Source organism: Crocodylus siamensis, chromosome 2 (assembly GCF_052110815.1).
Source record: "Crocodylus siamensis isolate JL-2025a chromosome 2, ASM5211081v1, whole genome shotgun sequence".
Taxonomy (NCBI): domain Eukaryota; kingdom Metazoa; phylum Chordata; order Crocodylia; family Crocodylidae; genus Crocodylus; species Crocodylus siamensis.
Window position 1 is genome coordinate 169,484,918 of NC_143396.1, and position 69,696 is coordinate 169,554,613.

At 49.0% G+C, this 69,696-nt stretch overlaps 3 protein-coding genes across 6 annotated transcripts in view; 1 reads left to right on the forward strand and 2 right to left on the reverse strand.

The window, feature by feature from the left end:
- Positions 1–17,947: 17,947 nt before the first annotated feature.
- On the forward strand, positions 17,948–50,092 carry STX3 (syntaxin 3). 4 transcript variants are annotated; one of them, XM_090032210.1, is made up of 11 exons: positions 17,953–18,324; positions 32,565–32,645; positions 33,291–33,390; positions 33,570–33,644; positions 34,826–34,893; positions 36,297–36,405; positions 36,979–37,052; positions 37,387–37,521; positions 38,615–38,725; positions 40,230–40,345; positions 42,464–45,007. In XM_090032210.1, exons 1-10 carry the CDS (start codon positions 18,295–18,297, stop codon positions 40,317–40,319), a joined length of 873 nt encoding a protein of 290 aa, XP_089888336.1. In that variant the 5' UTR covers positions 17,953–18,294; the 3' UTR covers positions 40,320–40,345; positions 42,464–45,007. The 4 variants fall into 4 exon arrangements, with proteins under 4 accessions (XP_089888339.1, XP_089888337.1, XP_089888336.1 ...); XM_090032213.1 differs by lacking the exons at positions 38,615–38,725; positions 40,230–40,345; positions 42,464–45,007 and adding exons at positions 38,862–38,972; positions 46,948–50,092 and having other exon boundaries at positions 17,948–18,324; XM_090032211.1 differs by lacking the exons at positions 40,230–40,345; positions 42,464–45,007 and adding an exon at positions 46,948–50,092 and having other exon boundaries at positions 17,951–18,324.
- Positions 50,093–50,542: 450 nt separating this feature from the next.
- Positions 50,543–54,423, reverse strand: MRPL16 (mitochondrial ribosomal protein L16). Its single transcript, XM_090032214.1, has 4 exons — positions 54,247–54,423; positions 53,752–53,817; positions 52,070–52,218; positions 50,543–51,304 (listed from the first exon to the last, which is right to left on the reverse strand). The coding sequence occupies exons 1-4, from the start codon at positions 54,290–54,292 to the stop codon at positions 50,819–50,821; spliced, it is 747 nt and encodes a 248-aa protein (XP_089888340.1). The 5' UTR covers positions 54,293–54,423; the 3' UTR covers positions 50,543–50,818.
- A 3,959-nt stretch (positions 54,424–58,382) lies between these two features.
- CBLIF (cobalamin binding intrinsic factor) overlaps positions 58,383–69,696 on the reverse strand; it is a 17,352-nt gene continuing 6,038 nt past the window's right edge. Inside the window, exons 2-9 of the mRNA XM_090034602.1 lie at positions 65,030–65,273; positions 62,664–62,807; positions 61,988–62,131; positions 61,536–61,720; positions 61,120–61,363; positions 60,195–60,330; positions 58,688–58,806; positions 58,383–58,459 (exon numbers count right to left, since the gene is read on the reverse strand). Coding sequence (XP_089890728.1) covers positions 58,383–58,459; positions 58,688–58,806; positions 60,195–60,330; positions 61,120–61,363; positions 61,536–61,720; positions 61,988–62,131; positions 62,664–62,807; positions 65,030–65,273 — 1,293 coding nt within the window. The remainder of the gene's footprint in view (positions 58,460–58,687; positions 58,807–60,194; positions 60,331–61,119; positions 61,364–61,535; positions 61,721–61,987; positions 62,132–62,663; positions 62,808–65,029; positions 65,274–69,696) is intronic.

Genomic DNA, 69,696 nt, shown 5'->3' on the forward strand with positions numbered 1-69,696 from the left:
GAAAAGGAAACAAGACTGAGAAATTCAGTTCCACCTTCCCTCTAACCACCACCTGTGCTGTTTGCCAGAGAGCCTTCAGCTGTATGATCAACCTTTTTAGACATGTCTACAACCTTTTATTTGATCAGAGGGAGTGACCATCCTAGACAGTGAGGGATTGCCGCTGCTGGCGGCAGGGCTGGCAATAGTAAATTCTGATCACTGAGGAGCTATTGACGTTGTGGTGCTTTTAATAATCTAATAATACTGTATGTTGGCCTGGTTATCAGAGGAGGTTTGCATATGATTATATTAGTATAACTCAGTAGAGAGTTGTGTAGAAAATCAGAAAAGGAGGGAAAAAATGGATCAGGAAAGCTACCTCTCAGCAACCCCCTTAGTTGTTAAGAAACAGTGCCAGGTCTCTTAGCCTTTTGATTTACCTGGAGGTATATTTAGCTTGGGCAATCTCCCCTACTTCCCTTTCCTTTCACCTTTTCTGCAGAACCTCTGGCTCTGGAGGCTTCTGCAGAGGAAGAGCAGTGGTGCGGAAGCAGCAGCTGGAGATTCATGGCTACTGGGGGAGATGGTTCCTCATTATTTTTACTGCAGGCACATGTGCTCAGCGGCCAGAAGAAAAAAGTTTATCAGCTGCAAAAAATGAGGTGCCATCTTCCCTCCCACAGCTGAAGCTACATTTTCAAAAGTACCATTCACTGACATATGCTCCTGCCTTGCTCCCACTGCTGTGTCTTCCTCTGCTGCAGCTGAAAAGAAGGCGGGGATGGGAAGGTATGGCATCCACTCCTCAGCCAATGCCTGGGGCTCATGTCCCACTTGCTCACCTATCCTTACACTACTGGATTTTGCCTGTGTCTTGAGCCAATGCAAAACTGGTTTGAAAAAGAAGGGTCAAACCTCAGGAATACAAAAAGAATGAGGGTTTAAAAAACAGTGTTCTCTTAAGGAAGTAGCAGAGAGCTTCCTAGGAAGAGAGAGATGCAATTAAATCTCTGACCATGACAAAGTTGTATGTGTAGAAACATTGCTTTATAAACAAGAATGAATACCTGAGAACTGAAGATTATATTGCAATGCACATGCAGAAGACAGCAATTGAGACTGGTCATTCAGTCTAAATTGGATAGTACTACATGTCCTCACCTTTATACGTAATTTAAGTGATGCATGTAGCTTTCACATTTAAGATATTTATTTACATGACTTTTCTAAGTTGAAAATAAGTAAATGAATATATTAAAGGAAAAAAAATAAAAGGAAAACAAAACAAGCAAAGAAAAAGCATTGCTTAAATAAATGCTTTTTTCACTAACCTCATTCTCAGGAGCAGTGGGTGGTTTTTTATCACCTACAACACAAAGCAAACTTGAAATATTTTCAAAATGAGCAAAGTTTGGAAGTTATATGCAAATGAAAACAGAGGATTATAAAGGAAAATATTAATCAGCCTGTATTCTTGTCCAGGTCCTTTCAAAATTTGTTCATCCACTCTGAAAGTTTAGAGGGTCGAAGCACTTCATCTGTGGGCTCACCTGACTCTCAATCCTTATATAATGCTGCCACTGAAGATGTCCTTAATCTGTCCCGAGTAAAACTACATACATATTTCTAATTTCACCTCAGGCTGATCCCTCTTACTCTTGCTTTATTAGACTCCATCTCTCTGTCAGTTGAATATTTGAATTCATCATTTCTCCCTCTTTTGTTCCTTGCTTGATTACATCTGACTTATGTTGGTTGTTTTTGCCTAATTTTGCAAATGTCTATGAGCTTAAAGCTATATATGCAAAACGTGAGCAAAACCACACACCTAATTTAGATATATTACCAACAATACTTGGGTGTGGTGACAGTTGCCAGAGGGTCTTACACTGATTCTGGAGATGAGAGTGCAAGCCCTGCTTTAGACTTGTGCCAGTCTGCTCCCAGCTGACTGAGCTAGAAATGGGTACCTTTTTATTTGGATATGGGAATCAAAGGTGTCTGTACATGATGCTAGTCACATTGCTGCCATGTGTGCCACAGGGAGCCTGAAACTAGATTGCGTCTTAACCACAGTAGCACCAGTAGGTGATTAGAACTGCGTGGAACATTGATTTCACCAGTATTTTGCATCAAAGCACTGTAAAACTATGTCAGCAGCATCACTGTTTTCAATTTACAGATGAGGAAACTGAGGCATGCTTAAAACAAGTGATTTTGCCTAAGGTCTAGTGACTGAGCAGGCTAGTGACCGAGCCAGGAATAGCACCCAGGTCTCTTGAGACTCAGCCAGGCATTTAGTGCTTTAAGTAATACTAGGTGCATTTACATGTACATTTGATGTGGTACCAGTTTACTTCCAAGTAAACTACTTGCAAGTAAACTCTCCTGGGCAGTTGTCTACATGTGCAGGGACATGGCAGCAAATTTGCCTCTGCTTCATTGGTCCCTGCAATAGGCTCCTGACGCCACCAGGTGGAAACTGAGGGTCCAGCCACAGGTATCTGTGGCCGAAGGCCATTTTTAAAAGCCAGCCCCACACCCTGCTCCCTGGTCAGCTGCATTCCTGGCCAGGAGCAGCATGCATGGCACAGGGGCGGCATGCGGCAGCTCTTGTACCACAGCCTCTGCCTCCCCATACCATAGCTGCTCGAGCCCCTACCCCTAGCAGCAACACCCAGTGCCTGGGCTCTTGCTGGCTGCCATGCTGGGCTTGCTGGCCCATGACTGTCTGGGCCCTGCCAGCTCCCCCACATCCAGTGACCACTTGTCTGGTCCCACTGCACCATCCCAAGGCAACCGCCACTGTGCAGCTGCTGCCTGGACCCCACCCTGTTGGCTGTCCCCAGAAGACACTGATGACATGCTCCAGGATGCCACCACCGGTGCTGCCCTCACCCTGCTGGGCCTCCAGCTCTGTTGCCACTGCCTCTAGTCCAGGCCAGCCAGGACTAATGGCTGTACGTCATCTACACACCTGGGATGATGAACAGTGGTTGGAGGCATTCCAGATGACCCAGGCCACCTTCCTGGACCTCCTGGAGCAGCTCTGCCCACACCTGGAGCAGCAGGACACCAATATGCCAGCTGGGGCCAGAGCCAGACGTTCTTCAGGGAAGGTGAAAGGGGAGGAAAGGAAAGGGGATGGCTGCCCCTCCCCATGGACACCCAGCTGGCCATTGCCCTGCTGAAGCTGGCCACACCTGCCAGCCTCCACTACATGGTCCACCTCTTTGGTGTGGAAAAGGTGATCACTGGGGAGACTGTCCTGGAGATATGTGATATCCTCCAGGATGTGTTGGGGCACATGGTACCCCATGTACATGACCCACTGGTAGTGGTGGTGGGGTGCCATGCCCTGGGATTCCCCCAGTGCACTGGAGCACTGGACAGGACCCACATCCCCATCACCTGCCCACCTCACGGGGACTGCCCCTACTACAGCTGGAGGGGATTCCACTTCATTGTGCTCCAGGCCATCACTGACCACCAAGGCACCTTCAGCAATGTGAGTGTCAGCTGGGTGGGCAGTGCCCACAATGCCTGCATGTTTCAGAACTCTGCCCTGCCAGTGCTGGTGCTGAGCAGGCACTTCATGCAGGGGATGGTGGACCTCCAGCTGGGTGCTGTGGTGGTCCCAGCCCATTTCATCGGGGATCCCACCTACCCACTCCTCCCTTGGCTTGTCCCTACACCAGCTAGCTGGACCTCTGCTAGGCACACTTTAACTGTTGCCGATGCTGGACCTGCGCACTAGTGCAGCGTGCCTTTAGCTGCCTCAAGGGACACAAGAGTTTGCCAAGGACAACATCCCCCCAGTCATCATCGCAGTTTGCATGCTGCATAACATCTGTGAGGCCCACGGGGAGCTGTTACCACTCCAGAGAAGGTGCAGCGGGTAGAGCATGCCTGGCAGCAGGAGCATGAACCGCAGTGGCAGCGACAGCATCAGGCTCCCCCCCCCACTGAGGCCTCAGGTGAGCTGCACACCCGCCACAAGGGGCCAGGATACCAGGTGCATGAGGGGCGACATGTAGGGGGTGCACAGGGGTGTACGTGCACCCCCTGAGAGCACCACTGCACCTCCTGTCAGGCTGCACTCCTTGCATAGCCAGCGGGACACCAGTGCCCCCCTGCGAGTGCTGGCCAGGGAGCGGGGCTGCCAGTAAAAGTGGCTGTGTCCATGTCCCAGGCACTGCACGAGGAGCTGTTGGCACAGACTGAGGGGTGCCCAACCCACTCCGCCCTGCTGCTGCTGATCGCCATGGTGCTCCCGGTGAGTCAGAAGAGACATGAGGAGTCCTGAACAGTTTTGTTTAATCACTTGTCCATGCTGTTTTGCTAAATTTCAAGTGTAGAAGGTTTTAAAGCAGGGGTGGATAATTATTTCAGGCAGGGGGCCACTTACTTCGTTTTGGCAAGCCATCGGGAGCCATATGATAGGCAGCCAGGGGTAGATAAATGTTAATTTTCTGAATTTTTTAGGGGCCCCGAGGGCCGGATACAATGGCCTGGCGGGCAGCATCCGGCCTGTGGGCAGCATTTTGCCTACCCCTGTTTTAAAGGAAAGGACACATTTTACCTCACATCAGAACTGAGCCAGTGGCTGCCATCTCTTTTTTGTGTTTTAGTTGTTAAAACTTCCCACTAGGCCTGGAGCATTTATCTGACTTTCAGGGTCTTTGGGGACCTGGTGAATCCTCCTGGTTCCTCTTTTGCTTCAGGCAGAACAAAGGTTCACTTGGAAAGTGTTGCTTTGAATTGGAGAAAGCTTCTGAAGTCCCTCACTCTTTGGCGGTGAGCCCTAACCAGAAGGGACAATTCAAATAGGCAAGGGTCAAAGAGTTGGCCTTTCTCCCCCCAAAAATGAAGGTGCTGAGCTGCCCCATTTCAGCACCATGCAAAAATTGGGGGTAAGGGCAGTTCAAGCCAGTACTGTTGCTCCTACCATGATTTGATATGGGTAGGCTACAAGGGCTACTCAGTGCAAATACTGATCAGAGGTGGGCAGGGAGCCAAACCACAGGCTTTCCTTTGGGACAGTTTTAAAACATCCTATCCAACTAGGATCAGCCCTAGCACACCGCAAGTCTCCATCAGCTTCCACTAGGGGTTCCACACTGTCACGCATTCTCTGTGGGTGTTCATTTTGGATCTTTCCCTTCCCCATGCTGCTCCCATGCCCTGCTCCCTGACCCGTCCTTATGTCTGGCCTCCTTAGGAAGTCTGGCCTGCCTCCAACTGTGGTCCCTCCATCTTATGAGAGTCTGACCACTCCCCTTACATTGCTCCCAAAACCAGTCAGGGCCTGATTGCCTCCACATACTGCCCTACATTATCATTTGTGGAAGAGCCCCGACCCCAGGCAGCCCCGGGACTCACCGGGTGGGGCGAAGCGCGCCCGGCCGGAGCCGGCAGCGTGGGAACGCAGGACGGGGGAGGCACGGCACCGCCGGAGCTGGCGCGAAAGCCCGGGAGCGAATCTCTGAGCAGGGACCGGCGGCATGCGCCTTAATTAACTCTCCCAGGTGCCACGAGGAACCGGTGGCCTCAAAAGCGGCGCCGGTGCGGAGCAGCAGGGGCCGGAAGGAGGCAGAGGAGGAGGAGCTTCCCGGCGAGGGAGCAGCAGCACGGCGGCCTGTAGGAGGGAACTCGGCAAGGACCTTCTGGAGCCGGGTAGGCCCACGAGGGGCGGAGGGCCCTCAGGGCCACTGGTCAAGTGGTGGAGCCTGGGAGTGGGGAAGCTCCCCCACCACAGCCCCGGCCAGAGCGGACCATGGCCAGAGGTGGCGGCGGCAGGCTCACCCAGGGAGGACTGTTTGGAGACGGACCCCGGGTAGGAACGGCGGGCCCCGGCTATACATAGGGGACCCGGCCAGGACTTACCGAGCGACCCGGGGGTCGCTAAAAGGACTTTCTCTTTGGAAGAAAAGAGACCCCGACCCTCGCCGAGGTAAAGGGGGGCACTATTGGGACTCACCATGCGGAGGCTCGGGCGAGGGTGTAGGGGAGGCAGGAGCCCTCGAAGTCCCCAGACCGGACTGGACAGGAGACCCGCTTTCGGACGTGCACCCACCAAGGAGAATCACTGAACCAATATCATCAAAGTCGTGGCAGGTGGATTTGGCAGGAGCAGACGGGGAGCGGGAGTCACTCCAGACCACGCAAGGGGCGGGGCAGGCCCCACGACGACCCACGGGTGCTTGAGTCGCGCCCTTACGGGTGCACCCATGGACATCATTCCTTGTTGACACCCTAACATAAGTCACTGTAGGCCGTGCATATGCACATATCACAGCCCTGGTCAGGTTACCCTGGTTGCACTGCTACCAGGATCCTGTGTTTAGGCCAGTGTACTCTTAAGCCTCCTGAGACTGAACAAAGTCCAGGTAATACCTTGGCTTTCAGATCCTAGTCACACTCCTGGCTTGCTTCCAATGTTCTTCTGAGAACTAAAGACCCCTTGGTCCAACTGTCCAAGCCCTATGAGAAGTCCTTTCATCCCCAGGCTCCCCAATAACATATTCCCATACGGACTTGTGACAGGGAAAGCAACTAGATTTCATTAGTTATACATAAATTGTCCAAATTGCCACTGCAGGATAATTTTTAAGCTTCTTTTTCCATAGGTCTGAAAGATTTTGAGAAGGCCCCTTTATATTACAGTTCATTTACCAATCTACTCAAGGCAGAATAAGCCATGCCTAAGCCATTCCACACAGTCGTTTGCCTAACCCTGTCTTATAAACTTCCAAGGATGAAGATTCCACAGACTTTCTAGGTGATCTGTTCCCTCATTTAACCACTGCAATGCTTAGGAAGTTCTTCCTAAAATCCAACCTAAAGTTCTCTTCTTGTAATTTAAAACTTTTACTTCTCATAGTTTCATAGTTGGTCGGGTTGGAAGGGACCTGAGCAGATCATCAAGTCCAACCCCCTGCCATGGGCAGGAAAGAATGCTGGGGTCAAATGACCATCTAGCCTCCTTTTGAAGACCCCCAGGGTCTTCTCTTATCCCCTGTGGCCACAGAAAATAATCTATCACCATTCTCTTTATGAACACCATTCTTGTATTGAAAAATGTTATCAAATGATCAAATGCCCCCTCAGTCAACTCTTTTTGTGTAACAAGGTGTATAGCTGAAGAGCCTAGCTGCAGGGGGTTAGAGGGTAATAAGCCTCCTTGCCTAGGAGCTCTGGGCCAGCTGAGAGGGATGACTGGCTGGACCTGGAGGAAGTTAAAAGCTCCCAAAGAGATGATTCTGGGGAGGGAAGGAAGCTGAGAAGAAAGGCAGCACTGAAGCACCATGGTGGAGCCCTTGTCCTGGACAGGAGAGGCAAAGTAGGGTGGGGGCAGGGAGGTTCTATTTATGTTTTGCTATTCTGTTTAGTTTGAAGTAGGAAAGTGGGAAGGCTGACCCCTAAGCCTGGCTCAGGGAGTAGCAACCTGCTACATTTTCAGATTAGATAATTCCAGCTCTTCTAACCTATCCTCAAATAAAATGTTTCCCAGATTTCTTGCTCTTTCCTGGATTCTTTCCACTTTTCCAGGTCCTTCTTAAAGAAAGATGCCCAAATGGAGGAAATTTTCCAGTGCTCCCAAGTACTAAATAGAGCATAGGAATCATTTCTCTTGAGTTGCAGTCAACACTCCTGTTAATACTACCCAGGATATGATTCTCCTTTTTTGGCAACAAGAGCACACTGCTGACACATATTCAGCTTGCAGTTTACTATAAACCCCAGCTTATTTTCTGCAGTCCTGCAAGCTACCCAGTTATTGTACACTTTATGTTTAAGTTCGTGATTGCCTAGCCACAAGACTATGTCCCCGTACTTACTGAAGTTATTTTATGAATTTCAGATCTTTTTCCAGTTTATTACAGTCATTCTGAGTCCTAATCCTATCTACCAGAGCAGGGGTGCTCAACATTTTTGTGCAGCCGGCTGGATGAGTGGTATGCAAGGATGGACACAGGCATGGGCAGACTGGGCAGCCGCCCAGGGCCTGAACAAAAAGGGGGTCTAAAAATAGTAAATTTTTAATTATTATTATTATTATCTCTGGTGAAAGGGGGACTGATACTAAAATTTCCCCGGAGCCACCAGAAGTTTAGCTACGGTGCTGGTGGTATGGACCCTGTCCATTGCCAGAATTGGACTCCACACACTAAGATTGGGCCTGCAGTGCCAGATGGGGCCCCATGCCACCTCTCTTGGCCACCTGACATACAAATGGGACCTGCACCACTTGATTAGGCCCTGTGCCACATCTCTGCGGCTTCATACTACTTCCTTCAGCTCCATGCTACCCACACCACCTCTCTTAGCTCTGTGCTGCCTCCCTGGGGCTCCAACCCCTTCCCTTAGCTCCAAGCAGCCTACACAGACTTCCTGGAGCTCTGTGCTGCCTGCACCTCCTCCCTTGGCTCCATACTCACTCCCTCAGCTCCGTACCACCCATGCTACCTCCCTAGGGCACCATGCCATCAGATCTGGGTCCTGTACTACCTTCTCCTGGCCCCATGCTGCAGGACGGGGTCCGGTACTACCTCCAGTCAGCCTGTGTGCCTAGAGCAAGACCTGGACCATGTCTGTGCACTAATCCAGCATGCTATCTGTCCCATCATGCTTGCCACAGGTCCAGAAATTTGGCAGCAGGGGTGCAGCAATTGCTGCCACTGCTCCCCCATTGAATTTTCAGGGCTGTGGGGATCCCTGCAGCCTGGGTGGCATGGCTCTGTGGGATGGATCTGGCTTGCAGGGTAGGGGTTGAGCACCCTTTCTTCAAAGGATTTACAAGCACTCAGTTTGGTGTCATCTGCATATTGGCTAACTGTGCACTCAGTCCCATCGTTCAAACCATTAATGAAAATATTACAAAGTCCCAAACCTGGGGAACCACACTTAATACTTCCAATTAGACACTGAGCCATCAATGACTATTTTTTGATCATAATGATCCAACCAGTTATGTATTCATCTTCCAGAGGCTTCTCTAGACTGTATTTCCTTACCTTACTGATGAGAATGTTGTGCAAGGCAGTGTCAAAAGCCCTGTCACTGTAACACAGTAGGGCTGTGTGAAAAGGCACTGTTCCATTTTGACTTGTGTTTTGACGGAACAGCGTTTTGTTTTGAAGTTCATTTTGATTTGAAACCGCTGTTTCATTTCATCAAAACAGTTTCGCTGTTTCAGCGTTTTGCCTATAGGCTATAATGGGTAAGCTTGAAATAGCCTATAACTTTGTCATTTCTAGCCTGATTTGGATGAAACTTGCAGGAATGGTATCCCCTTCTGTAGGCATGAAGTCTGCCAAGTTTCAAGGAGACAGGTGCAGGAGTACAGGGAAACTACAAGTGTTAAGCCACAGTGGGTCAAAACTGCTAGCCCCTGCTGAGGCCACAAAGCCTGCCAAGTTTCAAGGAGATAGGTGCAGGCGTTTGGGGGAAACTGCACCTCAAGCTGCAGCAAGCAAAACTTGTTACACAGGTGATACTGTGTGTGTGTTAAGGTGCACCTGGGTGAATTCTGCAGGCTTGCTAGCCCCTGCTGAGGCCACAAAGCCTGCCAGCTGTCGAGGAGATTGGTGCAGGGGTTCTGGGGCCCTGCACCTCTGGCTGCTGACAGGCACAACTGGAACACACAGCTCAGTAACTGACACCAAGGCAGAAAGCAGGGCAGTTCAAACAATGCTGCCTTTTATGCAGTTTTTCCATCCCCCCACAGAGCACCAGGATTGGAAGAGACCTCAGGGAAGGATGATAGTCAGTGGCCAGCTACACAGTCGATAATGAGAGCACTCCTTCTCTCTCCCTTCTTCCCTCTTCCCCTTCCCTCTCCTTACTTTAGTTTCTGTTTCCCTGCAGACAAGCCCAGCTTGAGCTTCAAAACTCAAAATGTTTTGACTTGCCCTTTACACAAGTTAACACTCTATAGAAACACATCTTGTGACCAGGCTGATTGGGGTTCCCATCTTCCAGAGCACTTGGGAGCCCTTGATTCCTGTGCACTCCTGAAGCTGATTGCTACCCCCAGCTTCACAGGCCCGTTGAAATCTCTGATGAACCCTTGAGGCTGGGAGCCCCAATCAAGTGCCACTCACAGCAGCAGGGACACATCAGAGCCCTTGACTCCGATTCTTCCCTTCAGCTGAGAGCAGTAGCAGACTGGGGCTCCTAGCCTTTGGGACACAGCTCGATTCAAGGGCTCCACTGAGCCCCTGTGCTTGGGTGCTCCAGTCAGCTGATCCAGGCTCCCAGCATTGTGGGTACACCATGAACCCCTGCAGCTATCATCTGATCCAGGCTTCTAGCCATGAGAGCTTGCTATTTCTTCTTGCAGGGGGAGCACAGACTCCCCCTACCCCGGGAATATGATGTGAGGGGATCTAACACATGATCCCACAATCACACCTCCTGCCATGAACATGTGGCATGGCAGGAAGTGCAATTGTGGCAATCAGTCATTACATCCCATTGCAGCTTTAATTGCATGTCTGCCAAGGGCCTGTTTTTTTTTTTTTTAAATGAGGTGCTGCTCAATTCACAAGTTACAGAGAGGTGCCTCAAGTCAGACAAGGGGTACCTCTAGTCCAGAAAAGGTTGAGAACCATTACCTTCCACCACCCCCCTACCTCACACACAATTGTTGTCCTTAGTCAAAGGAGTCTTTATGTTGACCATCTGAAGCATCAGATCCAATGTAACTGCTTCACAGACATCTTTGCAGTTGTCATTATTACAATGTAAGTGTTACAGGCAATATTGGCAAATGTATAGGTCATACACAGTCACAGGGGGTCAGAGATATGTCAAAGGTTACTTATCTGTGTAGCCCAGGTAACTCAGGTATATACTCCCCTTCTCCAATTGAAGGGGATTGTTAGCTGGCAGGTGTGCTGTGGGGGAACTGCAGAGCGCTGTTTCCACCCCCTCCCATAGAACCAGGCCAGGACAGTCAGGGTACTCAACTATATACACATTTACTTACATTAACTTATCACAAAGAAAAGAAACATGGATGTAAACATATGTACAATACACACACACACATATATTACACATACATATACACACACACACACACACATATGATATCTAAACGAATAACATAAACAATACTCTCTGGGTAAATGCTGTAAAACCTTATACCAGTGCTCCAGATATAGGTAAGTCACAGGTAAGTATCTGATCTGAAACAGAATAACCCCAAAATAAACATAGATAGCTAATAGATAAAGTATAGATAAGTATGGGTGAACAATAAATAAGCCACAAATAAACAGAAATAAACAACAGGTGAAATAATAGCAACAGGGGGTCCCAGCAGAGCCCTAGGACTCAACTCATTTACTCATTTACAATCATGAGAGTTCACAAAATATAAGGCACGACATCATACCACTTATGGCGCAAGAACCCCAAAGATAAACTTAATACCAAGGGGAAACCCCAATGACCTTGGGTTATTCCCAAGCCCTACAAGGAAGCTGGTGACTTTAAGGGGGCCCTCCCAATGGGACCTCCACTTTCAGGAGCCCTTCATTAACCAGGGGGAACTCCCCCGCTCCTGTGGGAGTCCTCTTTTCCCTGCAGCTCCCAGGCCTGGAGGGTAGCCCTTGTCCTCTGCGCCAAGCTGCTCTCTTGCCTGCAGTGGCTTCAGGGGGGTCACTGTCCCCTGGAACAGGGCTCCGCTATGCAGGGCTTCTGGGGCCTCTGGCTTGGCCCTTTCTGCTGGCTCAGTAGCCTGAGCACTGTCTGGCTCCCTGGACTCAACCTTTTGCTATGGGTTGGAGGCCTGGGCTGCCTTGTGCACCGTGCCTCATCCGTTCCTGGACCCTCCATGCAGTGCCTCCTGCACTGAGCTCCCAGCCTTGTTCCAGGGGTTGAGGACCTGAGCCACTCAAGTGCTCCAAAGGTCCTACTCCATGCATCAGCCTGTGCACTGTCTCTGGCCACATGCCAGAGGTTTCAGACCCGAGCCGCCTCACACAGCTCCCAGGGTCTGGACGCCGTGTGCCATGCTGCACACCAAGTGCCTAGCTGTTGGAGTCGTCCACCGTTCCCTGCTGATGGAAGTCTTCAGGGTCAGTTCTGGGCAACTGCTTCACCCTGCTGCACAGCTCTCCTCATCTCTTCTAAGCCCCTCTCTTCTCTCTTCTCTGTCCTGGATGTCTCCCCTCATGCTGGGCACGCAGCTCCTTTTATACTCTCCAGGGCTCCACCCTGAAGTCTTCCAGACCTGAGTGTTGCAGTCTTCAATCAGGTCTGGGGAGAACGGGCGGAACTCCTCTCCCCTTCCCCTCAGGCAAGGGGCATGACTTAACTCTTGCTGTGTCCTGATTGGTGGATGGTCTCCACCAATCAAAACAGCAAGATTTCAAGCCTGGGACTCAACCCAAGCTCCAAAAGGCAAGCCTGCTATGACCGCTAAGGTCCCAGGACCTGGTAATCCCATATGTCCCATGTGCTTCTATTTCATCACTGTCTAGTAGGCCTTTGAGAACTTGTTTCTGTCTCACTGTCCCCCAGACATACAAACAGAAGATGGCGATAAGACTTTTGGAGCTTCCATGCTTAATAAACCGTTACCAAGCATTTTGATTCTCAGCTTTCTTCTCCCAGTTGTTTGGTTCAATGTTCATTGCCTTAGTATCGCTCTTGAAAGCATTTTAAAACTAGAGGTAAGGCTGGTCATGTGGTTATCACCTTCTTTTATTCTTGTAGTACTCCTTTTTCAGGCCTACCGGCTCAGTAGAGCAAGCCCCTGGACCTTCTGAAGTTTAAAAGAAAACTATTCAAAAGCTGAAAACTAAAAGCACATTTACAACTATTCTGGATTCTAGAAACAGTATCCACAAACTGCCCCAGCTTCCTAAACATCTTCCTTTTGTCTCAGATTGCCATCCAAACCCCCCTCAAGATGTGATCTACTTCCTCCCCTGCTCTGGCCAACTCTCATCACAATCTGATCTAGCCTGGCATGCTGCAGACTTCTTTAAGATCTAACCTTCCTGCCCAGTATTGCTTACATTATCCTTTCAAGGACTGACCTGCTTACATGTCCAACCCACTCCGTGAGGGACCCTTGCCTTACTGTGCCACTTACCACTATCATATCTGACCTCCCGCTCACATGCCCCAACCCTCTTCCCTTATGAGCCCCTCTCATACTGCTCCCCAGCCCCTCAGTGTGTGTTTTCCCACGCGCTCTGTTGGGAGACCCACTGCTCTAAAGGTTGTGCACCAGGGCCTGGAAATCTGGTGTAGGGGAGCAGTGGCAAATTAACACTGCCACTACTTCCCCACTGCCAAATTTCCAAGCTCCACAGGCCAAATGACATGGCCCCATATGCAGGATCCAGCTGGCAAGTGCAATGTGATACACGGGACCAGGCCCCATCTGGCATAAGCTGGATAGGGTTCCAGCCCTGAGTGCACCAGATCAGGCCCATGGACTGGATCCAGCCCATGAACCTACCCCACACTGCTCATCTGCCCCATGAGACCAAAAGACTGGGCAATTCCTAAGGGAATATGATGACCCTTTACTTGCTATGGCCTAGAACAGTGGTTTTCAACCTTTTTAGTTTGAAGGAACTCCTCATTAGACTCAGAGCACCCCTTGAAAAATGCAAGCTCTTACTCTTCACTCATTGTATGACTACAGAAAAATAACAGAACAAGTGTTCTGGGCCAAAAAACTCAGGAAGATCACAACAGGTCAAAATGTTTTTTGACACTATGGATTCCTATTTGAAATATCTGGGTTTAGCTTGTGAATCGTTTGTAGGTCCTGGCACACCTAAGAGTGCTAAATTGTACACCACCCTGCCATACCTTTAAAAAGATCCTGCAGCACCCTGTGTTGAGAATCACTGGCCTGGAAGTTCATTTACTTCATTTAATCCACTTCTACTTAGAATAGTGGTGTGTCTCCCTCTAGTGGTGGTTGGGACACACATGGGGTTCAGGATCCTACAGAGCTGTAGCTACTAACGTGATGACTTTACTACAGCCATTTCTAATAGATCTGACTCTTTTAGCAAAAGCAGTAAAGACTCACACATTAAAATGCAGAGTTGCCAGTCACTGATGGACTAGCCAGGGTGCAGGGTTTTACGGATACTCATAAGTAGCCCCTTCACATTCCCTGATCAAGCCTGGAACCCACATGAAAAGCTTGGAAGGCTGTTCTGCTAAAGACTATTCCACCAAGCATGCAACAATATTCAGATTTCAGGGGCGTAGGTTGTAGTGGTGTTCATCTGAGGACATAGGCAGACAAGGTTCTTTGGTAAATCTGATGTCTTTTATTAAACCAACTCAAATAGTTGGAAAAAATCTTCTTTGCAAGCTTTAGGACACAAGTACCCTTTGTCAGGTTGAGGAAACATCTGCAGCAACTTCACATCCAGATGAATTTTCAAGGACAATAAAATTGTGTTGGGTTGTTTTTTGTTAAGCAGAAGGTTTAATCAGAAGAGCTGATTTGCACCTTATAGACTCGCTAAATCAGATATGCATAAAGTTTTTGTAAGCAGAAGCTTAATTAATCAAAAGCTGAAAAGGGACCTCAGAAAGCAGAGCTCCTAAATAGAAAGCAGTGATTAGAATACAAAACAGAGCTCCCACATTACCTCCCAGATAAGTAAATGCATGTATGAAAATTTATGCATATTTTAGGAAAAAAAATGTTTCCTCAAGAAATATAAGTAAAAAAATGCAGCGAGCAATACATTTGGATCAGCACATCAAAAACAGTACTGACAACATCAAGGAATGCAACTATTTAGGTCTATTGCATTCTGCCTTTAGCTTCTGTTTTCTGCTTTTTAATAATATTCTGACACAGGAAAACTTCACTGAAGGAAATTGAAATCACCTCGAGGCATTATAAATGCACATAGGCAAGATACTAGTAACTTTGGGGCCTTATTTTTTTATATCCAGCTTACAACACCTTAAAAGACATCTGATCTCCAGAAGGCATATTCTCAGGGCTTCTTAAAAGTCAGACCCCTGAAAAATATTCATGACTGGCCGTTCAAAATCCCAAGTAGACATGGGCAAAAATTTGCTCAAAAAGTTAATTTGTCAGAAAAAGCAGTTTTGGAAGGACTAAAGGTATTTGTGAATTCAGTTTTAAAATGATGAATCTTGGCCAAAGATATGTTTTGAAAAATTTAGAAAAGTCAAAATATTTCTTTATAACATTTTCTCTAAATAAACCAGGTTTAGTTTTAATTTTGAAATGATAGTTCCTGAATCAACTTAGCTAAATTAGAATTTAAAAATAAACTAACAAGAATAAAAAATAAAAAACCCCCAAAGGAAAGTGAAATGTTTCACTTCAGATAGGTCTAAGACAGGCTTTTCTTGGGAGGCGTGTCATTTTGGCAAAAATCCCAAAACTTTTCCCTTTAGGGTCCGCCAAATTGAAAAATAAATCAATCACCCAGCTCCAATCATTACTTGATTTTTTTTAAATTGGCCATTGTCTAACTAACATTTCAGTAATGACATGATTTATGGGCACTGTTACTTCATAATCATTATTCTACATGCACATGATACACAATTTTAGTATCTGTTTCCTTATTTTGTTGCAGATAAGTTATTTGCTTCATCAAATCTGGTTGTTGGCAATCTGTCCACCCACTCCAAATGAACAGAAATTAAGTACCGTATTTTTCGGACCATAAGACGCACCTGACCATAAGACGCACCCAGTTTTTAGAGCAGGAAAACAAGAAAAAAAATATTCTGAACCAAATAGTACCGGTATACTAAAATAAAATAAAATAGTACCGTACCTAGCTGCCTCCTGTCTCAACGTTCTAATCCTGTCAGTCTGTCAGTGTCACACACACACACGCAGGGGAGGCGTGCGCTGTGCCGATCATGTGACCTGACTGACTGACTGACATTGAGACTCCAGGAGGCGGGACGTCCCCCACACACACAGCAATCCACAGCATGGGAACGGCAGCGGACAGCGGACAGTAAGCAGGCACATGGGACCGCAAACAAATGTTCTGGGGTACCACACCTTCGGACCATAAGACGCACCCTCGTTTTCCCCCCACTTTTGGGGGGAAAAAAGTGCGTCTTATGGTCCGAAAAATACGGTATGTGCTTGTATATTATCTTAGAAATTACATGAATAGCAAGTCTTTATCTTCTCTGTTTTTGTAGGCAGACTCTTACGTGTGGAGTAGGACACTTCTCAGCATTTAACTGATGAGGCACAGGCACCAAACTCATGATATCTAGAGTTTTCCTCCCATGTTCTGGAATTAAATGGATTTGAAGAAAATCAAAATCAAGTCAAGGACAGGGAAGCCTCCCCTTGCTCTGTATATTGCCACTTTGCCATACAGAGGCCATGGACACTAAGAAGAAACTGTTTGGTGTAGGTACTATTTGGGAAAACTACACTAACCCCTACATAGCAAGGCAGTGGGTATACTTGAGACAGGAGGACTGTATCATATCCCTTTACTAAAGTACTTACATTGCCCCCATCACTACAGCCTCTGAGTGCTGCAGTCATTACCACATGGGGTTTGGACTAAATCACCCATGAGCCTCCTTCTTACTCCTTAATACTATCATGTGGTTCTATCCTCCCAACACCCTTGTGAGATAGGACAGTGCTATTATCTCCCTTATAAACATGGGAAACTGAGGCACAGAGTAGCTAAGACAAAGCTCTGTGCATGAGTGTAGGCACCTATTTCCTATTTAGGTACCTCAACCCCTCTGTAAGCATTGGAAATCTTTGATGATCTTTGATGATCAGGGCCTAAGTGACTTGCCCAAGGTCACATAGGAAGTCTGTGGCAGAGACAGAGAACAGACTCCCTGGGTTACCACATGTCATTCTCACGAGTGAGCCAACCATGCTGGATCTAAGTACACAATTTTGCAACCCTTTTGGTTCTTAGTGCCAGTAAAACCCATAGTCAGACAACAAGGGTGATATAAAGATCAGTTTATTCTCATTTGTCATTCAGCTGGAAGGGCCCGAACCGGAGAGGTTTGGAACACCAATGTGTCTCAGAAAAGCCATAATCAATGTCCCCATCAGAATCTGATCTTCTCTGGATGCTGCCAGGTTAAAAAATCATAAACTTCTGATATTCTCTAACTGTCCACCACCCCTGACTCTGCGTCCCCTCAAACCACCCAAGCCCTGATCATATGATGAGCTCTGAGAAGGCAGATCCTGGAAGAAGGCAGGGGGAATTCTGTGCATTTTGATTGCATGAAACCCACTGCAGAATCAGGACCCTGAGTTTTTCCCAAAATGATGAAATTAGAAGGAATTTGAATCTGTGCCTTTCCCTCCTTAGAAACAGACAAGCCTGCTGGGAACACAGGTAGTTTCTATTCAGTTTCAGCCTCAGTTTTCCTCTGATCCTACTGCCATGTATTTGCATTTTCACAGCCCCACATTTTGCCTAATGGCTTCTTCTACCATGGAGAACACATAACACCAGCAGACTTTCCGTATGCCTGCAGAAGGGTGTTTGTGCCCAAAAGCTGGCAAAGAACAATTTTTCCAACTATTTGGTTGGTCTAATAAAAGATATCACATTTACCTGAACAACCTTTTCTGCCTGTGCCCTTAGACCAACATGGCTATAATCAACAAACCTCAGTTTCCCCATGTTTCTCACACTTATCTGGCTAGGGTGGGGCCAGAGGCTACAGATCAACCAGCTGGACAAAAAAACAAACCTCATTTGATTTTTAAAAAATGCACAAAATATAAGAATACTTTCTTGGAGCATTTTAATTCTGCCAGCAGCTAGGAGAGTTCTTCTGAGTTCCCTCCTTTGGCCTGACCTGTGTCCCTTTAAGAGGTTTTGGTGAAGCTGATTCCCTTGCTCAGGTAAAGTGGGTGGTTCTTGTCTGTCTCCTCCCCTTCCCTCTGAGTCTTTCTCTATCCCTCCTCCTTTCTCTCACTGTGTATGTCATTGTGGATTAGCAGCTGGGGCTAGCTCAGAGCAGGAGGATCAGGCACACACACACAGACATAGGCTGAGAGTGTTGGGGGGCAAAAATAACAGCAGCACACGTGTGTTGGTGGGGGTGGGATTTTTTTTTTTAAATGTAGTCTAACAAGACTCAAACACTCCTCCTAGTGAGGGAAGGAAGGAAGAGAAAAAAAGAAGGCTCGTCCACCTTTGACATCTGCAGGGACTGGGCCTGGGCTGAGACTTCCTGGAAAAAGCCTCCCTCTGGGGAGCTCACCTGTTTGCCCTCTGCTTACTGAGAGAAGCGGCTGCTCACCTGGGCAGCATGAAGGACCGGCTGGAGCAGCTGAAAGCCGTGAGTGCCCCTTGGTCATTGCTTGGCATAGGCATGAGCCACACAAGGGAGAACTGGGGGCAGAGAGGGCGGATTCCTCTGGCTTTGGGGTGCTCAGTGTTACTGGGGAATGGTGGTCCCGTGTTGCTGCTGGTGTAATACCTAGCTCTCATGTAGCACTTAGCAGGTCAGGGGACTTGGGTGCCACAGTGACAGCTTTAAATGCTGGGAGAAGCATTGAAGCAATTGCATTTGCTTTTTCTCCCACGGTATTTCTCTATTCCCAGCTCCAGAGCTCGCTCTGTTTGAGATAGAGAGAGGGTCTCAGCAAAAGAGATTGGGGGGCAGTCTGAAGTGCTGGGATTTATGTGACAAGCTGGGGATCAGCCCTGCCCCCTCCCCCTCCCCTAGGAATATGTGGCAGGGGGGAGGGGTAATGCCCCTTCTGTATCTTGCTCCAGGAATTTCTAGATGCGGTGGCTCAGAGTCACGAGGGAGCAATATGTAAGGGGGAGGTGGAGGGGGAGGGGGGGGTTGGCATCCTGGGAGCAAAAAAGGGATGAGGATGGGAGGGGCCAAGCTGAGAGTGGGGACCCACAGACAAGTGTGGCTTGGAGAGGAAGGGTCCTGGGACAGTCAGGGGAAGGGGTTGGGCTGAGGAGATCTTGGCACTGGCACCATCTCGCCACCCTTGCCCCCGCCACCCTCTGCTCGCAGCAGTCTCAAGCTGGAATGAGTCAACTCAACAACTTCCTCCTTTTCTTTTCCTCTTTGGATGCTGTTCCTCTTACTGTTCAGACAGTCCGTTAACGTTTATACCTGCAGCCAGGCCTTGTCCGAACAGCATCCCCTGCCCAAAAGCTGAGTGCTCCTCTGCTACTGCATTGGACACCCCCCCCCCACTCGCAGACCATCCTACCCCACTCTCCACATCATACTTGGCTACTGAGGCGACCTAGGATAGGTTAATTTGGGGAGGATAGCCTTTTTGCTCTAGAGTTATCTGCTTTGGTTTTTAAGTGTTTGGCGGGGGGTGGAGCAGTGTTTGACAGCCCCCCTCTAGCTGTGCATGCTGTACTGTTACTGCTGAGTCGCTCAGGATCCCCAGAGCCTTGTTATTAGAACGTTATTGCAGCCACTTCCTTGGAGCAATGCTACAGCCCCTGTGTGCCACTCCAGTGCTATCTGTGGGTCATAAAGGCCCCATACATCACTAAGGGAAAGTATTTCTTTGGGCAGGAGTAAAGAGAACAGCCACAGGCTGTTAGGGAAGAGAAGATCTGCTGAAAGTCCCTGATTCTGAGCAGCACAGCGCTTCCTTGGGGGCTGCGCATGGTGTGCTGTTGTAGGGTTTCATGCAACTCCTTCCTTTGGGTTAAGCACTTGCTTTCTTGCTCTCACAAGAGTTCCTAGGGCCATGCTTGATGCAGTGTTATTGTAGGGTCACTCAGGTGCTCCCTTGGGAGGTGTGTATGCTGCATCGTTATGGCAGAGCAGCTTGGCAGCTCCCTGTGGGACTAGGCCTCCGACTCCTTTGTTGTCCGATCTCCTGTGAGGCCCCAGGAACTGTGCTCAGTGCTCAGTTCTTTTAGGGTCACTTATGTGCTGTGTGTCATGCCTTGGGGCTATGCCTAGTGGAAGATGGCCAGTTAGTCAATGCTGGTATTGGCATTGGGACCACCTCATGTACTCTTAATTGCTCAGAAGCATTAGACTTCAGATAAAATATAAAATAGACTTCAGATAAAATCAAATGACTTTTTCTAGAGGCATGGAATCCAAGGCCTAGCAGGCTTGTTCTTTCCATCCTGCTGGGTTAGCTGGTGCCCTTATAACCTCCTTTTCCCCGCAACTCCGCCCTGCACTGGCAGTGGGTATGAGGTAGCATCAGTACTGCTTATAAGAAGTGGGGCAGCAGGAGACCAGAGCTGTGGGCAGGGAAGAGGAAGTTGCCCACTGTTGGTACCATACACAGAGCAGCACACCTTGTCATAGTGTCTGCACTTTTGGAAGAGTCAGGATTTATCTTGCAGTCACATAATGGTGGAAAGCACGTGTTCAGTGTGGAGGGGAATCTTCCATCTTTGAAAGTGCCTTGTTGAAGGGGCATGAAGAACAAACCCTTTCTCTTGTACTCCCATTGCTTGAAGCAGCGACATCCTCGCCTGAAGGCCTCAGCCCAGGGTGGTTGTACCCCTCTAGCAGGCTGGGAATTGGGCGCATAAGGAAGTGTGGTCTTATGGTCAGAACAGAGGCCTAGGGGTCATCTGCCTTTGACTAGTTGTGTAGCCTTGAGAAGGGTGCTAACCCAATTCTTTCTCATGGCTCAGTTGTCCCATCTATAAAATGGGGCTAATGGTGTACAGTGCTATATCCCAGAATGAAATGTGGAGAGGCAAAGTCTTGTTACTACTTTTATGACTTGGGTAGAAGGCAGACATAGCAAAGGAGGTAGCTCCTCAGGACCCTGAGTGGGAATACCCAACCCCCTTCGTGCAGGCTGATGCCTCTACCCTTTGAGGAAAGCCCTGAGCATCCTTAGACCTGTGACCCTGAGGGGAGAGCTGAACCATCACTAAAGATGGGTCATCTCACAGGGAAGCAGCAGGTTGGATTAGAAATCTGCTCCCACACTTCCTCAAGAAACCAAATCACTTCTGGCCTGCTTTATTAATCCCCTCCCTGTTTCCACCCCCCAGATACAAATGTCTTGGCCTGATCAAGAAAGAGAGTCATCTTCTGATTGAGATCTCTCTCTTGATTTCTTCCACCTCCTGGGAAGCAAAGGCCCTTCTTTTCCAGGCCAGATGAGCCCCTCTAGAGCAAGGGCCCTCTCCTCTTTGCCCCTAGGGGCTATATGTAAGCAATAGATTTCAATAGAAATCCCTCTTCCCGTTACTTTTGTGGGGAGCTGGCAGGAGAGGAGGAAGCAGGGCTGGCTTTCTTTTTTTTTTTCCTTTGTGCTCTCCCCTCACTGCCACACCAGAGAGTTGATTAGTTTTCTGTCTGTGTCAGTGGCTGAGAGAGAAGTGGGGGCGTGGAGGGGAGGGAAAGATTGACGAGGATTTACCCGGGATTACAAAGCCATCAGCCAGGGGAAGAGGAGATAAAAAGCTTGGAACAGAGAGAAGGGGATTAATTTTATTTTTATTCCTTGGAGGACTGGAGTCCCAAACGGGCAGTGAGAGCAAGAGGACAAGCAAAAGGAGGTGTTCTTAAGAGGGGTCTGGCTGACCGGGGGTCACTACCAGGACAGTTCTCTGCATAGGTAGGACTCCAAGTCTGTCCAGACATGGTGATCTTACCAGGATATGAAAAGCAGGTGGCGAGGAGGACAGCTCTTCACCATTTTTGGATACAATCCTAGGTCTGTCCCAACAAGAGCTGGGGAGGAAATCTTCAACTATTTTTGGCAAGACGGAGAGAAAAATGCAGTCAGCTACTCCCTGAAGGTTTTGCAAATCTGTCTGTTTTGCTTTTCTGTTGGTGAAGCACCCAAAAACATCAAAATGAAATACCTGAGTATTAAAAAAAAAAAAAATGAAACGCTTGCATTATTTGACTCAAAATGACATTTTTTTTTTTCTTTCAGAAAAGAACCCTGAAAGGTATTCAATTTTAAAGGAGGTTTAATTATACCACAGCAAAACTAAATATTTTGTTGGACCCAGAATCAAAAGTTTAACTCAAGCCAAAACAATTTTTTTCTAATTTTTGTTTGTTTGTTTGTTTAGTTTTTTTCTTTTTTTGGTGGTGATATCTGTTATTGGACCAACTGTTTAACTGGTGTGTGTGTGTGGGGGGGGGCAGGTGTTAGACAGGCTTTCAGGCACAAAATGCCCTTCTTTAGTTCTTCCCCAGACCTGAAAAAGGACACTTTGTCTGAAAGCTTGTCTAACAACTCTCCCAATTATACTGTTGGTCTGGTAGAAGGTATAATAAAAAAAAGCAACCCCCTCCCCCCCAAAGAAACAAAACAAACCCCCCCCCCTTGCTTCTCACACATTTGCTAGAGTATCATTGGTACAACAACCCTCCAATCCTACTACTGACTTTATCAGAATATAAGTTGTATACAGCCCTTTGTTCCTTGGCTATGATCCTAATTCTAGCCTGTATCAGGAATCTCAGTAGGTTACGACTAAAGTGGTACTAGGAGAAGGACAACTCAATTGGCATAAAAGCATGGCTTTCTTAGGGTTATTTTGTATTTGGTGATGCTCCCTGATGGCACGTAAACCATTGTCACTTTTTGCCCTTGTTCACACTAAACCATGGATTTCCCAGCTCCTTAGCAGCTGACATCTTGGGGTCTTTTTTTCAAATTGAGAAGTGCCACGTAAGTGGGAAGTTGCATTTTGGTTTTTGTCCTGGCCTTGCACGTATGAAACAATGAAAAGCCACAGAACCATGTGATATGTAAACATGCTGGGGTTTTCTTGTTTAGATGTGATAACAATTAAAACTGGGTCTATATGCAAAAAAAGGAAACGGCAGAAGTGAGATCTTTGCGTCCATCACTGTGTGGATTGCAGCAGGCAGTCTTCCAGTGCACAGTTTAATCACCAGCCATCTCCTCGGCTCCTCTGCCTCCCTCCACAACGAGCAGGCCAGGCAACTTTTGTGGTTAATGCTTGGCCAGCTCTAGCTGGAGCAAAGTTCAGCTTTATCTTTCTGAGTGTCCTGAAGACAGTGCAGAGCTAACAACCAGTTCAGAGTCAACTGACTGTTCCTCTGGGGGTCCTGTGCAGGGCTGCCCGTGTCCCAGGCTATGGAGATGCTCAGTGTTATGGTACCAGCCAAGCAGAGGTAGATTTGGTGACAGCCGGGTACTGTTGTGAAAGTGGTAGGTTCAGGATCTTTCCAACATGATGTTACAGTCCTCAGAGTTGCCTAAGGTATTTACCTCTGGACTGCATAGCTGTTGCAGGATGGCACTGCATGATTCTACTCCAGAATAATTATTCTGCATTGGAAGCACGCTTGTCATTCTGGATTTGAGTGGCTCTCATCCCTGAATAGTGCATCTTTGTGGGGAGATATTCCATGGCAGAAATGGCAGAAGAGTTAGTTTTGGAGTAGCTTTGCCTGGTCAGTTTCCCTGTGTAGGCAAAGATTAGAGAGGTGATACTTTCAAATTAACATCATGATCAATGTGGGCTTATTTCTCTGTTCCGTAAGGCCATTCAGTCTGCAGGCCATTCAGTGAGTGATGCCAGCCAATCAAAGAGAACTCTGCCTGTCACATGCTTTAAGGAATTCCCGGTGGGCAATGAACCAATGGACTCTAGTTAATGGCAAGTAGAAGAGTTCTGCCCTTAATAGACTACAGTCAACATCAGTTTGCAGCCACACCTGGTAAGAGCTGTAGGTGTTAATCGCAATATTTCCCCTGGAAATAGTTTTACTGTCTATTCATATGATGTTCCTTATAACATCAGTGGCAGCTCAGGAGCAGCAGAGCACCAGGACTCCAACCTGTTGCTACTAATAACTGTCAGCCATATTAAAAACTGTGCGTGTGTGTGGGGGGGAGTTGGGACAGGGGCATCTGTGTCTGTTGTCACCATGCTGTACAACATAGTGTTATGCATGCTGTTCTAGCCTGAATGATGCAGGAAGCCATTTGAAAGGTATAATTACAGCCTTATTGAACCTAATGGCTCATTAACTGTGCTACAAACAGTCTTGTGCCCATAAGGAGCACTGTTTCCACTTGCTAGATTGAAAAGCAATAGATCTTTCTCTATCTAGTGTTCCTAGAAGCCAAAAGGCCTCTTGCTCTTGCAAGGAAGAATTTCTGTATAGTATTAGCAGTATGGGACCTTGGGTGCATGGATGAGCAGCTCTGATCCCATTCACAACAGTGTTTATTCTTTTGCTCAAATTAGTTTGAACAAATTAGGCCTGAGAGGTTCGCTTTTAACTATGACTCCTGTCTTGGTTAAGGTCCAGGGCATCTTGCTTTTCCCTTCTCCTGCCAGTGTTCAAACTGGAGACAGAGTGCTTTTGATGGTACCCATAACTCTGTGCATCAGGGGGGTGTTAGCTGGGGCTTCCAACGCTAGGCAGAAAGGACAAGTAAGAGGCAGAGAACTGATATGGGGGAGAAGGAAAGTAGGGAAGGCAGGTGTGTGTGTGTGTGGGGGGGGGGGGCTGCCCTTGCCTATGGGGCCTGACATTGGGTTAGTCGCACATGATTCTAAATAATGCAAAAGGGACAGGGTTGGTTCCATGGGAGCATGAAGCTGATGTAGGATTTGTAGTAGGGAGTTTAGCTGTAGCTTCAGCATGAACATCCCTGTCTCCCAGGGAGGTGAGGCCAGAAGGTAGACACTTTGGGTGCCTATAAATGTGCTAGCTCACATTCTAATTCGAACGCTCTATCGTTGTCTCACCATCGTGTGTATTAAGCCTGCATGTGTTTCAAAATAGCCACAGGGGCGCTTTATCTAAACCTCACTGAACGAACTTTAGAGAGAATCCCATAGCCATTTTGAAATGTGTAGGGTCTTAATATAGTGACAGTGAGCTGTTTTAATTAGAGTGGCTGTCCAGGAACTGCTGTAATTAATACGCTCTCCCCTCCATCATCTTGCCCAAGCACATATATAGGCAGCTGAACTGGCCCACAATAGAGACCCTTGGCTAAATAGCAAAAGAGGAAAGCAGCCTTTGGGGTGGAACAGGGGTAAGGGGGCAGCAGGGGAGAGGCAGATAATCTCAAAGATAACACCATAGGATGAAATGCAGATTTCAGTGGTATGTGTGAGCCTCAGCAATTTAGCATCCCTGGTAGGACAGTAACCTGGGAGTCAGCATATAACCTTCCCTTCTGTTGGTGGTGGGATTTCTTCTTCTTTTGTATGGCATCAGATTGTCTGATTGCCTTGGTAATGACACTTAGGTTTATAGTTTTACAGCTACTTATAGGAGGCACAATGAGAAGGTAGTTATTATCACCCCCATGGTAGAATTTAATGTAAGGGGATTCCTCAAGGGGCACTTTCATTTCCTTTCTCTGCTGGGCTCCTTATAGAACAAATAGAAAAATAGGCCTAGCCCCAAGGTGCTGGCAGTCAGAGTCCTTGGTCCTGCAATAGGGGCTCAAAGTACACATGGTCTAGTAGTCAGGAAGCCAGCCTGCCACATGGGAGGGATTTAACTTCTTCTGCCACAGACTCTGTGTGACCCTGGGCAAGTAAGTCACTTACCTTCTCTGTGCCTCCGTTCCTGTGCTGTGAGCTAGGGGATTACACCTTTCCGCCCTTCCTCCCTTCCTAACCCCTCCCCCGCTCCCCAGCCTCCCCTAAAATGTCTCATAAGGCTAAATATTGTAAGGACACTGCTGTTCAAGTACTTTTGTAAATGGGGCTGTATTAAGGCACAGCTAAAAGTCAACTGTGTGGTTTCCCATGCAGGATCAAGTCCAAATGTGTTGTGACAGGCTGTGAGGGGTTAATGAGTAGCAAGGGAAGAGACAGTCTGAGCACTGTCTGAAGTTTCAGCTGTAAACTGGTATGGTGACTCAGTCTGGGCCCTTTCCACCCCTGCTTTTCAAAGTGACTCTTTGACCAGCCGTGTTAGGAGTACAGTAGGTTGTGGGGGAGGGATGGTTGCTCCAGCAGCAATCCAGGTTACAGCTGCCTTCCCTGAGCAGTGCCCAAGAGTTGCGTAGCTGTAGATGGGCCTGCTTTTATTTTCCCCCTGGTTGCTTAAATATTTCATAGATTTCATAGACATTCAGGCTGGAAGGGACCCCGGAGGATCATCAAGTCCAACCCCGCCCCAGGGGCAGGAAGTCAGCAGGGATCATATTCTCTCTCTGTGGACAGGGCTAAGTGAAACACGGTACTGGAATGGGAGCTGCTGTTTCTTGTTGAATTGACCAGTGTTCCTAGTTACCTGTTATAAATTCACCTCACTTCTTCACCTTTTGGCTCAGATCAAGTGTCTCAGTGGGGCATCCGAATCCCAAGAACTCTGGGCTTGGGCCTGCATTGAGGATGCCTGCCAATGGGTTTGGGAGTATCCGAAGTCCGAGGATGAGAGCCTGGGGTGGAGGATGCTTGCCGGTTGTAGCGCTGTACATCATATTTAGAATGATTGAGTTCTGCCTGCTCATTTGATATGGTTTTTTGGAATGATTGAGTTCTGTCCAGTCGATGTGATTTGGCTGATTTGATCTGGAATATATTCATAATAATAAAATCACGTCAGTTCTGCCCTGCCATCCCAGCCACCCCTGCAGCTCTGCTGGTGCCCCTTGCTGTGGATCTACAGTCCCTCTGTTATTCCAGTGATGCCCTAGCTGTGCAGATATCACTGAAACCAAACTCCCAGCACCCTGCCCTCGTTTGAGCCCTAGTCCCATATGGGGTAGTCAAAATAGCAGGAGCTTGGATTGTCCCTCTCCTGACCCCTCCCCTCCACAAGAAGAAAGGACATTTCAAAACGATCTTGGCCATAGCAAATCTTCCCCACACTGGGGCACTTGTCTCTCTCTGCCTTCTCCTTCCACCTGTTATCGCTGCCTCCTGCTCTCTCTGTTCCTGTTAAGAAGGTGGCAGGCTAAAAGCTGGAGCTATTTTTCCCCCCTCCTCCCCTCCTCCTTTGCCTCTGCAGAGGGCATTGGGAAGGGTGTAATGCAATTAGACAGGGAAGCCAGCCATCTGTCCTGGCTTTCCTCGGGCAGCAGCTGTGGGGGGGCGTGTGTTTGTGTGCCTTGGTATTTATCCACCACTTTATACCAAGAGTCTGGCATGAGGAATTGAGTTGGGGTAAAAGTTAAAGCTTGGAACTGAGACCAGAAATTCTCCTGCCCTTTAAACACCAGGGGATGGGGAGGGGGAGACTGGAAAAACCTGATGGCAAGGGTGTGTGCATGGGTACATGGAGAGTTTCTCTGTGTGTTTTAGGGGAGTAGCTGTCCCTTTGGGATATGAGGGGGAGGGAACAGCCATGTCTGAGTGTGGGGGTGTTGTCCAGGGGAACTGCTGTCTGTCTTGAGCTGGGGCGGGACTGGTATGCCTGTATGGACACCTTTCACACGAGAGCAGGGACGCTCCACCCCTCCAGGGCTGCAGTCTGTTAATACCTTGGCTCTGTGTGCACATGGGGGATGGTGGGGCAGGACCAGATGTAAGATTAGCTTGGCTCCTCATGAATGCAGATGGCTGAGTGACCTTTCATCTGAGTTAACCTCTGACACCCCCCCCCCCCCCGCGCGACTGTGGTGTGTCTGAACAGACTCTCCCTGGCATCTCTGTTGTTGGACAGATCCTCAAAGGGCCCCTCCTCTGGGCTGGGGAAACTCACTCCCTGTCTCCTTGCTCTGGCCTCTCAAGCTTACCCTGCTCTTGATCCCTGCAGTAGTGGTGCTGGGTTTGCTTTAAACCTCTCGGCCACTGCAGGGAGCCGATGGCTATGGGGATCAGAAGAGCTTCTTCCTCCTAGGTCACCAGTTCCAATCCAGGCCCAGGTTATAAGTGACCAAAAACTGCTGTCCTTTATAGAAATTACAGCTGGAAAATAGCCTTTCTGGCATATTTTAAGTGTCCTTCCATGCAGGGCTTTGCCCTTTTCTCTATTTCTGAGTGCTTGGCCTAGTCTCTTTTAAATGCATCAGGGCTTTCACCATTTCCCTTGGGGACTTGTTTCGCAGCCCATCAGAAATCCTTCCTGCCATTCAGCCCAGCTGTCCTCTCTTCCATGTCATCCCCTTAGTCTCCGTTTTGTGCCCACAAAGATTGTTTCTCTCCTTCCCTGGTGATTTAGACCTTTCAGATAGGTTTTTACCCACCTCACACTCCTATCTTTGAAGCCAAGTCAGGCATAACACCACTCTCCCATATAGGAGAAGCCTCATCAGTTGCAGTATTTGAACTGGGGAACTTCTGGATTGTTGCACATCTGTCACTACTGCTGCCTGAGCTGAGTGCCCCCTGGTTGCATTAGCCAAGATGTGGCTGGCTTGTCTGCCTGCCTCTGTGGGCCAGGTAACATAAAAATGGACAGATTGCCACCTTACATTGGTGTGGGTTACATATGTGGCCCTCTATCAATCTTTCCACAACCTTTAGCACATCCTGCCCCCTGAGCATTTCTGTCCCTCTCCAGCTTCTTACAATCTGCCTGGTTAGGGCAGAAACTCTGTTTCTTTGCTGAGGGACCCACAGCTGGATAGACTGCAGGACACTAAACTGAAGCTTGGGAGACTTGGATAGATATCCCATCTCCATCACAGGCTCTTTCTGAGACTCAGTTTCCATTCTGTAAAACATCAGCTTACTCGATTTTCAGTGGCAGTGTGGGAGGATAAAATCTGCTAACAGTTAAAAGGCTTAGTTTTGCAGTGATGAGAGCTATAGAAGTAGGCCTTGCTAATGAGTAGTCTGATACAAACAGTGGCCCATTTTGTGAATTGGTGAAGTCCTGGTCAAGTGAATTGGTCAAGACCTTTGTCCTGGACCATTGACCAATAGTTTCTAAGCATATTAGAAGCATTCATATTGGTTATGCATGTGAGCTGTGGCAGGCAAAGGTGAGCCTTCATGACCCTAGTGCAACAGACTGCGATGAGGGCTCAGAAAGCTTCCTCCCCTGACACCATCCCTTTTGCTGGAGTCCTGACCCACAGCACTCTTTATAGCCATTATGCCTATGTCTGGAGATCTTGCAGTTCTTTAGGTTGGTTTGTTGACCAGGAGATAGTCAATGCCACTGTCACTGACTAGTCTTTTGGTAAGGGCAGAGAGGAGGCAGGCACATTAATGACATAGAGCTGTCAGCTGTCTTTAATACAATGGGCTGTGGAGGGGCCTTCACTCATCTGTAGACCACAGCTGGCTTGGGTGCCATCATAGATTTCGTAGACATTAGGGCTGGAAGGGACCTCGGAAGATTATCGAGTCCAGCCCCCCACCCGAAGGGCAGGAAGTCAGCTGGGGTCATAGGATCCCAGCAAGATGAGCATCCAGTTTACTCTTGAAGGTGTTCAGTGTAGGTGCTTGAACCACCTCTGATGGCAGGCAGTTTCAGACCTTGGGGGCTTGGACAGTAAAGAAATTCTTCCTTATGTCCAGCCTGAAACAGTCTTGCAGTAGTTTGTAACCATTCAACCGTGTCATCCCTTGGGGCTCTCTGGTGAACAAACTTTCCCCCAGATACTGGTGGTCACCCCTGATAAACTTCTAGGTGGCCATCAGATCACCCCTGAGCCTGCGCTTTTCCAGGCTAAAGAGCCCCATGACTCTCAGCCTGTCGTCGTAAGGTCTGTTTTCCTGACCTCTGATCATGCGGGTGGCTCTTCTCTGGACTCTCTCAAGCTTCTCCACATCCTTTATGAATTGTGGAGCCCAAAACTGGACACAGTACTCCAGCTGCGGCCTCACTAAGGCCGAGTACAGCGGGAGAATGATGTCCTGGGATTTGCTTGAGAAGCATCTGTGGATGCAAACCAGCATTTTGCTCGCTTTACTAGCTGCAGCATCACATTGCAGGCTCATGTTCATCTTGTGGTCAACGATGACCCCCAAGTCTCTCTTCCATAATGCTAGCCAGCGTAGTGCTGCCGAGCCTATAAGGGTGCTGCAGGTTTTTCCTCCCAAGGTGGAGAACCTTGCATTTTTCCGTGTTAAACACCATCAGGTTCTTGTCCGCCCATTTGCTGAATCTGTCCAGGTCAGCCTGGATCACCTGCCTGGCTTCTGGTGTGGATGCTTTGCCCCAAAGTCATGTTCTACTGACTTCATTACACCTCCCAGGGTTGTCCCAGAGGGTGGCCCCAAGGGCTTCCTTTCACAGGGTTCTTACTGCTCCACACACAAACAGCTTCCTCTGTTGTCACTGAGCTGATGATACTCACCTGGGTGTTTCTTCAGTAGACTCAAATCATGATCCCTGCACTTGGCTGAGACTAGTGCATGGATGAGAGTGAACTGGCTACCAGCACAGCCCATAAAAGTTGTAGACCCTACTAGCTACTTTTGGGGAATCATCTGGGCCCTTAGCTGGTATCAGTGCTACTCCTTTGTACTAAAGCGAGTGACTGCATGTCTGCCATTTTTGTGCCGCATCCATACCCGCTGGACCTTTGGGGAGCTATTGCTACCTCTTACCATCTCCATTGGATGAGCAGTTTGCTGATTTTTCATTCAGAGGCAGGCCTCAGTCATGGCTGTTCTGGGGACCTCTGGGTGGGATTGTAGCAATGAGACCATCTTGGAAGACTACTGCTAAGTTTTGGGCAGGGCAGGTGGTGATCAGTTGTTGTGGAGCATATTTTGCTTGCCTGCTATACATCTCATTGCTGCTGGGTGCTGTTCAAAGTGTTGCCTTTGACCTCTCTCTCAATCCCTGTGTGCTGTGGGTCCTGTCTGAATGAGACATGTCCTGTACTGATGTACCACTTCAACAGCTGAGGTCATACAGGCTGGTTTTTGCTAAGTGTGTACCTAAGCAGGACTTGCAGAGGCAGGGAGGGCTCTTCCATAATGCACTGCTGCACAGCAGTCCCTGTGGTTTATTAGTGTCTAGCATCTTGTGTAGCCATTTACACCCATGCAAAGTGTCTAGCTGATCAGGGTGGCAGGGCTGGATTCTCAGTCATACTGGGATTGAGCCCAAACTAACTGCACTAACTTTAGTAGACCTGTGATCTGAATCCAGGCTGTTGCAGGTAGCACTCCTTGTCCACAGAGATACAAAGCTAGGGAAGCAGAGTCAGACCCTCTCTGGACAGTCCTTGCCCTACAGCATGCTTCCTTGGCCTCTCTCAAACTGCCAGAATGTGAATTCCAGGGCATTGTGCCAAGCCCCCAAGCTTTTAACTAGGGCTTGCTGCAGAAGGGGGAGGAACAGGATAAGCTGCACTGTGGGGGTCTTTTGTGTAGCTGATGTTGCCCTGTTAGTGGTGCTGTGAAGTATGGCTGTGCTTCTGGGCTGGGCCTGGGAGCAAATGCTGCATAAATTAAAAACTCCAACTTGTGCCTGTTCACATAGGCCAATTCTCCCAACCAAATGTTTAAGGTAGGGACCATGTGTCAAGACTCTGAACAGTCTTCCTCTTGGTTACCCGAACAATTCTACTCTCTTCCCTACTCACTTTTAGCCCCCTCATCTTTTTCAATCTTTAAACACTTTCCCCTTCCAGAAGCAATACTGACTACAAAGCAGTCTAGACACCAGGGTCTCAAGCCTGGTGGGGCCTCCTGGGATGGGTTTTCTACCCTGGTCTCCAACACCAACACCTTCTCCAACACCTTCTGATGGTTGGTAGCATGTGCAAGGGGAGCTGGTTTTCCTCCCTTTAGGGAAGAGGTGACCATGGTACAAAAGTCATCACCACTCCTGGTCTGAATGGTGCGTTTGTCATCCGTTTCAGTCCAGCTGCCTGTGATGATGAGCTGTGAAGGTTGAACTCGGGTGTCTGCTGGGTCAGACTTGGTGCATATTGCCAATACATGTTGCTGGGGGCAGCTTCCAGGTTGCATTTATGAAGCACCTGTTCTGGGGATAGATCAAGGGCTGCAGTCCTTAGGATGGTCATTCTAGCATCTGGGTTCATTTACAAGCTTTTGATGCTTGATCAGCTGCATTAGCAACTGCAGGAGAAGGAGGAAGATCCTTATCCCTGATCAGGAGGGCCCTTTGTTTTGCAATTCACTGAGATGATTTTGTCCATGCTGGGATCCTGCATCTTATTTAGCAGCTCGGGGAGGAGACTATGGTTACCCCTATTCATCACCCATTTCTGGTCCCAGATTGAGGGCCCCTGTGTTTCTGCATCTTCCACATGTCTGCCATCAACTCTTTAATTGTGTCACCATTGGGGGTCCAAAGGCAAACAGCAGCTAGGTACAAAAGGCCAATTTCTTCTCCCTTTTACATGGATATAGCTGACATGCTTCTGTAGGGCACAGTGAAGGTCAGGACATAGCCTATGGTTCTCTCATACCCTGCTCCTGGGGTCTCAGCACCTCCATGCTCTGCTTCCTGAAGCTGTGGAGGAGGAGGGGGTGGAGGATATTGTGCCCTAGGATCTGCAGAAACAGGTTTCTGCACATGTTGGGGCTGAAAATGAAATATTGATATAGGCAAGGGGCTTTTGCATGTGGTGGGGGGATATGTTGAGGTATTCCTCCTCTGTACAGGAATGTGGAAGGCGAGCCACAGCATTAGCATGTGATGTGGTAGTGGGTGGAAGCACTAGTCCCTACCGTCCCCTGGCCCTCTGACTGGCCTTTCACCTTCTGTTTCAGAAGCAGGATACAGACGATGACACTGATGACTTGGAAATCGCCATCGACAACACGGCATTCATGGACGAGTTCTTCTCAGAGGTGAGGAGGGGTCTATGCCATGGGGATGCCTCCCTATAACCTGTCTCTTCCTCACTGATGTTCAGTTCTGTGCATATCTCAGTGATGGCTTTCTCTCTAAAGGAAGAAGTGAGGCAGGCTGGTGAACTGCCTTTGCAGTTCACCAGCCTGGAAATCCTGAGGGAAATTCTCAGGGGCAGGAAGTCTTGTCCGCTGGTGGGGTCATGTGCAGTCTACTGTATGTGGTACGGAAGGATGTGGTGACACAGCTGAGGTGTCTTGCTACTAGGTTTGGGCTGAATTCAAGTTTCAGTCAACTCTGCTGTGAATGGGTACCTGGTTATGTGGGCTGAGGTGTTACAGGTAGTTAGACATGATGCTGGTCATGTCATGCCTGTGTGTGCTGCTGGCTAAAGAAAACATTGTGCCATAACTTTTTTTTTTTTTTCCAGCTTCAATGGATCATCAGGCTTAGGGGGACCTTGGATAAGATGCTTAATTTCCCCTCTTTCCCTCCCACTCACTGCCTGTTTAGCTTGTAAGATGTTCAAGGCAGGGACTGTTTCAGGATGAATCTGTGCAGGCCCGATCTGTCAATAGGGTCTTGGTCTCTCTAGGTGCTAGCAGAATATGCCATAATCTATAAAATCTTTCCTCATTGTTTAGATTGAAGAAACCCGACAAAACATTGACAAAATCGCAGAGAATGTGGAGGAGGCAAAAAAGCTCTACAGCATCATCCTGTCAGCCCCCATCCCTGAACAAAGTGAGTGCTTGAGAGCCCCAGCTCATCCCTTGCTTCTGAGCCTGACCAGAAACTCTGGAGTAAATGAGTTACCCAGCTGGGCTCTGTCCCTGGAGTCTCAGAAGACATTCTTTTAGTGGCATTACCAGCCAGCTCCCTTACCCTGTGCTGACTGGGTTCTTCTGCTTGCATTTCTGCAGAAACAAAAGATGACCTAGAGCAGCTCACGACAGAGATCAAGAAAATGGCCAACAGTGTCCGAAACAAGCTTAAAAGTAAGTCTGTGTTTCTTCCCCACCTCCCCATCCTCTGTACTAACTGCTTTCAAACAGGCATGGGGTGGAATGAACTAGGAGGGTCCTGTGGTCCAACCCCACTGCACAAATGCAGAATGTGCTATTACTAAGCCATCACAGCCAGATGCTTGTCCATCCTCTTCTTGAAAACCTTCTTTTTTTATGGAAGTCTTTCAAATATTTGAAAATTGCCACGTCATCCTTTAATCTCCCTTTTCCCAAAACAAATGCACTTGGTTCTCCCAGCCCTTCCTTGTGTGGTTTGCATTCCACCCCTTTATTATCTATGTCACTCACCTGTGCATCCTTCTTCTTATGCAGAACTCAGAACTGCTCACAATACTGCAACTGAGATCTAGCCAGTGCCAACTAGAATGGCACTGTCGCTGCTTGTGTCTGACATGCAGTACTTCTGTTAAGGTGACTGAAAATGTCATTGGCTATTTTTGTGACTGTATCACAGTGATGACTCATTTTGAATTTGTGAACCACCAAACCCTCTGATCCATCTCAGCCTTGGAGCTGGCCTTCTATTGTACAGCAAGCGGTCCTTCTGTCCTTACAGTTGACCATTCCCACACTCATCCTCCTCAAGATCTGTCATCATTCCCATCTCCCTGGTCATCACCGTTAGTCTCCTTCAGAGTGACAGACCAGATCCTCCTGTCTTGCTCTATGTCCTGGGGTTTATTACTGGCAAGCCTGAGACTCTCTTGGTGCAACTCTTTCTGCTGTTGGGTGGGTTGTCAGTAGTAGAAACTGAACCCAAGATCTAGGGCATTTAAGGCATGAGTCTCTACTGGATGAGCTAAGAACTCCTCTGTTAGTTGAGGCTGGAGCTGGCTCTTCACCCTGCTTTTGTTGTTCAGCCAATGCTGTGGGGGATGAAGCACCAGATGGCACTGGGTGTAGCTTGCCTCTGGTGGCTCCTGGACACCCAGTGCTAACAACAAGTCAGACTGGGATGGGGATGGGTTCAGAGGATGGTATCTTCTGTGTTAGCTATGGCAGGGTGGGAACAGAAAGGAAACGATCCCTTTCCTACAACAGAGAGCAGAGCTGGAGAATGAGTTGACTAGGGCTGGGGAAGGGGCCAAGCTGTGCAGCCAACCCAAACCTGCCTTGTAATTTCACTCCTCTCTGCCCTCCTGTGTTGCCAGGTATGGAGCGGAACATCGAACAGGATGAAGCCCGGTCATCAGCAGACCTGAGGATACGGAAGTCCCAGGTGAGCAGAGCTCCCCTTCCCTCCCCACCTCCTGTATGCATGTTGTGTTTCTTGATCACGCTGCAGTCCCTGCTTCTAGCTCTCAGGCTGGTGGAGCCCCAGAGGTGGCAACAGGCTGTTCCGTTATGGGGCCCTGCTGGGGAAGAGGACAAGGGTAGTGTCCAGCCCTCAGCAGTGTCCTGTGTGGGGAGATTGCACATTCTGTGGAACAGACTGAGTGAAATGAGGGTGATGATACAATGAGGTGCAAGCACTGCTGGCTTCCTCAAGAACCTCTTCTGCCTAGCAGGCAGAGGTAGAAACAGGGCACAGGGACTGGACAGGGAAACCAGGCAAGATGAGACTAGAAAAGATACAGATGTGGTTTATGGGGATAGTGATTAACCTTTGGGGTTGATTCTTCATGGCTGGAAGTCTTCAAGTCATAGCCTAAATGTTGTTCTAAAGCAGGGATGTCAAATGCATCCAGCCCCATGGGGCCAAGTGAGTGGTGCAGGGCCAGTCTGTGGGATGGACCAGACCCACAGACTGGCCTGGCATACTGGATCCAGCACGGGTCCTGGAGTGGCTGGAGAGGGTGGCCAAGTATGACTGGGTCTTGCTCTGGCTGTCGCAGAGCTGTGCAGCATGATCTGGAGCTGTTGCTGTTGCTGTTGCTGTTGCTACTGCCAGGCTGTGGTAAATGACTCTGGAGCCTTGGATCCACTCCAGGGTTGTGCTTCATGTGGCAACCACTCCACTACCCTGGGACACAAGCTGAAGTGGGCACTGTGTGGTGCGCGGGGCTATCTGGCCTACTCTATGTGCTTCCTTTGGGTCCGTCTGAGATCTGCAGGTAGCAAAGGGGGGGCAGATGACATGGCTTCATGGGCCAGATCTGGCCCACAGGTCATATATTTGACACCTGTTCTAAAGGATTTGTCCTGGCTCCCACTGGAGTTAGGGATTTGCTGTGCAGAAGGTGGCTCTCCTCCTGGTGGGCTGCCAGGGGTCCAGTTCAGGGGTCCCTCCTTGCCTCATATAGTCTATGGAAGAACACAATGAAATGAAAGAGAGTGCCATTTTATATCTCCTTCATACCCCTGGGGAAACTGAGGCATAGACTGTCAAGGTGACTTCCTCAAGTGGGAGTCAGTGACAGACCCAGTCAGGATGTATCTGGGCCTGGGGAGTAATGCCAGAAAGGGATGGGCTGTTTCTGAGGCAGTCCAAGGGGATAGGATGGTACTAGGTAAAGAGGAGGGAATGCATGGGGAGCAATTGAGTTGTCCTCTGCTCAGATGGGTGCCCCAGCTGGCTGGGCAGCACATGAGCTGGCATGTACCCACTGTGCCAGCAGGTAGCTGTGATGCAGATTAAATGGCAAACCCTGGGGTCTCTCACTGCACCGCTTGTCCCTCCAGCATTCTGTCCTCTCCCGGAAGTTCGTGGATGTGATGACCAAGTATAATGAGGCACAGGTCGACTTCCGGGAGCGCAGCAAAGGGAGGATCCAGCGGCAGCTTGAGATCAGTATGTCACTTTTGTGCTCTGGAGCATGACTGACAGTTGTCCCTGTCCCTGTTCCTTTCCCACCAGTCTCCCCCAGTGGCATGCCAGATCCTCTTGCCCTCTCCAATGCACTTGGGTTTGTTGCTGTTAAAGCTGAGATCTCCCCAAGGAATCGACCACAATCTAGCCAGCATGTCTGGTCCATTGCAAGGGCCATTGCCCACCCTGTGATCCCCTACAGAGTCACAGCACTCAGTGTTCGGGAGGAGAGAGTGGGCAGTACAATTAACATCCCCCTCCCTCCAATATCAGAGTGCTGGTTGCTGGAGATGGCAGGTCCCTTATCCCTACTTTGGTGTCATGGCAGCCCCTGCTGGGAGGGTGGGATCCAGCATATGCAGGATTTCTCCCTATCACCCAACAACATGGAAAGTATTTATCACCCTGAAGGTCAGGGATGTTTTACAGGTCCAGCAGCAATGTATGTTATCGCTGCTTGGACCCAACACTCACGTACTGCCCTATGACCCATGCCCAGGGAAGGTGATCTGATCTCTCCCCTTCATGCCCATCTCTCTTTTTGCCATGATGCAGCTGGGAAGAACACAACAGATGAGGAGCTGGAGGAAATGCTAGAGAGTGGAAACCCATCCATTTTCACCTCTGGGGTGAGTGTGTGTATTAGACCCTACCCCTAGACATAGAAGCTACCTCTGGGATGAACAGGATAACTGTACAGTGAGGATTTGAAGGGCACACAGAGAGGATGTATATATTAATATTAGTTAATACTTATTGTGTAGAGGTGGGGATGGAATATCGGAGCAGGGGGAGGCTAGGGACTGGGTGAGGAGCACTGGGGTGTGTTGGAGAGGTATCAGCAGGGGATTGATTGTGTTCCTTCACAGGGGAAGTGGCTTGGTATTAGTTGAAACTGCTCTGGTAGCAAGGACTCCACCTTCGCTCTTCGGGGTAACTGAGGCTCTCTCAGCTTTGTTCCAGATCATGGATTCACAGATCTCCAAGCAGGCGCTGAGTGAAATTGAGGGGCGGCACAAAGACATTGTGCGGCTTGAGAGCAGCATCAAGGAGCTGCATGACATGTTTGTGGACATCGCCATGCTAGTGGAAAACCAGGTAACCAGATCACCATAGAGAACTGCTGAGCTGGAGGCAGTTCTATGGTGAAGCAACCAGGTGGGTAGGCTCATAGATAAGGACTGAATGATGGTAAAGGGGTGAAATGAGGTCTAGCAGCTAGGGTAACCAAGAGACAGTGGAAGAGTGACAGCCATATCACAACAGTAGGGGAAGTCATGGGGTGGGCCCATGACTGTGTGAGAAGACAATGTGACAGCCATGTAAATTAAGAAGGGGTGATAGTGGGTTACAATCAACCTGAATGGGGTAGGGTAGAAATCATGGTACCAAGTCATGCTGAGTGTGGATGAAAGGGGGCGCAGACACCAAGCAACCAGGCTGTGAAGTAACCAAGCAGTGTAGCATCCCAGCAACCAATGAGGTTATTTTCATGGCAGCATAGACCTGAAAGTCAGGTACAAAGTTGTTGAGGTCCTGATTACAAGTGATGGTCCAGTGGCCTCTTCTTTCATTCTCCAATGAGTGGCACCAGGCAGCCTGGAGCCCCTAGAAAGCGTCGGAAACAAGAGTCTGCTGTCTGGGCCAGGTGTTCTTAGTTTGTTTTCATGAGCATTGCCCACTGTCTCACTCCCCCAATGGCTTACAATTGCCCTGAGGTGAGAGAGCCTCAGTACATCCTTTCATATGCTTGAGGCCTTCCTGTCCCTCTCTAAGGCTCCTTTTCTATTTTTACCCACAATGCACTGCCGAGGAGATGGTGTGTGAGTCGGGTAATGGTGAGTATGCCCCTTTCCTCTACTTAGACCAAGGGAGGACCAGTGGAGTGATCCCAGAGCCTTGCCAGTTGAGGAATGTCCTTGGAGACCAAGCTCCCCTCTCTCCTCAGGAGATGGGAAGGGTGGGATGGCAGAGTGAGAGGGTATGCCTCCCCACTTCCCCAGAGTAGGGCTGGGCTCTTGTGGGAGTGCTATATGCATGATGAAAAATCATGTCGGGGAATGAATGAGTGGCTGCAACTGTTCCTGAGTGTATGTGGCTAAGAGACCCTCCCTTTGTGGTCATTGGACATTTAGATATCTCCAATTCCTTGACATGAGTGTGTATATCTCTCTCTTTCTCCCCACGACAGGGTGAGATTGTAGATAACATAGAGCTGAACATGATGCACACAGTAGACCATATAGAGAAAGCGCGCGAGGAAACCAAAAAGGCTCTGAAATACAAGAACCAGGCACGCAAGGTGAGTTCTGCAGATGCCACCTGTCCTGATCTCATACACAGGCCCTTTTGCTGTTTTTTTCTCTCTCTCTCTCGTTCTCCTCTGCTTTCTTCTGCTGCACTCTCCTGCTCTCGCCATCTCTGTTTTCCTCTGCAAGGGAGCCATGATTGACCGTATAGAGAACAACATGGACCAGTCGGTGGGCTTCGTGGAACGGGCTGTTGCCGACACCAAAAAGGCTGTGAAATATCAGAGTGAAGCCAGAAGGGTGAGAACAGCCAGTTGATACTAGCCCTGCCCTGGCAACTAAGGCCCCCGTCTCACCCTTCTGAACCCCACCCAATCTTGACCAGACCACTAACCCATGCCCAGTCCTGTCCAGCCTTCCTTGTTTCCCATCTCATCTTTTTCAACCCTTTCCAGTCCTTATCCACCATTACATCCTCAAAATGCAATGGCATATCCATTCCTAGCCCACTTCCTGTTGGGAAAGGGCGAATGTCACTGGTTGATTAAAATTCAGGCCACCCTGGGGCATCTCTCACAACCCTGTTTCTTCTCAGTAGTACTTACCCACTCTGTGCCCCTCTTGCCCCTCCTCTCTTTTTTGCTCTTCTTTCACAGACTTCCTCCCCCATCTAACAGCTGCTTAGGGCATCTCTCTGCTTCCGTTCTCTACCTCTGCACTCTTCCTTGGCCCTTCCTTCTGTTCTTTTACCTCCTAAGAAATGTGTTGTTTGGGCTGTACTGTAGCTGTGGGCTGCCTCCATCCCCAGGGCACCTTTGCCATTCCCTAAAGTGCCTCCAGCAGGGAAAGGCCAGGAACTTCCCCCAGCCGGCACCTCTGTGCAGTTCACTGCAGCTGGGAAAGATCAGTGCTGGGGTTATTTGAGCTCGACTTTCGTCAGCACTTTTGCCATGATCCCTACATGACTTCTTCTGGGACTGGAGCAGCTGGAAGCTCCCACTACAGACAGCAGCTCAGCCCCTGGTTCCCACAGCACCTCCTGCTGAGAAAGGTTGAGGTTGGAGTAGATAAGGCAAGAGCATTGGCTGGGGTAGCTCCTATTTCCCACAACACTGCCTGCTGGGAGAGGCTGGGTCTGGAATAGTTTAGGATTTGGTCCACAAGGCACTCCTGCATTGTTCCCAACAGTGCCCCTTATGGGTGGAGTCTAAAAAGAAAGGATCAGTGAACTCTGAGGTTTCCTGTGCCGTTTTCTGTAATATGTCCTGCTGGAGATAGCTGGGAATAAATGGGCTACATTTGAGATGGGAACAAGCCTTAGCATTAGAGACATGCAGATGGTTTGATATCTGTTGTGAAGAGATCTGGCTTGTGAGTATTTTTGAGGAGGGCAAAAACTTCTCAGCTGTCTTAAAGGAACGGTAGAGTTTTTTGTGTGCTCCTAAAGAACTGCCCCTTGCAGGGTCACAAGCAAGGGTACCCAATGCCACTGTGCAGAGTGCCTCTCCTTCATTGCTCATGATTCCTTCTCCTTTTTTCTTTTGTCCCCTCCTCTAGAAAATGGTCATTATCATTGTGATAGTGGTCGTCTTGCTCGGAATAGTAGCTCTCATTATTGGACTTGCCGTAGGGCTAAACAAAAAATAGCCCCCTAGGGCTGCTGGCTCTAAACCGTAAGTAGAGTGTGGAAGAATACTTGCAGAGGGGGTGGAATCTCCTTGGGAGCCAGTTAGGAGCTGAGCTGACAGGGTGGAGCAAATTGTACTTCTCGTGGCCTCCCTTTGCTGCCTGCCTGCTCTGGAGATTTCAGAACCTCTCAGCTTCTGGCTCAGTGGTTTTCATGATTTGGATTCCTTATTCTGTCCCTGAGGCCCAGCCTTTGGATGCTGTGTTCTGGGTTCTAGGTGCTGGCTCTATGCTACAGTATTCATGTTTTGTTTTCTAGACCCGTGTTCCTCATCCCGTGGGTCACAACTCAAAAGTGGGTCCCAAGAATATATGAAAGAGTCACAAACAAATGTTTTAAAAATGGTCCAACAAACGTTAAAAAATGGTTTCTCCTTTAATGGAGAAAAATGTGGGAAAGTGTGGCTTTTCCTTTGCAGGCCGGCAGAGTTCCAGCCTAAGAGGGGCTGCTTGTAGTGTCTCCTGCCCCACATACCCACCACCTACCCTACACACTGCGGGGCTGGGGCCTGGAGTGCGGGTGGGGGGGAATAGGCAGCAAGTCTAGAGTGAGGGGCATTCAGTCGGGATTAGCCATCAATGTTAACAGATGGGTCCTGGTACAACAAAGGTTGAGAACCACTGGTCTAGACCTTGGTTTCTGGGCCCTGGGCTATCTTTTGGTGCTGGGAGCTGACTTTGCATTCTGGCTTGACATTCTCTGCACTTGACCTTGTGCTCTGTGTTCACTGTGTTCTGGCATTAAGTGCTATACCTTAAGTTCGTTGCTCTTGGTTCTTGGCTGTGGTTTTGGGTTTGTGCTTTGGGTGCTGTTCCAGATTTTGGCTCTAGACTTTGGGCTCTAAGTTATGGGTTCTGCTTTTAGGACCTAGACCTTGTTTTCTGTAGGGGCAGGAGATTCTTGTTTCTGACTTTGGGTTTTGTGCCTAAGTTCTGTGTTTTTGGGGCTCTGTGTGTTAGCTTCTTGGCTCTGTCTTTGGGTCTCTGTAGACTTGGGTTCTGCATTCCTCACTCTGGTTTCTGACCTTTGTGTTTATGTTCAGTCACTTCTACAGTCATTTCTACTACAGTTTTTTACTGTAATCCCTCAAACCTGGGGCCAGGGCAGGAAGGTGTTTGCAGGTGAAGGGATGGAGTTGTTGGTAAAAGGGAGCTTGGCTTGTAGGGTGGTGGGCTTCAATTCTGAAATTTCCAGAACTGCTTGTGGGGAGGGCGATGAGGAGATGTGGATGTGGCACAAGTGGAAGCAGCTGCAACACTGCTGCAAAGCAGGCTCTTTTGCTTTTCCCTTGAAGGTCTCTAGCCTATGCAGACACAGTGTGGGCAGCCCCCATACACCCATCCCTCCACTCTGTGTGCACAAAGTGTGTTTTCTCTGGCTTTTCTCTCTACCTACCTGTGTGTACAGAAGTCTGTGTGGAGAAATGAAGAGCCTTAATGGGATTCTTCCAAGCTCTGCCTCCAAAATAAGCTTCACCCTTGGGTGTCATTGACCCCAGAGACCACTCACAGTAAGCTGGGCAGAGGATTAAAATCTGGCTGTGGAGCTATCACCAGGACTGCAGTCCCCCTTGGCAGGGCTGACACAGATGCCCCTGGGTTCTGCTGTTTCCTGGACATGGCTCCTTCATGAGCTGGGGCAGAAAAGGAGGGAATGTGATATCTTGTGGTACTCAAACGGGCTGTGCCAATCTATGACCCTCCCTCTGCCGTGAGCAGTGACCTGACCAACGCTGCCAACGTCTATTTACTCCACAGTTGGGGCACTTCATGCGTCCCACAACCATGGCTCCAACTGCCCTACAGATGTGGTTCCATCTCCTTGGCACTGGCTATGTTGTTGAGGCTTTCTTGTGCAACCGGAACAGCTAAAAACTTGTGTTCTATCTTAACTGAATGCTGAGGCTGTGGTTTCTCAAAAGTGTCTGCGAAATACTAGATAACAGTTGGTTGTGTGGTGCTATTTATCAGGCTGGCCATCTGCAGAGGTGCAATTCGCCCATCTTGAGTCTTCAGGCCCAGCATGTCAGTGCTAAACATATATGAGCCAATGTTAATACTCCTGTGCGGCGAATGAATTTCTCTTATTCCTCCCCTTTTTCCAGACACTCCTGATCATCTTCCTGGTTTGGTAGTGAGGTCTTCCCTTCACGATCCTCCTCGCTGTTGTCCCATGTGCTTACCACCTCCTCGTCCTCCCCCTGCCTTTCCTGAAACCTGTTAATCAACCTGGCATCTCTCTGATCCACCCTGAACCATGCCCCAATTTGCACCAGCGTTTCCTGTGATGGCTACACCGTGAACATCCAGCTGACGGTCCCTTGATAGAGGATCTGGGCCTGTTTCATCCAGCCCAGGATGTAGACATGTTTTCTATACTACCAATGAGCTCATGAGAAGCTGTTACCAACCCTGCCTTACCTCTCCATCTCCCAAGAGGTTTTCACTACTGCAAACCCCAGCCTCTAAGGTATTTTTTTGTTTGCCTAATTCCCACTTCCTGCTGGAATTCCCATCAATCACAGTGGAGCCTTCAAGGGATTTCCAGAACTGCTTGTCCTACCTCACTGGCTGGCCTCCATCTCACATTTCTTAGGGGTTTGGGTGTTTTTTGAGGTGGATAGTTAAAATTTTTATTTACCAGGCAATGCAAGAACTAAATCTGCCCTTCAGAACTGCCTCAGTCAGGTCAGAGGGTGAGAGATCAGGGAAGGAGTTTCAAAGGGACACTGGTGGACAATAGACTTGTGGGCTTGAGGTTGGATGCTGCAGAGGTCCCAGTGCCTGCCAGGAGAATGAGCAACTGAACCAGGACCTTGAATCTTTTGTGCTACAATGCCAGTGGCAAAGCAACCTCCAGACTCCATTGTGCTACCCACTGTTGCTGGCAACAGGGTTAAGGGGGGCGATGGATCTCCTGCCCCATAGGTAGAGGGGCCAGAATTGTCAGTGCCTTCTTGCCAGCCTTCCTAGCTACAGCAATTTAACCACAGATCCAAAGCAGAGCCAGGACATGAGGGTGGCGATCCCCATGTTCCCACTGGTTGGGGAAACAAGCAATGGGGCTGGGAACTCAAGGTAGTGGGGCAGTGGCACATGCTGGCGGTGCTGTAAGACCTGAGCACTCCCCTGGCCTGGATCACTTCTCTCTGATACGTCAGTTCCCAAAGTGCAGGCACCTGTGTACTGAAGGAGGGACCAGGAGAGACCTGTTTCTTGTGATCAGTGTTTGTTGACAACACAGTGACGGGGAGGAATTGACACCTTTGTTTGCCTGAAGTGTGAAGCTTTGTCACTGAGTTTTCCACCCAGGTATTTGCTCAAAGTAGCAAAGAGCAGACATCTTGCATCTCAGCCCTTCACAGTAATCCCAGCCTCTGAATCTGTGGGTCCAGGTTGGGTAGCAACAGGAGGGGAACTAATTGAAACACTGGAGATGCTGCTTCTCTCCACCTGAATCCCTGGAATATACCTTTTCTGAAACATTTGGAGGGGGTGAGGTTCTCATTCATGTGGGGGGAGCAACAAGTGTTTTCATAGCTGCTTGCCCTTGGCTAGGATGTAGTTTGCAAGGTTTTGCATGGGTTGTTGATGTCCTTTTTTTCCTCAGGACTCATCACATTTTTATGGGTATTGTAAATTTGTCAGGATTGGGGTCCTTGCATATATTTATTATTTCCAGATCATCCAGAACTGATGTCCCTTCATGTGCCTGAGATTGTGGCAGCCTCCTCTTTCTCTGGTGTGATTTTGAGCTTGGGTGAGATGGGAGTGACCAGTTCCTGCAACTGTTGCAGCTGTTTGGTAGCCCTGGTGGGGAATGAGCTGCAGAACATTAAGTTGGTTTCCACTGGGCAGACTTCCGTATTGTAGAAACACTAACGTATGTGGCACAAAGTGAGACCTCTTCAAGGCTGAGGAAATTCAGCTCCCTCCTTTCGTTAAGAGGTGCTGTCCCCAAGGCAGACCACAGGGGTAGGCCCACTCAGATAAAATGAGGGCCCACAGAGCTGCACTCTAAGTTCACTATAAATGTTTTCTTGCATTGTTGAAGACAGGTGACAGGGAATGAGTCAGGGCAGGGTTTCTCTTTTGTGGAAGAGGCAAATCTTCTATGCTGTAGCAGGGTCTGGCTGGTCCAGCTGCATAGCATCTACCATCACAAATGCCACCCTTGTAATCATCCTTACTGAAGATCCAGTGTCTCCTTGTTGTCCTCAACACCTATGTGAGATTCACTGGTCCAACCCCTGCTCCTCGCTCCCTAAGAGAGCCTCTTCCCTTACAGAACGAGGCAAGGTCCTCCAATGCACAGCTGCACTTGACCACTCTCCCTCAGCATGCAAACGGAGCTGTGAGCAGGTTCCTGTTCACCTTCCTCTTCTCTGGGTTTTGATGTCTGCAATTGCTAGGTAGTGGCCATGTTGGCTCGGTGCTGGACTTGGGGAGAAGAAGCTGCTGCAGGCAAATCCTGCCTAGGATCTGAAACTCCCCAGAGCTCTGCAGATGGCAAGAGTTTCAAAGCTGTCAGCTGTTGTATTTTTTTCTTTTTCTTTCTTTGTGTGTTTGTTTGTTTGTTTTTTAGTGAAACTTTGTCTATTTGTTTTTAATTAAAAGCAAAAGAAATAAATTTATATTTGATCATGAAAGCCTCATGCTTCTGTCATGTTCTCCTATGTGAGCTGGATTTCCCTGAGAGCAACTCCTAGTTATGGCCAGCCTCAGCCTGTTCATGCTGGTGTTTGTTGTTTCAGTGTTGGCAGCCAAGGGTTGGAGTTTTGATTAGGGTGTGCCAGTGCTCCTGCTGGGACTAAAACCTGGAGGTTTTGACTAAATGATCATGCCCCTTTGCTCAGGGTCAGAGCAATGGTCACATTTGAGATCTGGAAGGAATTGTACCATGTGGAACAAACTGTGTGAGGTTTTGCCTTCTTTTGTAGCAGGGGACATGATCTCAACTGCACTTTAGCAACCCTTGCAACAGTAGGATTGCGATTAGTCCTTATCCCCCTGCTTTACCTGGGGCAGGTTAGAGTTCTTTTGGTTATTTGGGCATTATGCCCTGTAATTATGTGACACAGTTGATTGCATAGTTTTAGGAATGTTAGCCAGGGGCTTGTATGGGATGGTTTGGATAGGGATGATCCTGCCTTGATTGGGGGTTGGACTAAATAATCACCACAGGTCCCTTCCAGTCATATCTTTCTATGATTCTTCACCTGTGCTTGGGTTGCATCCCTTCTAGTAAAAAAGAGATGAGGGCCAATAATAATGAATGTAGACAATACCCAAGCGACTATTTAACACTTTACCTCAGTGGATCTCAAGTGAGGGTCTTATAATTGTCTCCATTCTACAGATGGGGAAACTGAGGCACTTAAGGGGCAAAGTAATTTGCTCACAGAAATCTAGTATTGCAATGGGGAATGGGACCCTCATCTTTCAGTCCCAGTCTACCAAACTGTCTTCTATGTAGAGGGTATTTTGGGGCCACTGGACATAGATGAATCCTGTGGTTCTTGCGGTTTCCAGGCTTATGGAAGTAGAGCTAGCGAATGTCACCTATCCATGTTCTAATCTGGAAAACATGCAAATCCTAGCATTTTCATGTGATGCATACAAATTTATGGTCATCTTAAGCTGACACTGGTTTTAGCTCAAGATGCCAAGATCTGTTGCTTTTGAAACCTTTCCTTCCAGTTGTTTAAGTGATGGTAAGAGTTGAGACTGAATAACACGAGATGAGGAGAGGCAGTGATCCTGCCTGCTGCACAGTTAGTGACACTGCAGCGTGGGGAGACAATAGTGTCCTCTCAGGGAGGAGAGTGAAGCTTTGAGCCTCCTTAGCTGAACTGGGCTGAGAATTGCTTTGGCGTGACTCATTGAGATACTTAGATCAGCCTTTTTTTTCCAGAGTTGCAGTGGTGGCTAGGTTTTGGGTTGGGGAGATCTCGTCTCTGATCTGACTGGCTGCACTAAGGAGTATTGGTAAGTGAAAGAGTTGAATGGACCCAACCCAGGCAGTTTGGCTTGCTGTTTGAGGTCTCTGTGTGGGCCTTTCCTCAATGGCAAGCAGACCCTCTCCCACTAAGCTGATTTGCACTGGAAGACTTAGACAGATTTTTCTCCTCTGCTGATGTGCAGCAGCCTGTCTTTTGGGTAAGATAACATCATTGCCTCAGCATGAAGTGTTATTTCCTTTGGGTTGGGTGGACTAGCCCCTATTCATGTCTCTAGCTACTTATCTGGTTCCCATAACTGTTGTAGCTGTGCATGCATGTATACACCTTGCTACCCCAGCCTGGCATGTAAGTTAGGATTACAGGAAGCTCTTCAAGCTGTTTCCTGTAAGGGCTGTAGATGCTGTTTCCTGCCTCTGTGAAAGAACAGTCTGATTATCTCCCTATCACTGTGCCCACAGACTTCCTTCCTGGCTCCATTTCCCCTCTTCCAACCCAACGTTACAGATTCCTCTTATCCTCCTGAAAGACAGAGGTAGAATGTCCCCTCCCTCTCCTCTTCTCCTGTCTCCCTTTTTATATGGCTGCAAAATTCCTGGTATTATTGCTTTTTCTCTCTCTCTGAGCAGAAGAAGATCATGATCATGGTTTGTTGCATCATCCTTGCCATCATTCTGGCATCCACCATTGGAGGCATCTTTGCTTGAGCGCCCGCTCTCTGCCCCCTACCTGCCACAGGTGAGCCCTAGCACCATTGTGAAGCAAGACTATCTCCCTGCCTGTGCTAGAAATATGCTTTGGTTAGTGCTTGCATTGCTACAAATCCTTTGCTGTGGCTATGCCTCCACTTTGGGTGGTGTAGGAGTGGTTTTTAATCTGCAGTCTCTAGCTGCTTCAAGAGTGCTGTCTCTGTACTCAGCAATGATTAGGCATCATCTGGAATACAGTAGTGTGTGCAGTTCTGGGCTCTGCATTTTTAAAAAAGACATGGAAAAGTTAGAGACGGTCCAGAGTTGGGTAACAAAGATGATACAGGGTTTGGAAAGCGAGTCATATGAGAAGAGGCTGAAGCAAGTAGGCATGTTCAGCTTGCTGAAAAGGGGCTTTAAGAGGAGACATGGAAGCAGTCTTCAAGTACTTGAAGGGCTGCCACGTACCTTTTTTTCTCTTGCTACTGAGAGGAGGATGAGGGCCAATGGCTTAAAGTTGTAGCAAAGTAGGTTTAGATTGGCTATCTGGAAAGAACTTCTTCACTGTTAGAACAGTGAGGCAGTGCAATAGACTGCCTAGGGAAATTGTGGACTAGTCTCCATTGCTGGAGGTGTTCAAGAAGAGGCTGCAAAGCCACTGGCTGGGGATGAACTAAGCCAGGGGTTGGTGACGCCCACCACATGTGCTAGAGCATGGCACATGAAGCCATTTTGCTTGGCACACCACAGCCAGCCCTGGCTCTGGGCAGGACCCTGCAGCCAGCCACTAAGTCCAGCCAGCTACCCCCAGTACCCACTCCCACTGCACTGAGCTGGGTTGCTGCCATGGGGTAGCATACATCTCTGCCATGGTCCTTGTCCCCATCATAGTCCAGGGGGTTCCAGTGGGGTCTGTGCTGCCCCTGCATGTGTAGTAAGTAGCCTGTGGCAAGGAAGGGGCCACCTCCCCCCCCCATGCCCTGTACCCCAGCTCCTTTCCTGCTATGCCCCCCGAGGTGTGTAAGCAGCAACAAGCAGGGCTGGGGCTCCAGACCTCAGTGCAGCTGCTTGTAGGCTTACAGCTACCTACTGCAAGCAGCCCAGGTTCTGTGGTGGGCAACAGGGGCCTTCCCAGATCCTGAGCTGCTTGTAACTACAAGGCCAGTTAACTGCTGGCAGCAGCTGCATGCACACCTTGGGGTGGGGAAAAGGCAGGGGCTGTGCTGCCACAAGGATCAGGCCCCTTATGGCTCTTGCCATCCACCCTGACATGCCAACACAAGTCAAAATTGGGGTGTTTTTGATGCTCTAACCCAAAGATGTTACTGACTTCTGATGTAGGCCTATGTTCTACTATGGATATTTCCGAAGTTTCTGGGCTCTGTTGGTTGCCCCCACACTTCCTTTCTACTACGTGTTAACGTATTTTTAAGCCTCCCTCAGAGGCATTGGGTGGTGGCTGCAGCCAAGACTAGAGACCTTAACTAAGGTGTTCTAATGTTCCTTCTGGGACCAAATCCAGTTTCCTAGCTAGTTTCCTTTCCTTGCCCCTCCACTCAGGGTCAGATCAGTCACCATATCTGAGGTCAGGAAGGAAGCTTACCCCATAGTCAGATTGGTATGGACTGGGGAGGGGGAGGCTGACTTCCTCTGCAGCAGGGAGAACATGGCCTCTACCCAGGATCTTGAGAGTGTATTTTGACAATTTTTCATAGAAGCAGGATGTTGGCTGCTATGGTTCCCCTGCTTTACCTGTGGCAGATGAGGGTGTTAGGTCTACGTTCTGTCAGGGCTGACAATACTCTTGTCAAGTTTAGGTTATGGATGCATGGGATGGTTTGGATAGGGATGATCCTGCCTCAGACAGAGGGTTGAATTAGATGACCTCTAGAGGTCCCTTCCAACCCCACTCCTCTATGATTTTATGATCCAAAGTCAGGAGTAGCTCTAAAATTCCACAACTGATCAAAAGCTGTTGTGGGATGCTGAGCTAGATCACGCAGCAGGGGTGGGAGCCATACCATGAAGGGAATGGACAGGAGGACAGCAACATCAAGAATGAAGGACAACAGCTTAGTGACAGTACAAGGGACAGCCTGGTGTGTAGGACTTCAGGAACCCATGACCTCATCTGTTTTCCTTTCTCCTTTTGGTGTCTTTTGCTTTCTCTGATTTCTTCCAGATGGACTTGCAGCTGCCCTTTCACCATTCTTCCATTCTCCCTCCCCTGAAGTTACCATACCAGCACTCCTCTTCTGGATTTCCTACCAGCTCCTCCACCTCCTATCTGTGGAGAAGCTATGGCCACAATCTCTAGCCTTTGCCTGCCAAATATTCCCTTTTCAGAGCATTTCTTGCTAGACTGCCAGAGGTGGATGGAGGCATAACAAAGCTCAGCAGAGGAATTCCATTTGAAGGCATGCATATACTCAAAGAATCTTGCCTGGCACAGTATCTCATAGCCTGTACCATTGTCTACACAGCTCAGGAAAAATGTTCTTTTTGGTGTCCACAACGTTTTGCCCCTACTGTCATGTATTGTAGCTGTGCCAGCCTCTCAGATGTATGATATAACCATGGCACAATTCACTGAACTTATGGGTCACTCCCTAATGAGCTACATTCTTTCTCTCTCTCTCTCTCTCTCTCTCTCTCTCCCTCTCTCAAGATCTTTTTTTTTGCAGTTTTAGTTCCTTCCCAATCTGTTCATGTTAACGTTGGTGGAAATGTTTGCTTAGCCTTAACTTCTAATGCTTGGAGCACACCACATCCCTTTCACCATGCAGCTAGGATCCTGTAGGCTCAAAAAGAGGCCAATTCTCCTGTTAACTGGGCAGAAGTGTTTGTCAAACCTGCCAGGCCCAGAAAATTCCTCTTATAAAGCCCACTGAGTGTATCAACCTCAAGTCTGTTTATGCTTCTCTTCTCATATGCCATATATGCAGCAAGGAATAAACAGGCTATCCCCCTTTAAACCCCAGCTGATTCTGTTCCTTTGGATCATCTTTCCCCTTCTGCCTGAACAGGGGAACCTCCAAGGTTGTCTGTCCCTATTCTCCTACCTTTGCCCCTAGCATTTATTGGACATGAGCCAATTGCTAGGCAGAGGCTCTTCAGAGGGTAGGCAGCCTCCATGAAGTACAAGGACCCCACCTCAGTTACGGAGAGGTAACGATATGGTCTTACATGGGATGGATCCTTTGCCTCACTTGGTACTGAAGGAGAGCCCCCTTCCTCCTGCCCAGAATTTCTATTAAATAATGTACCTGTATAGTTATTGTGCAAAAGGCACAGTCATCTACACAGGAGTCTTTTTTCTGAATAAAGAGTTCAGTTAAGTGACCATAATTTTGGTGCGTTTAATGTGGGCCAGGCTGTGGGGGGGGGAGGGGAACTGTTTTTGGGTGGGGATTGAATAGTGGGATCTTCAGTGTGCATCCCCTTGCTCAGAAAGATCTACCATGCAGCAATTCAGACCCTAATCCCTCATCCCATGCAGGGTCCCTACGCCTCCAAATCAAACAGGACGGTGAAGCACAGGGGACGTCTTTGCCTCTATAGGAAAGATTTATTAATCCAAAATAATCATCAGCTACTGCAGCCTGTTCATCATGCCCCCAACTCTACCATGTACAACTCTTCCACTTTCGGAGCAAGGATAGGTTAACTGTAGAGTTGCTCAGAAGACCCACCACCCCACGAGCGTAACCATGTTTGGCTTCACAGATGAAAGAGGACTGGGGCCTCTTGGTCACTTGGCGAAAACTATGCATGTGAGGGAGGGCTCCAAAACTTCACCTAAGGTTGGTAATTAAATTCTGTCTTTCAGATAGAATTTGCTCCAGTACTGCCCCTTAAATTTCAGATCATATGGGCTCAGATACTTGCGGATTCCCCTCATGTTGGCAGTGGCAACGCGCTCAAAAGTCCATGGATTTTGGTTGTTGTGTGCTCTCTCCTCTTCCTTCTCGCGCTTCTCTTTCAGGGACTGGCAGCTGACTGCCTCAGCTGCGAAGGGTAACTTACGGGCTACTTGTATAAGGAAGTGTTTCACCTCTTCAAATTCACAGTGTCCACCCACTTCCAAAATGAGACGGCCAGCCTTCACTGCGGTCACATAGTGATTAATATTACCTTTGCCACCACCCATGCGATGTCCTTGGCTTTTGCGGGTGATGGGCTTGTAAGGGGCTGGGATACGCCACACAGCAAACATGGTCTTGGGATCCAGAAAACGGTTGATGGTCAGGCGCATCATTTCAAAGTGACCCCAACGGAGGTAACCACCACCCAATGCCTGCACAGGAGAAAGTGACCACACGTGAGGGACTGGAACTCAGGTTCAGACCAAAAGTTCCTGAAAGCATCTGAGTTTGCCCCTTCCTCCCACAAACTTTGCTTAGCCTATGTCTTTATCGCAGGTGGAGTAAGTTCTAAGGGTAGCAACTAGCCTGAGAGACATGAACAAACCCTACTCTCTCATTACCTTGCCATGGCATACAAAATACAAGGGAAAAGACAAAACAGCAACCATAGCAATTCCTAGGTCTCCACTTACGGAAGAAATTTTCTGTTCCCTGAGCAGAACCCTTCTAAGCATCTGCCTTTGCACCACTTGCACTACTTCTGTGCTTGGTTCTGATTACAAGCATTAGATATGTGAAATGGGGTACAGTAAGCTGTAGGATTGCTGCTGATGGGCATCCTCTGTTTGCAGTCTAAAGCATTTGGGTGAGTTTTAAACTTTCTGCACGGAGAGGTCAGCTTGGAGCAGGCTCAACTTTAGGTGACCTTTCAGAAGCGAGTTGGACCTCATTTGGCAAGCAAGTTAAGACATCTCTAAGATAGATGATTGGTGGTTTCAAGTAGAGGTTGGACTCAAACAGCAGTGGAGACATGCCCTGAAGGCTCTCATTAGTTCAGCCCTTTGTCCTGGCCAAAAAGGTCTGATTTGGGGATCCTATTTTTTTTTTTTTTACTCCACCTCATTGTTTGCTTCAGTTGGAGAAGTGAATCTAAAGATAGCTGGATTCATATCCTCCCTCCTGTCTGTCATGCTCACCAGAATGCCATATTGCCCCTCGATGAACTCAGTGGCCTCTGTGGATGGACCACGGATATCTTGTAAGTTCCTGAATTCCCGTGTTGCTTTAGGTAAGGCTGGCGCCTTGTCAACAAACTTCAGCTTACGTCTCTCAGGAATGGTGATGTCTGGTGGGAAGAACAAACACAGAAGGGTAACAGTAAGCCTTATTAAAAAAAAATTGTTTCTGCAATGAAACAGATGGTCTAATGAGTCCAAATCTGTGTGTACTGGCTGCAATTGTGAAGCCTCTGCCAAGCAGGAATACAAGCCAGTTATGCTTGCTGGGTTCCTGCTATTCTTAGTAATGTAAATTTCCACTTTGGCTCTAGTGCTTCCTTTTTAGGAAAGATTATCAAGAAAAGAATGAGCTTCCATGTAATCATTATTAGAGAATGCAGCAACATCCCACTGCCATGCTGCTGCAGATGTAAAAACAAATGCCATGAAAAGATGATGGTCTATCTTCTTGGATCAAACCAGGGGGTGATCATAGGCTCAAAATCAAAAGCCTACATGTGTATGGTCCACTCATCTTGCCCATATTGCCTAATGTCTTTATGACATTATGTGCTAGGACAGGAGTTGGCAACATTTTTGGGCAGAGTGCCAAAAACACCTGCAACTTCAGTTTGTAAGATGTTGCTGTGCCAGGAGCAGATTGTGGGGGAGCCATGAGGGGCCTGATCCCTGTTGTGCCAGTGTACCCCCAGCCTCTTTCCCACCATCCACCCAGACACTTTTGTGCCAAGCAAAATGTTTTTGAGTGCCACACTCTGGCACCCGTGCCGGGGGTTGCCTACCCTTGCTAGATGAACCAGCGCAACAATGCAGATGTGCACGCTATGCACCTAGCCCACTCTTCTATCATACACAATCTGTACAACCTCCCCTCCTACCTCAGCACAGGTCACTATCAGGACTGGGATGAAAAATAATTGACTAGAAACAAATCCAGGCAAGACTTGGGACTGATTTTTGGCTTCTGGAAACCAAGCAAGTACCAGAGGGACATGGATGGTCAATTCAAATGCTCTAGCTCCTGTCTCACTGAATGCTATCAGGAAAGTGGGTCTAGCTTTAGGAGCTGTGCCCCTCCCACCCCCCACACACTCATGGGCCCAGACCTCAAGGGCAAAGGCAGGGAAGAACTAGCAGAAGATGGCACATAACCCCTCTCCCCCAGACATCTGAGAAGGGCATTTTGCTTCTATAGGCAGCATCTTCCATTGCAAATGGAGATAGGCAATTGGGGACATTTTACAAAACTATGAAACTAATACATAACATGATTCTTCTACAGCGAGGGTCAGGATATGCCCTAGAGACCCTCTCTCTGTCTGCTGTGTGTGTGGGTGGGAGTCAGTCACCTGCCTTGTGGACAACAGGCTGCTCTCCCCCATGACAGGGGGACAAGGGAAGGTGGCCTTTAAACAAGCGACCCAGACAACTTGAGTCACTGCTCTGGCACCCTCTGCTCCCCCTGCAACTGCCCCATGGAAAAGGGGGGGGGGCGGGAAAGCCCATGTTCATGAGTGCTCCGTGCATCCCCCGTCATGCATCCCCACCCGTGCCTTTCCAAGGCAAGTGACCTCCTGGCCCAAGGCAGCATGATGCCCTTCCCATGTCAGTGCTCATCCCCTTCCTCACCCCTCACTCACTGCTGTAGTCTGGAGGGATCATGTAGCTCTTCAGCCCAGCACAAGGGGGCTCTGCACCCCTGGGACCTGCAAGATGAAAGGGATGAGAGCTGGAGAGGGGAGGGCTCTTGCCCTGCCAGATGTCCACCTGCCCCTTCTCCCACTGCCATGTCCTGTCCTTCAGGCCTGGAGCCAGGCACTGCCCTCCTGGGGACAGGGTTGCAGGGGCACACGAGGGAAACACCTCCTGGATGGGGGCGGGGGGAAAAAGGCCCATCCACAGGGAATCACCCCACCCCCATTCCCGACTGCCCGGGTGAGTAAGAGTGCTTCCATGCGAGTGCACAGGTGTGCCCCTGCAGACAGGGGAATGGGGTGGGCGGGCAGCTCTGCCCAGAGGGAGTCCCTTCCGCCCCCTCCCAGCGAGGCAGGGCAGCGCGGCCCCACTAGGGACATCAGCGCCCCGGGGGGGTCCCCACAAAGCGGGCGGTGGCCCTTTAAACACCCCCCCCCCACCTGCGGAGGCCGCCGACAGCAGCGGGCGCGCGAGCCGCCGCCACATGGTGTCACGTGCTCGGGGCGTGACGTGTCGGGGGAAGGGGGTGCGATCGGAGCCGCGCTCGAGTCGGAGCCCCCCACCACGAGGCTTCCGGCACCGCAACGGGGAGGAAGGGCAGCAGGAAGCGGTCACAGGGCGCCGCCATCTTGGGGCCACTTTTTAACCCGTCCGGGAAGAAACACTTCCGACAAGGCAAGAGCCTCGTAGGAGGCGGGGGAAACAAAAGCCTTGACCTTGCGGTTCCGGTGGGAAAGGGGTTTGCCCTGCAGGGGTTGGTGGTCTCTTGTTGATCGCAGGGGTGAGGGGGAGCACCTGTGGGATCCTGCTGCCCATGGACATGTGTACCCACAATATGCCTGCTGCCTTCAGTGGGTCACTTCTGCTCCACCCCAGCAGCCCTGGCACAAGCCAGACCTTCCCAGCTCCCCCGTTGCAGCAGTGCCCCTGGGTGCTGGTTGATCCTGCAGTCCAGGGGCTCCCAAGGTGTGGCCTGTAGGCCGTGTACAGCCCATGAGTCCCTTGGATGTGGCTGCGAGCCCGGGGCTGCTCATGGGAAATGTCCCTGCAGGGGCAAAGCTGTGGGACCCCCTGTTGTAGCTGGTGGGCCTTCACCCACCTGCGCTTCCTCTCCTACGGGGCTGACACTGCCTGCGCCAGGATCACTGCTGAACAGTCCCAAAATTTGGGGCTATCCCCAGAGAACCCTGTAACTCAGACTTTTGTCCCAAATTTGGTCCCGGATCAGCTGACCCTGCATGGGCCTGCAGATCTGGGTAGGGTTCAGCTGCTTTGCAGTGGCACAATGCTGTGCTTCCTGAATCGGTTACCTCCTGAACTGAAAACTTTAGCTGCAGTCATGCTGTACTATACCCCAGGTACTTGACTCTGCTTCTCAGCAGTTAGTTAACCTGGCCCCAGCAGCTTTCTGTGGCAGTTGTGTTAACTGCAATGAAACTTGTACACTGCTACGACAGCAGTTTTGCTGCTGCCAAGGGGATCCTGGCTAGGGGGCCTTGCCCCTCTGCTCAGGATCAGACCAAGTGCCGTATTTGGGGTCAGAAAGAAATTTTACTGTATAGTCAGATTGTTACGGGCTGTGGGGGATTTTTTTTTTTTTGTCTTCCTCTATAGCAGGGGCCCATGGCTCTCTACCTGGGATCTTTTGAGCATAGTATATTGACAACATTTTATAGAAGCAGGACACTAGGTGCTGTGGTTCCCCTGGTTTACCTGTGGCAGGTGAGCATATTAGGTCTTTGTTGTGTCTGGGTTGACAGTAGTCTGAGGTAGAATTAAGATTCTGGTTTGTATGGGATGGTTTGGAGAGGGGTGATCCTGCCTCAGACAGGGGATTGGACTAGACCTCTGGAGGTCCCTTCGAGCTCTACTTCTCCATGACTCAAAGACTATGAGCATTTGTACACATGCTTATGCTGCAGCATACAAATGGCAAAATGTGCATCAGTGCTGAAAAAATGGTGGTGGCACGCTTTTGAACTAAAACACATCAAAGGTGTTTTAGTTCAAAAGTGCACCACCACCATTTTCTCAGCACTGACCAGCATTTTGCTGTTTATACAAATGTATGCAACACAGCGCTGAATGCATCAGCTCATGTGCGGAGCAGACTCAATTAATCGAGTCTGCTCCAGTGTGCTGGATCTCCGGTGCATCAGAGCAGACAATGTGTAAGTATAAATGTCCTATGTTTCCAGCTACAGTGGTCTGTGGACTGTATCCCGAATCTCGCTCCCCAAAAGTGTGTTGATTTTGTTTTGTTGCAATGCGGGGTCGCATAGGCAATACCTCCTACTCAAGACATTAAAAACTTGACCCTTAAGGCCCCGTTGAAATGTATGGTTATCATGAGGTCTTTAGAAGACTGATACCTTGGAGGTTCATTGCATTTGCTTGCTGGATTCTGAACCTTCAGGCCCTCAGGTCATGTTCCCCAGCTTTTCTCTGAAAGAGTGGTCAGCTGTTTGCTTGACAAAATAACTACTCCTGGACTAATGGCCTTCACCACCCACTGTCTGATAACACTTGGTTGGGTCACACCAGAGTCCACCCATTGTCCATTGGACAGGGCTGGACCACTGTTGGGGGTAAGGTGGAACTACAAAAGGGGTGTCAGGATTCCTGGATTCTCCACCTGTTCCAGGAAGGTTGTGGGTCTAATGGTTGGTGCAGAAGAAGATGGGAACCAGGACTTCTGGGTTTTGTCTTTAGTTCTGGGCACAGTGAGGCTATGTGGGCTAGGAAACACAGAATATTATAAGGTTTGTGATATCACACAAGTATTATTTTATAATCACAAGAGCTGGCAATGCCATGCAGGGTGTGGAAGAAGTTGAGAACCACTGCTTTTAAAAGTGGGTGTACTTAGTGATGCTATTCTATTGTTCCCTCAAACGGATTGTCTCATCTTGAGGCTACATTGGTATCCAGGTGTTAACTTCCAGGTAAAGTCCCTACCTGGGACTCCTCTAAATAGGGTGATCATATGCCCTGGCTTGGCCAGGACAGCCCTAGATTTCATAGGCCTTCCTGGTGTCCTGGCCAGTTTGTGAAAATTGAAACAAAAGTCCCAGAGTCAGCCACCTAACACGATCCCTCTTTTTCTGTACTGACTTGACTGCCCATGAGCGTGTGGCAGGAGAGCCAGACTTAGGGAAAATGGTGACCTGGGCAAACTTATATTTTGGCACCCCCTCTGCCCAAGTGAGCAATGTTGCTGCTGGCAGAAGGAGGGGCATGGGGCACAGTCCAGCAAGGAGGTGAAGCAGCATGGTGTGCCAGGCAGGTGGGTGGGTAGGCACCACTGCTGCTGGGCGGGAGCAAGATGCATGGACTAGAGCAGTTACCACCCTGCCTGCATATGCGTGGCCCAACTCCTCCTGAGCAGCAGCTGGAGGGGTAAGGGCAGACTGCACTGGGAACCACTCCTCCTGCCTCGGGTGGGAATTGGCCGTGGGGTGGGAGGAGAGTGCTGCTGTGAGTCCAGGCTGGTCATGCATGTGCACGTGCATGTGCATGTGCATGTGCATGTGTGTGTGTGTGTAGTGCCCCCCTGACCACGGTGCCCTGGGCAGTTGCCCACAGTGCCCACCCTTAAGGCCAGCACTGTGCACCTTCACTTGAAGCACAGTGTCCCGGATTTCCTTAAAAACAATATGGTCACCATACCTCTAAAAATTCATTGATACTCCATTTTTATTCTGCAGTTTACACCCTAACCTGAGGGCCTTTTAGAAAGGGAAGAACTGAATTGATACCCTAGCATGAGATAACCAGAATATCCTGATCTAAGAGAACTTTAGATATCAGGGAAATGTATTGATAACAGTGGAAAGAGGTTTCTTATACCTATGGTAGATGTCATCTAAGGGTAGGAAGGCTGGGAGGTACTGCTGGGGTTGGCTGGAGGGCTTGTCCCTGTATGTGATTGGCAGGGAAGTGGAATTGGGAAGGGGGGTGGGATGGGATGGGATGGATGGAGTTTTGAATTGTTGTGTGGGGGGAGGAGTGCTGTTGTTTCTTACCAATGAGTTGTTGTCATTTATTGTAAGACATTCTGAGCCTTTTTTGGATAAGGGCACAATATAAATCTAAATTTAGATAATAAGAACAGTTGTAGTTGTTGTTTGTTAACTTCAGTGACTGTGCTGTTCTAGGATCCCCTTTAGATGTATAAGAATTTACTGATACTCATCTGGTAGATTATTATCTATCCTGGAGCTTCTTTAGATGGAAGACACTTTATCAGTATCTTAGCTTGGGCTGATTCAGAAGCCCCTATGTAAGAAAGGCCTGCCAGGCCTTAGTAGGGATAAATTCTATCACGGCTTAGGGACTTTAGAAATGGAGAACTTTATTGACACTCTGCCATTGCAGATATGATTGGAATAAACACTCTGTGATTAGGATACCCCAAAAACTCTTTTTCTGTCCTCTAGCTTCCTGCATTCACAACTCTACATGGTTCAGCATGTTTCAAACACAACTGCAGCCTGTCCTGCTGCTTCTCTTCAACCTGGAGGGATCTGTCTTACGTGTGCTGATAGAGGATGACAGGAGGCAGGTCCCACTCCAGCTACTCCTCTTTTTCTCCATATGTGCTGAAAACAGCTTTGATGCTTTCATTGCCCTTTAGCTCGTAACTTGCAACGCCTGGAACAAATAGGGGAGGGTGGGGGGATAACGGGTGAATGGGGCTGCAAAGACTGAACTTCTCATAGCTTCTGCCTTCTTACAAAGCATCCTCAGGCATGCACATGCAGCTGGTGGTGAGGAATCTACCTGAGCCATCACAACTCTGAGGACAAGTGAGGTGAACAATGAAAACCATCTTGCCTGGCCCCAGTTCATCACGGCCCCAACTTCCCCATTACACCACACCTTGATCCAGAGGCGTTTCACCACTGAAGAACTCCCAGTAGGTCTTGTCTCTGGAGCTGGCAGCAAGGCCATGGATAGAGATTACCATCAGGCCCCAGGAGGTCTCTTCCAATTTAAAACTGCAATAATGGTCATAGGAGTCAGAAAAAAACACTGGGCTGCATGTGAAGGAGAGCAGAGACAGGCAAGGGAAAACAGAGGGAAACAGGCTTTGGGAGAGAGATTGAGCATCCTAGCGCCTTTTTAGCTGCCCTGGCTTCAGGTTAGCTGTTGCTTCTATCCGCCACATTTGGGGGGGATTCACCCATGCTTGCCAGGACAGATCAACAGCCACACTCACATTTCTTTCCAGGTAGTTTTGTTCTTCAGATGTATAAACTTAGGCTCAAAAGCAGTTTCTCTGTTCATGCTGGGTTAAGTTCCCAGCTGTTTCTCTCCATCCCTCCCTCTTCCTTCCTGTCTCATGAGCCCATCTCCCATGCCTTCATGCAGAATACCTGACCCCTTTCTGGGCTGGGTCTGGAAGAAGTGAGGGATTTAAGGTTAGTGGGGCCCTGTGCACAACTTCATGTTTGGGCAGTGCTGTACCATTGGCTCCTGAGGCCCAGGAGCCAATGCCTACACTTGTACCCCCCTACTCCCCCGGGATGCTCCAAGCAGGGTGCAGGGCCCCACCTCTGCCCCATGGCATGTCTGTGGGTGAATTAGCGCAGCACACAAGCCATGGGGGAGGAGCGGTGGCCAGAATTTCTGTCCGGAACGGCTGAAGAGGCCCAAAACATGGGAGGTACCTCTGTCTCTCTGGCCGGGGGCCGAATCCCCCCCGGTGGCAGTGTCAGTGGTGGGCGTCCCCTTTCATTGGGGCTTGTTTCCCAGTAAATTCACCACTGTCTGGAAGCTGTTCAAGGCTGGCTCTGGGCCCCATAGCCCTCGGAGCAGTATACCACCCTGGTCATACCTATGCTGCCTCTGACTATGCTAGGGGCCACCACTCTGAGAATGTGCCTTGCCCATTTGCCTCTGCTTTGTACTGGCCAAATGCTGATAAAAGAAAGGAAATGTAGCTACTATTTGGTGAAGACCTGGCACCAAGTTCAGGCCCAGCTATACTTATTGGTGTGTGCCCGGTGCCAGAGACATAACAGGGCAGCTAGGCACCAGGGCAGAGGCAATAGGCAAGGGCACTGGCAACTTCCAGCTGTCAATGCTGTTGATGCAACTGTATACTGCAATAGCAGCTATTGTTTTTCTGCCCCACCCCAAAGCAAGTGCCTAGGGCTGCTGCCCTGGTCACCCCACCTTAGCTGTGCCACTGCCCAGTGTCACTCTCACCACTTTACATTTCTGAGATATAGTAAGAGGAGCAGAACTGAGTGGGTAGGTCATGTTTCTGCAGTGGAGCCCCTAGCTTGGTCAGAAGTAGGACAGATGTGGTATCAGGAGAGCTACCCTGGCAGAGCAGTAAATGTGAGCCTGCATTTTTGATGGTCCCAGTTCTGCTTCTCACCTGAATACCACTGCATTTTTATCCCGAGCTGCTTTCAGGACATCGAGCAGCACAGAGCCTTTAGGCACTTGCACCAAGGTGGAATTCCAGAAGGGTTGCCCTCTTAGCTTGTTGATAATGGTGTAGTTCACTGTAACTGAGCAAGGAGAGGGGGAAGGAAGAGATAGGTGAACCCAACCCATGGACAGAAAGTGCGTCCAGCAGGCTTTTTTGTGTCTGCTGCACTTGTGCTGCCCTGGCCCTTCCATGCCGGAAAAAGGATAATACTACAGGCTCTGTCAGAGCCCTGTTGCAGATGCCACTTGCCTTGGCCTATTCCCATAAACAGCAGTAGCAGTGTGTGAGTGGATAAAGCTGTGCTCAGAGTAGGCAGGTTTTGCCCTGGCATTTTGGGGGCAAATCTTAAAAGTGGGTAAGAGGGACAATGACCTCCTAGCAGAGGAAGGGTGTGGCCATACACCATTGGGATACAGGGAAAGGGACTTGCCTCAGTGAGTAATTACCCTTTTGATGTGCTGGTGGGGTGGTGCACTTTGGACTGGGTAGAGCTGGCAACCAGAACCATTCCAAAGAGGCTGCTGCAACAATCAGCAATGGAATGTTTCAGAAGAGTTTGCCATGGCAAGTGAGAAAGCGAGCACTAGGGCATTACGACAGGTAGCAATATGGCTCCAAGGCTAGAGGCAGTATGGAAATGGTAGTAGGGAGACGGGGTGAGAGGGAGACCACATGTCCACCAATATCTCCCCAGCCCAGCAAAGAGTGCAACGTGCTCACCCTGGTTTCTGACGTACCTCCTGGTGCAGTCCTTGGACCATGCCAGAACTGCCTAGCAGCTGCTTGGACTTGGACTCAGCTGTGTGGACTATATTTGCAGGCAAGAATAGCAGGAGGCAGGAGCCTGTTGGCTACCCAAGGACAGTACCTGCCATGCTGCTCATGGTGGATGTCACTGGAGGTATTCTAGTCGTCTCCTGCTGCTCGCTGTCTGAGAGACAGTTGATTTTGGTCACATCCAAATAAGTTTTGCCCACAAAGAATGGGAGGATCTGGGAGGCAGCCATGGGGTTCCTAAAAGCCCCACTGGAGACCTGGGTCAGCACTTTGGTGAGGGTTTCTGTGCAGTTCCATACCATTGGGGAAAAGAACTCAGGGGTGACACTGAGCGCCTGGAAAGTAAAGGAGTGAGAGGCCTTGTTTAGAGGAATGGGGCGTAGCAGGAGAACAGACCTGAGTGTCTTTGTACAGTTACCCAACACTCAGTCCTACAACCTCTGTTTCTGGTAGCTATGGCAACCTATTTTGAAATACTTCCCTTTGAAGATGGTGGGAAGAGCTTACCTGCATCGCCAAGCCAACGCTATAGATATTTCCGATGATACCATGGCCTTGCTGCTGGGCGCGGAGAATATCCTTTGCGAGGTTTTCCAGCCCCTCCACAATTAGTAGCAGGTCCGTATTCTGCGGATGCTTGCTCATCTCATTGTACACACATCTCAGTGCCAGAGCTGCCATGGACTTGGTATCTGTAAACCCCATCCCGCCCTGTCATCGCAATGACCAACATGGATGGCACGCGAGAATGAGGCTGGGAGCCACCCTGTGTTCTGGGGAGCATGACTTCATGCAGCATGAACAGTGAGTGGGGAAGAGGGTTTTGGGTGTTCAGGAGGTAAAGTAGGCGCTAGTGAGGAGCAGACTCAGCGCCTAAGCTTATGGAGTAGGAAGGGAGGGCTCAAGGAAGGAGGTGGGGGGGAAGGAAGGGCTGATATGCAGAGCAGCAGCTTTTTTACCCACGGAAAGGTTGATGATATTTTGCACCGCTTCCCTAGCCAGGATTATAGCTGCCGTCTTGCTATTCCTTTCTCCCTTCAGGCACAGAGCCAGGACATCCAGACCCAGCTGGTAGTACGTGGTCTTGGGGTAGCCGTTCTCCTCTGGAAAGCACCACAGCACGTATCAGCACACACTGGAGCACAGAGACTCTCTTGCCTTCTCCTCCCTGAAGGGCCAGGTGGGGGAGGCCCAGTGACCAGGTTTGACTGAGAGGAGGTTGCTTGGTCCTGCCTTTGCTGTGTGACATTTGGGCTGTCAGTATTATGCAAGTACCTTTCACCACTGCCAGGCCCCGTGTGGAGACAGAGCAAGACATCTACTGACTTCTTGGTTGAGACTGGGGGCAGGGGTTGCACTGTACTAACCTGAGCATCCAGTACTCCTGGCTTCCTGACTCTGCTCCTGAACTTTGTCTTCTGGATTTTCTCTTGGGTTTGGTCATTTGGCCTCTGACTCCTGAACTTTGACTTAGCTTGCAATTCAGACCCTGCCCCTGGACTTGGTAACCTGCTATCTGCTTCCTGACCCTAGACTGGGCCTATGTTTTGGCCTATGCATTGGTTTCTGACCCTGCTTTGGTGGCTTAACCACTAGACCAGACCATCCACAGCCTGGTCTGTAACAATCACTTACCATAGCAGGCCACCTCCTCATGTGTTTTCTTCTCCAAGTACTTGGTCAAGTTGATGGTTTTCCCCTGAATTTTGATGTCATTGGGGTTCACACAAGATGACATGAGAGCAAGGACATAAAGGGCCACACTGCCAGAGGTCATTTCTGCAAGAGACAAGGATGTCAGCAGAAAAGAGAGAAAAGGCCAACCATTTGTTATGTAGGGATAATTGGCAACCTGTAGGCCGGGGTGGGCAATTATTTTGGGTGGAGGGCCACTTACTGAGTTTTGGCAGGCCACCGAGGGCCGCATGACAGACAGCTAGGGGCAGATAACTATTAATTTTCTAAATTGTTTAGGGGCCCCATGGGCCGGATAGAATGGCCCGGCAGGCTGCATCCATGGGCTGCATTTTGCCCACCCCTGCTGTAGGCTTATGTCTTTGCTATATTCACATGAATCCTAGAAGAGAGAGGATTTCCATGCAGTGAGTTGCCACAACCAGGTTCCTAGTACTGTACTAAGAAGAATGGTTGGGACTTGCTGTTTTTTCTGTTGAGACAGAATGGCCCCTGGGATGTAAAAATGAAGTACTGCTTGCAAGTGCATGTGAAGGGTGTCATGTGGCTTTTCGGGGAGAGAGGCTGTTAACAACAGGTTGAGATCCATATTTCAACTCTTAACAACACTCTTCTTAAAATGCAAATTTATCTGTTATTATTTCTGGCTTGATACTGCTTAGTGTCCTTTGCTGAGACCATGGCCCCATGGTGCTTGGTGCTGCCCAAATGTGTAGTAAGAGACAGCTGGTGCCCCAAAGAGTGTCTGTACACGTGTTCAGGGCGGGGAGGGGGGGAGCATTTTAATTAGAGTGGCTTCCAGACGTCCACTCTAATTAAAATGCTGTAGTGTCACATGTATTGAGCATTCTGCATTTCTAAATGGGTACTGGGGCACTTAAACTAAAGCTTATTTGATGAGTTTTAGTTAAAGCACCCCCATGGTCATTTTGAAATGCGGTTCACTTAATACACATGACAGCAAGGTATGCTGGAGCATTTTAATTAGAACACATCAGAGCACATGTATAGGCACTCAAAGAGCTTGCAGACTCCCTGCCTTTCTGTCCTCACTGGATTTGGCATACCCTTTGCTAACCTGTTGTAGGGCATAACTAGGGTGAGTTATAAAGAGCTGTTTTCAGGAGATAGCTGGATAAACAGATCTCAGTTTTGACTGAAAAAAAGCTTTAGAGCAGAAAATGCTATAGCTAAGGGTGCCTATACACATGCTCTGATGTGTTCTAATTTGAACACGTCGGAGCAGATTTGATTAATGAAGTCTGCAGGAGCATTCTAATTATTCAGTGCCCAAGTTTCAAAATGGTGGCAGGGGTGTTTTAACTAAAGCTCGAACGTTGAATGAACTTTAGTTAAAGCACCCCTTCAAACACTTTGAAATGTGGACTGCTGAATACATGTGATGCTGCAGTGTTTTAGTTAGAGTTGCTGTCCAGGAGCTGCTCCTAACTATAATGCCTCCACCCTGGACCATGTGTATAGACACCCTGTCTCTCCCTCCTCCCTTTTGCCTCCAGCTACTCTTAATATACAAAGATTTTCACCTTAGGATCAGGTATGTGGCTTTCTCCTCATGTGACAGCCATGCAAAAGGGCAGAGATGAGGTTCCATATAAAATCTTTATTGGGTTATTGCCTAGCTTTTCAGCACTTGACTGTGGAAATATAACATACTCTTAACAAGTGGAGGTGGGTAGGTGAAGAGTGGGTGTTCAGGCAGAGTATTATTATAAGGGAAGTCTAAGTTAGATATTAGGAAAATCTTTCTTGCTTGGAGGATAGTAAAGCACTGGCCAGGTTACCTAGAGAGGTTGTGCTATCTCTATCCTTAGAAATGTTTAAGACCCAGGTAGACAAAGCCTTGGCTATAGTTGGAGATGATTCTGCTTTGAGCAGCAAGTTGGACTAGATGTCTTCCTGAGATCCCGTCCAACCCTAATTTTCTATGATTCTATAACCGTCTCCAAACTCAGCAAAGTACTGCCATATGAAGGGACATTCTCCTCTGTAATAACTAGGAAGCATCACTTTCATTATTGATTACATGGTGAAAATGGGTCATCAGGTGTTTTTCTCAAGGAGCCAGCTGTAGTTATACAACGTAGCCAAAGGGCAGGACACAAGCATACAGTGGTTCCACATCTATAAGTAGAACATCTGGCTGGTGAGCAGTACTGCTGGGGAAGGGTGATAAGGCCCATGCAGATAACCTGGCTCTCAAGACCTTTGGAAACAATGCAAACATTATCCTCAATGGACTTTGGATCACATGCCTAGAGAGGAAACTCTAGCACTGAGCCTCCTACCTGCCACTTTTCCAACAGACTCATTCTTTATCTGCTGGATCAGCTTCTTGCGCACTTGGATGTCCGCATTACCAGCAAGGTTCATAGCAATGAGGATGCTGGGGTTTGGCAGGCTCAGTGGCTTGACAGAGTTCTCCATCTGGTGCTGCAGGTCATTGACCAGGTACTGCTTGTTGGCAGGGACGGCTGGAAACAGAGAGGAACAGACATATTTCAATACATATAAGCATCCCCAGAGCTTCACCTAACGATGGGATAAGGCATCAGGGTTCCCCTTGAGGAAATCACCCCTCAGGGATTTGCTTCCTTTAGGGACTGGGGACAGTCACCAGCCATGGAAGCCCTTGAGATGCCATGCCACCTCTGCTGATTTCCTTATCTGTGCTCTGTCAGGAAGGAGAGGACAGAAGCAAGTGGGCCTCTAGAGTAATGCTGAACTACCTTGGATGCCCTGTCTCAGTTAATGTCCTTATAGAATCATAGAAAGTTAGGGTTGGAAGGGACCTCAAGAGGTCATGTAGTCCAACCCCCTACTCAAAGCAGGATGAGCCCCAACTATATCATCCCAGCCAAAGCTTTGTCCAGTCAGGTTTTGAAAACCCCCAAGGATGGAGCTTCTACCACCTCTATGGGTGACCTGTTCCAGTGCTTTAGTACCCTCCTAGTGAGAAAATTCTTCTTAATACCTAACCTAAACTTCCCTGGCTGCAACTTGAGACCATTGCTCCTTGTTCTGTCAGAACAGCCTGGCTCCATCCTCTTTTGAACGCCTCTTCTATGAAGTCTCCTCTCAGTCTCCTCTTCTCTAGACTAAATAAGCCCAGTTCCACTACTCTTTCCTCATAAGTCATGCTGGAACATCTTGCTTCCAGTGCTGCTAAGGGGTTGGCAGGGGAAGGAGAAGGCCACATTGCACAAGTATGCCTTGATGGCTGTCAGCCTTCCGTACCGCAATCCTAGGGATTCTGAGGTGTGTGCCCATACCACTTCAGACTATGGGCAGGGCAGGGTGGGATGGGGGAAGGTTCAAGGTGGTGCTCCCTAGCATAGTCTGGTATGGTGTAGATGTGCCTTCAGAAGGCCCAATACTCACAGCAGTTCGGTAGTTTGCTGGGGGCAGCAGTGGTCACTATGCAGAGCACCCCAAGAATGCCAAGAACCCAGGGTAACATTCTGCCTTCTTTTTGGGGCTCACAGTTCCTGACAGGACAGGACTTTTGAGTCCCAGAGAACCTCAGCAGCCTGTGCATGACACAGTGCCTTTGGCATCATCCTTTATATGCATTCTCCAGCACAACTCCCATCCCCCTCCATATCTTTCTCCTCCAGTTCTGATACTATTCAACCTTATTTGCTTATGTCGCTTGCCAACAACATGGACTCTCAAGGGTGTTGCAAGGTGAGGCTGAGAACATACCCAGGAGTTGGGAGCAGAAGGGTGTCAAGGACACTGCTAGCAAAGGGGGACAAGGTATCAGAACACTACTGCAGCTCATTCTTTGGAGAGCAAGTACCCAGCACCAAGACATTCTCATGAACACAATGGTGTGACTAAGACGGCGTGGGGAGAGGCCATGGGCAACTGGTACCACCTTAGTCAGGGGGGGCATATGCCCCACCAGTGACTGGGGGGGTGTCCCCTGTGGCCAATCTCACCAACTGGCGCTCTCACCTGCCCCCCCCGCCCATTGCTTAAGCAGTGAACACAGCTAGTCAGAGGATGCACTCCTGTGCACCCTCGATGTGTTGCCACTGGGAGAGGCTGAGGTGCTGCCTCAGTGGGAAAATTTAGGTCCATGCTCACCCAGTTTTTTTGCCATTATGAACCATGCTTTAAAATCTCCCTGGGAGGCTCAGCAGGCAGAACCGGCCTGACTACCCCTCCCCTTGAAGAGAAGCTTCCCTTTGTGGGGGGTGGAGGCCTTCTCCATGCAGCACTTGTTTCCTGATTCAATTATGCTCTATTCTAGGTGCAGTTTTTCTGGCCTGTTTCCGTAAGAAGATTGTGGGAGGTGATCAAAATGATGACTATAGGTTTCCTTCATGTTATGCTGCACATGTATTCCCAGAAAGCTGTGCATAACTTGAATTTGCATAAGGGGAACCCAGTTTATAAGGTAAGAAATAGAAATATGTTCCCATGGCAGTGAGGGAGGGAGTGGGGCCAGGGCTGAGGCTAGGGAAGGGGTGGGGGAAAGGGCACAGCGCAGCCCAGTGGCTGTAGGCAGGTGGCGTCAGTCACTCCTGGGGCTGCAGCAGAGTGCAAAGCAGAGGGAACTGTCAGTGGGTGCGGGACGCGAGTAGGGAGAACAGCAAGAGCTGCTCCGCACACCCCATGAGAGCTGTGGGCTGGGGGGCTGTGCTGGGCTCTTTCTGGGCGGGCATGTGCCCCCAGATCTGCGTGCGGGATGAGGGCAGGCTACTACTGCAGGCTGGACCTGGCAGTGACACCGGGCTTTTCTTGATAGAGGGGATGGGCTGCACTCCACTCAGGGTGGGCAGCAGTGGCGCTGGGAGGGGGGCTGCAGCCACTCCAAAATTCACCATAGCCTGCCAACCTACTGCTCTCAGCACTACCCACCCCATGCACAGCGTGGCCCAGCCCCTCACTGGGAAAAGCCCAGTGCCACCGCCAGCCCCACTCCACAGCAGCAGCCTGCCCTTGTCCCATGCGCAGATCCGGGGGCACATGCCCCCTGGGAAGAACTTGGCACAGCCCCACAGCCCTCCTGAAGTGTGCATCATAGCAAGAGCTCCCCCCTCACCCCCGCATCCTGCACCCACTGGCAGTTCCTTCCACTTTGCTCCCTGCTGAAGCCCTGGGAGCGGCCGACCACATCTGCCTGCAGCTGCTGGGCTGTGCCATGCCCCTCCCTCTGCCCCTTCCTCTACAGATTTACCTTGCATATATCAAATTTTGAGTGTAAAAAGGGTCATCATATAAGAGCGAATCCACATGTACAGAACTGCATAAAGCAAGGGGAACCTATATATAGGCCTTAAAGCCCACTTTCTTCTATTCTGTTGCAGTTCTTCTATCAAAATCTTAAGAAACTAAGAAACCTAGATGGGTGCATGAGGACATGATATAAAAGAATTGATCAGCAAGGCCATATGTACTCCAAGACCAACTAGACCTAAGTGCTATACAAGACCCCACTTCTCCTGGAGTTTCTGTAGCCTTTAAAGCCAGAGACTAGCAGTTTTGTGGCAGCAGTGGGGAAACTGAGTCCAACAGGACAGTTTTTCCTTATTTTACTGTTGTAATTGGCCCCAAGCAGTAGACACCTTGATATACATTGGGCTGTTTTGAAATTTTGGTAGTACCCTGGGCATCCCTCAGACCCTGAGCCAGGCAACAAGGGTGTTTCTGCTGTGAGGCTCACAGAGTTTAGCACATGCCGCTGGAGGAAAAAAGATAATTTTCTAGGGCTGATAGAAGGGGAACACAGGCTGTTACTGCTATTCACATCAGCCAAGCTGAGATATGTCCTTTTTCTGGGAAGGGGTAGGATCACAGGAATGTAGGGCTGGAAGAGATCTCATAAAGTCATCTAGTCCAGCCCCCGCTCAAGACAGGATTGCCTCTGATGAACCATACCAGTCAACTGTCTCTCTACCTTGGTCTTGCTGACTTCCGGGGATGAAGAGTCCAGAACTTCTCTGGGTAGCTTGTTCCAGGGCTTGACCACCCTCATAGCCAGAAAGTTCCTCCTAATCTCCAGCCTAAATTTCCTCTGCTGCATCTTGAGGCCATTCCTCCTAGTCCTGTCCCCAACAGCCACAGAAAAGCATTTTTTTCTATCCTCTTTGTAATCATCCTTTGGGTATTTGAAGAGTATCATCAAATAAAAGTGGGTAAGTGGAGCTCAGTGGAGACCAAGTGTTACATATGCAAAGGGGATATGGAATCAGTCAACTCCTATACGTAGCACTGCCTAATGGAATCCACTGCCCTAGGGTAGGTGCACAGACCCCTCCCCAGCTCTTCCACAAAATGGGCACCAGCCATCATCGGCTTTTTAACCAGCTTCCCCTCCTACCCAAAGTGCAGGATACCTCTGTCCCACCAATGGGTCCACACTGAATGCTTCAAGAAGGAATGAGTGTTCACAGAAATGTGCTTATCAAGGGCTGAGCATTCAGCAGCTCTCTTATTTAAAGCATAGGCTACCTTTTCATCATTAAAGTAAGTTTGACTTTTAAATCAGTAAAATCTTTATGGAAGCATTTTTCCCAGTCCTCTAAAAAGCCACCTTGCAACAATGTACAAACACATGAGCAACATATCATGTGCAAGGCATTTCACCAGGCACAAGCACTTGTTGACTTCCAAGGATTCCAGAAGTCATTGTCAAACAGCATTAATGGTGCAGCAAACTTGGAGCATGTCTGCAGGGGTCACAAAATGGGACTGTAGATACAGAAAGGGCTCTTACACTGCAGGTGTGGCAGTCTCTCTGGTTCTTGAATGTGTGGTTCTGCCCTTCCAGCCCTGCAGTGTCAGGAGATAACATTTTAGGGAGTAACTGTGATGCATCCCTTGTTGTCTTTTGCACAGCCTTTGTAAAGAGGTGGCTTCTTTGTCATTTTGTCATACAGAGCAGGGATACTTCCAGTGGCAGAGCTGCCTGCGGAAGTGCGGACACAATTATATGCCTGTCCTC

Bases quoted from the DNA above. Each gene is read 5' to 3' on its own strand.
- STX3 (XM_090032210.1), top strand. From the start codon at position 18,295: ATGAAGGACCGGCTGGAGCAGCTGAAAGCC. The intron at 33,645-34,825 runs GTAAGTCTGTGT...CTGTGTTGCCAG, and splicing joins TGTCCGAAACAAGCTTAAAA to GTATGGAGCGGAACATCGAA. The intron at 37,053-37,386 runs GTGAGTGTGTGT...GCTTTGTTCCAG, and splicing joins CATCCATTTTCACCTCTGGG to ATCATGGATTCACAGATCTC.
- MRPL16 (XM_090032214.1), bottom strand. From the start codon at position 54,292: ATGTGGCGGCGGCTCGCGCGCCCGCTGCTGTCGGCGGCCTCCGCAG. The intron at 52,219-53,751 runs GTGAGTGAGGGG...TCTTCCCACCAG, and splicing joins GATCCCTCCAGACTACAGCA to ACATCACCATTCCTGAGAGA. The intron at 51,305-52,069 runs GTGAGCATGACA...TCTCCTGTGCAG, and splicing joins AGGGGCAATATGGCATTCTG to GCATTGGGTGGTGGTTACCT.